The 72,089-nt window shown below is 42.7% G+C and overlaps 2 protein-coding genes across 2 annotated transcripts in view; both read left to right on the plus strand.

The window, feature by feature from the left end:
* Positions 1-1,885: 1,885 nt before the first annotated feature.
* On the plus strand, positions 1,886-31,636 carry HTR3B (5-hydroxytryptamine receptor 3B; the record flags this gene model as incomplete). The annotated part of the gene is made up of 9 exons (XM_079103577.1): positions 1,886-1,928; positions 5,875-6,035; positions 20,037-20,081; positions 20,396-20,505; positions 21,158-21,327; positions 21,820-21,977; positions 30,226-30,436; positions 30,563-30,748; positions 31,344-31,636. The coding sequence occupies 9 exons, from the start codon at positions 1,886-1,888 to the stop codon at positions 31,577-31,579; spliced, it is 1,320 nt and encodes a 439-aa protein (XP_078959703.1). The 3' UTR covers positions 31,580-31,636.
* Positions 31,637-62,145: 30,509 nt separating this feature from the next.
* The window catches only part of HTR3A (5-hydroxytryptamine receptor 3A), a gene marked incomplete at both ends in the record, with an annotated part of 13,737 nt that continues 3,793 nt past the window's right edge, over positions 62,146-72,089 (plus strand). The window contains 5 exons of the mRNA XM_079103578.1: positions 62,146-62,212; positions 64,366-64,532; positions 65,617-65,661; positions 67,745-67,854; positions 69,414-69,583. Of these exons, the coding sequence (XP_078959704.1) occupies positions 62,146-62,212; positions 64,366-64,532; positions 65,617-65,661; positions 67,745-67,854; positions 69,414-69,583 (559 nt within the window). The remainder of the gene's footprint in view (positions 62,213-64,365; positions 64,533-65,616; positions 65,662-67,744; positions 67,855-69,413; positions 69,584-72,089) is intronic.

Genomic DNA, 72,089 nt, shown 5'->3' on the forward strand with positions numbered 1-72,089 from the left:
TGAATTCATTCTGCCTCTTGCCACACATGATCAACTGTTAATTTTCATCATTTGATTAAGGTGTTGTCTGCCAGCTTTCTCCACTGAAGAGTGTTGTTTTTTAATCTTTGTAATTAATAAGTGTTTGTATGAACGTGCCATTCCTCATCAAACTTTCCACTAACTAGTTGCAGCATCCATGGAAGTTTCTTGGATGAATTAACTATTATTACGATTCCTTTGTGCCTTCTACATTTATTAATTGGCATTCTCATCTAATGGAGTTATTTCTCTTCTTCCCATTCACTTGCTTATTTAAATCAGTATGGATTTGTGGATTGTAGTTTTATCTAGTGGGTAACAATATGTTATTATCATTTTTAATTTTTGTACTCAAATTGTCCCATATTTGGTCAGTGGGAATTCTGTCAACTGACTTTTATGTCATTTTGTTATATCCCTATCATTCTTTTAGTACTTTTTTGCTTTCTGGCATATAAGATGTTCTGGGTTCCTCTTATGCTTTTCTTGCATCAGCTCAGGCATGAGTCATTTCTCCATTTTTTCCTGTGATATGGTATTTAGAAACTAAGATCTGGGTACCAAGTGTGCTCATTACTCTTGAGGTGTCACTGCTCCCAGGGCCTCTAGTGGACAGAGTCAGGGAATATATATGTGTATGAACATGTGTACACATATACTTACATTTGTATTTATTTCTATGTTTAGCTAAATATATACACTGAAAATCATCAGTTCACACTGATACTTCCAAAACCAACTCAACTCCATCATATTCCTTTACTCCTTTTTGTCTTTGTAACTTCCATCATCAACCGCAGGAAGCCTATCAGGCTATATTTTATTAGTAGATAAAATTAGGTAGAGAACTTCATGGATTCCAAAAAAAGGACTGAATAATGAGAAGAACAGGAATCCAATATATTCTGCCCCACCTCTCATTTTGCTCTACAAAAATTTAACTCAAATTTGTCCCTCTATAATTCCATTTAAAATAAAAAACAGGCAGATGTTGGAAATGGTATGAAATTTGTTGTTTCTAGAGCATTAAGTAAGTCTACCAATGGAAGACAGAGTTATCATACATAATTATGCATTCTTTTCCTTATGAAGTCAATGAATATTCAATAATTTTTTTTTAAAAAAACCCTTTTATTGAATGATGTTAAACTTTTATAGTTCTCATCTTCAATAGGCCTAGAAGCATCCTCTTCTAAGTTGTTACTCTCTGAATTGTGGTCAGTGAAAATATACAAAGCACTCCTATTTATCAAAAATCAATGTTTCTTTTAATTAAAGGGGGTTGGGAAAAAAACAAAAAGCACTTTTACCATTGTAATGTTTGCAGTTGTTCCTCATTAGGCAATAGCAGGTTTCCATTAGCTTTGTGTAATTCAGGAGTCTAATAACCACTGTCAAATGTTGAAGATGTTACTGTATAAGTCTGATTTAAGAGAGCTATTTGGATCTCAATTATTAATGAAATTAGTGTCCTGAATGTCAGCAAGAGCATTGCCTTAGGTAGAGGCTGCAAAGGAAATCATATTAGTGTGGAATTTCCTCTCCTTAGGGGCTCCTCCTATATTACATTACTCACTTAGCTGTCTCTTGTCAGGGAGATGGAACCGTTGGCCATCATTTGATCTTGGGGCGGAACCAAATGGAGAAGTCGCAGGGTTTCTGGTGTCGATTCCAAAATCTTAGCGCAGTGCTGGTGTCGCCTTCATCCAACTGAATGTTTATAAAATAGCATCAGGAAGTACAGTACACACTGGCAAACAGAGAAGAACAGAGAACTCTGCCACGAAAAATCGAGGAGTATTTTATCCCGTAGGCAAGTTTGCCTTTATCCTTTCCGGGACTTGCCCCAAGAACACTGGCAAGTATGAGAGTTCCTCTGTGGCCCTGCATCCTGATAGCTGCCACAGGTGAGTCCTATTAATGACTTTACTAGGCATGAATATTAATGATTAGAGAGACAAGGGATACAATGTGCTGTGAACTCCTTACAATTGTTTGTTTTAATTCATTCTCTGTAAAATGTCAGTCCTGTGAGGTTACAGGGAGAACAATGATTTGTTTCTAACTTTGTTCCTGTGATCATATACATATGTATACTGTTACATGATAGGGCTTTTTATATATAAAGTATACTCCAAAATGTTATAATTATTTGATAAATCTCTCTTTTTCCAGAAATCAATTTATTCAGCAATTTATATTGAGTTTGGGAAATTCATTTTCAGATTTACCTTTATGTATGATAATATATTTTGGTTATCCAAAATGTTCTTGGGTTCATTATAAGTTTTTAGCATCCCAAAGAAAGAGTCCCCTGGATTTGTCGTGGCTACAGATGCTGTGTATCATTTCAGTATTATACTATGTATGTAAACATCCAGTCTTATAAAATCTAAGTAGAGATGAGTTTATCTCTAAAGATGGTACAAGTTCTGAGTATACAATTCCTCTTAAAAAGCACTTAACAACCTAATATCTCTTTTCTAAATTTCTCAAATTATACTTCCCTGGTAACATTAACTCTACTGTATTGAACCGTTTAAGTTGTAATACAATAGATTCTTTGTATGTGTGCACAAACCCAATAATTTGTTCATGCTAGTGTTTCCCAGCATTCCATTTTCTTGAGGGTTTTCCTAGAGCTTGTGTCTGAATTTTCAAGTTTTAACAAGTAACTGGAAGTGAAATGAGTCAGTTACAGAGATGAGTAAGTAAGTAGCCATGGGAAATTTAAAAAAATAAGCTGGAAATAGTTTTGCTGTTGGTTAGAAAAGAAAAATAATCTCATGAGAGTATGAAAATTCTGGATGTTTAACTTAAATGATAAAAGGACATCTCAATTTAAAAAATGAAACAGAGGAAATTTCACTGAATGCCAAATGGATTTCCTAGCAAAAAATAGCTGTTAACATTAAATTAAAATTAAGACAAAATAGAAAAATGAAGGAAAGAAACAGAAGAAATTCTTCTTGATACTTCTTTGTAATCTATTTCTTTGTATTTATGCTTAATTTTTATTCTAAATATAGCAGAAAAGTGTTTTAATAGTATCAAAAAACTAGTGCTTTACCATAAATCATATGAAAGACATTTGGGGCAAAGAGAGCTGCATATGAGATTTTAACTGTGTATAAATTAACTTTAATTTTGGATATTCATGAAGATCAAATAAGATTTTAAAGTGTAAAACAAATACAAGATATCGTTAACCTGAAAACACTACACAGAAAATAATATTGGCTGGATACTGTCATGCTGAAAGAGCTTGGGCTTTGGACCCAGACCAGCTGTGTTTAAATTTCAGCCCCTTAGCTTTGGAGCTATGTGATCTTGGACAGTACCAATCCCAAGCTGCAGTCTCTTACTTACAGTAATTGTGCACTCCTATAGATTGTGGAATTCCTAGCTCAAGATTGTTGTGGATATTAAATGAGATCATTCATGAGATTTAGCCTACTGCCTGGCATACAGTAAGTATTCAGTTAGCACTTGGAAGACACTAGAACCATATACCTAAAACTCTATTTCCTTGTAAACTTTCAGTTGTATGTGTAACTCTCAGAATCCTAAAGAATATACTAAGTCAAGAAAATCTCTTTTCCTTAAAATACCCCAGACAGTTTAATATGAGAGTGCATGTGAGGGAGTAACTCATTAAAACAAAAAAATAAAAAATAAATAAAAGAATACTTCTATTATATTCTTATCTTCTTTTTAAATCTCTTCACTGTAAGTGCTTCACAGTTCAATCCCCAACACATTCTACTTTCTAGGTATCATACAAGTGAATTATTTGAAGTGATTATTAGCATTCAGTGTTAGTGAGGAATCTTTCCTGGGTCTGTTGATAGTTTCCATCAGTGTCTGTTGAAACATCACTGAACTGTGAGTCATTTAGTGCCTGTGTGAATGTCACATTAGCTTTCAAGGGGCATCATTTACTGTTAATTAATGGTCACTTAAATCCTTAATCTTTCTCCTGTAATTGATCTTTCTCCACAGGCACATTTGCATTCATAGTAGAAATGTAATTTATTATTTCTTCTCATCTTAAACAAAGAACTCTTTCTCTTTTGGTTTATTTAAACTTACTTCCATTGCTTATTATTTTTCTCTTTTCATTACTTGTTTCTCTTTTGTTCTGAGTCCTAGCTTCCAGAACTTTCTCTTTTTACCCAAAGATCTTGACACATTTTTGAAAATGTATTTATCCACAGGGGACCCATGGATTGTTTCCTACAAAAGACAGCAGAGGGAAATTTGAGTCTTTATGAGCAGAGGGTAAGGGAACATACACACATTCATTTCTCAGAATTATGTTTTAACTCTGTTTCAGATAGTTTCCTATATTGAATCATGTACATTTCAGCATTTCCCCAACTGAGACTTGAATTGGGAGCTTCCAAGCGAGGTAAAAATGAAGCTGCCCAAAGCAAAGTTTGTAGGAAGAGCATCAGGCCAGCTTTGCTTTATGTTCCTGACTTCCCTCCCCTGGGGTACGCCAGTGAGAAATGTTCTCAGGTAGAGAGATTCACAGCACACTTTTTGACAATAACCGTTCACAAAAACCCTAAAACTGAGGCCCGATGCAAACCACCCACCTTAGTCCTGCATGCCTCAATGGCTGATGCCATTTTAGGCATCTTATTGGGTGGATAGTTAAGAAGTTAAAATGCTCATTAGAGTCTCCGTTCTGATGGTAATGAAAGTGAATATTCCACTGCCCACGGTGAGTCTGCGATTGTACCTCCAGCATTGTTGTTAGCATTTTGGTCACACTGACATTGATAAATCATAGAAATTGCTGCCTGTGGCGGCAAGTGACACAACATCATTCATAAAGAAATGGGCATAAACAGGATTGTCGCACAGGGAGAAGCGATCTCATTTACAGTTTCCTGCTGGATTCCCTTATACTTTCAGCAGCTCATCAAAATAACCATCAAAACCACTGAGAGCCCAGGCAAATTCACACGCAGGACACTACAGATAGATTTCATCGCGCACTGTGTCAGGAGGTGTGCAATTTGCTTCAGTCCAATGACTTGGCGAAGGTTTGAATTCCCTAAGGGCTGGTGAAGCTTGTGAACAAAATATCTTTTTGCAATTCAGTGAGAGCCCTCACAAATTTGTCACTTCCAATTGTTGGTGTTCATTTCTTTTGCTTTCTGTCCCCTGGCCTCCCTTACCTCACCACCAATCACTGCTCCTCTACAAATCAAGATTCCTGGGCCAGAGGAAATAGTTGTTTCCTGGAACCAGAGAGAATTTTCCCAAAACAAAGATCTCATTTTCTGACAAGTGCATTTTATTTAAAGACCGATAGTGTGAGGAGAAGAGATTTTTGAGGCTAAAAGTATGAATTGAAATCTCACTCATTCCATTATCTAAAAACTCATACATATTTCTTTGGGTTCAATGGTTTGTCAATTATAAATGGAAAATCAAAAGCAAAACACCAGGGTGGGATTTAAATTTTGGCTATGCATATAGGTGGGTGTCTGCTCTATGACAGGAGCCAGTGATATAGGAATAAAGAAAGAATTCTGTCTCCAAGATGCATGATTGCTATAAAATGGAATTGTGGGTACAGTTTGCATTCTTGGAGATGGGGTTGATTTATTTATCTTTTATTTATCTTTACAGTGAGATTTCTCTATTGGGCACTTAGGAAATCCACTTACTTTAAATAAGTTTCTGCCAAAGAGACCACCAGCTACCTGTGAATTTATGCAGACTGGGTTGAGCTAAGTACTATATTCCATTAATAGCCAAGTTCTGAACAATCTGAAATCTCCTAAAGATGTTTCTTAATTTCATTTTCACAATGATCGGGATTTTTTTCCCCTCCAGGAATTCTAGCTACAGATACACCTCATCCCAGGGATTCTGCTCTGCACCATCTCACCCAACACTTATTACAGCAATATCACAAGGAAGTGAGGCCTGTTCACAACTGGGCCGATGCCACCACCGTCTACCTGGACCTATTTGTCCAAGCTGTATTGGATGTGGTAAGGACCATCTTGCCATTTCTTATTTTTGTTTCCCTCTTGTAAAACCACCTGTGATTTATGAAGGAGCCTAGATGAGGCCTCATTCTTGAGACGGTGATTGAACTGTTAGGTGATTGAATTGTTAGCATTTAGCATGAGGTAAAATATTTATTTGATAAATCATGCTTTCTAGACCCCTACTTATATTGTAAAAGGCAAACAGGCTAGAAATACAAGTTTCATGGAATTAAGATAGTTTAGGAATCGTGGTCATAGATCACAGTATGTATTTATGAATATTGCTGACACTAAAAATGGTAACAGGTATCTTCCTATGGTTCAGATTTGCTAGTGATAATAACATATTTATGAAAAGATCTACTTATTACCTGAAATTTGAAAGAGGGGAGAAAATGCCTAGGTATGATGAGTTCATAAGAGGGCTTTTATATGTAAAGTGTTTGCTAAGGATGAAGGGAGGCTTGCTTATTAATGCATTCTTTTTTAAAAATAATTTTTTTAGTTGTAGATGGACACAATATCTTTATTTATTTTTTTATGTGGTGCTGAGGATTGAACCCAGTTTCTCACACGTTAGAGGCAAGTGCTCTACCACTGAGCTACAGCCCCAGCCCTATTAATGCATTCTTTTCTTCCTGCTTCTGAGAGATATGTCATGGGAATGAAATGAGAACATGCATGTAAAGCAGTTAGCAGAGTTCTCAGTAAGAATTGACCTTTCCTTCCTCTTCCCTAATTACAAAGTTTTTAATACCAAGAGAGCCCAGGTTTATTTAGATTTCTCTATTTTATTTATTTATTTATTTATTTATTTATTTATTTATTTAGGTGAGTAGGTACTGGGGATGGAACCCAGGGGTGCTTTATCACTGAGCTAAATCCCAGTTCTTTTCAGTTTTTATTTTGAGAAAGGGTCTCATTAAGTTGCTGACTGTCCTTGAACCTGCAATCCTTCTGTCTCAGTTTCCTAAGTCGTTGGGATCACAGGTGTGCGCCTTTGCACCTGGTTAGATTCCTCTCAAAAAACAGATATTAGTTACAAAGCTTTGTTCAAGCAGTTTAATACTGTTTCCCAATTTACTTCTCGTAACTTTTATATGTCCATCTTTCCTTTTGTCCTTCTTTACTTCTTTTGTGTGGTGCTGGGAATCAAACCGAGGGCCTTGTACATGCTAGGCACACATTTGCCACTAACTAAATCCCCAATCTACTTTTTAAAAATCCAGAGGTATAACATGCTTATATTGGAACGTACAGATCCTAGGTGTAGAGTTTGATGGAAAGTTTTGATAATTACAAACTCATATAATCCATAGCTACATTAAGATAGCAAAGATTCCTGTCGCCCCAGGAAGGCACCTCATTTCCGTCCTAGTCCCATCCCATACAAATATTGTTCTGATTTCTTTCATCAGTGATTAGTTTTGTCAGTTCTAGAACTTCATAGGACAGATGTTCAGTTTTCAATTTTTTTCTTGAGTAGGCTCTTATTTAGGGGAAGGGAGGCTGAGGATTGAACCCAGAGCTACCCACATGCCAGGAAAACACCACCTGGCAACATACCTTACCAGCCCAGTAATTTATAGGATTTTTTTTTTCTGTTGTTGTTGTTAAAGGAATTTGATTATTTCTCATCCAATTTGTCATATTTATTGACTTAAAGTTATTCATAATTTTCCCTTTTCATTATTTCAAATGTCCATAAGATTTCCGGTGACATAGCGTTTCATGCCTCATATTAGTAACTTGTGTTTTATCTTCTTTTCCCTTGACCAATCTTGCCTAAAGTGTATCAGTTTTTTTTTTTCCAAAGAATCAATTTGAGCTTTGCAATTTTCTCTATCATTTGTTTTCCAATTTTCTGATATCTGCTCTTTATTTTCTTCTACTTACTTTGGGTTTAATCTGTCTCTCTTTATGTAGTTCTTAAAGTGAAAACTTGAATAAATAATTTTATACATTTTTCTTTTCTAATGTGAGCATTTAAAGCTATAATTTCCCCTCTAAACACGACTTTAGTTGCACCCTACAAGATTTTGATGCATTTTTAAATTTAAGATCACATAGAATGAAATTCATCTTTTTTTTAAAGTACTTTTTTAGTTGTGGATGAACTTTTATTTTATTTATTTATACGTGGTGCTGAGAATCAAACCCAGTGCCTCACACATGCTAGGAAAGCACTCAACCACAGAGCCACAATCTCAGCCCTGAAATTCATCTTTTTAAAGTCAATCTCATTTCTCTAATCCCTGTCCCTGGTGATCACTGATCTTATTTTTTTTCCCCTATAATTTTGAGTTCCCAAAATGTCATACAAATTGAATCATATTGTATTTTTTCTTCTGAATATGATTTCTATACTAGAAAATTGACATTGGTACAATCCACAACGATTGTTCAGATTCCTCCAGTTGATGTATATCAGTGTACATTTCTATGTTTACTTTTAGGTACTTTTATCATGTGTGTATATGTGTTAAACAGCTTTCTGTCACTATTCACAATATCTGAGATAATTAACTTATAAACAGAAAAGGTTTATTTTGGCTTACAGTTTTGGATGTTCCAGTTCTTGATTGTTTGGCCCCATGGCAAGGCAGCACATCATGCAGGTGCACATAGTGGAACAAAATCACTCACCTCATAAGTGGGAAGCAAATAGTGAGGAGAGAGCTGGGGTCCCCTAATCCCCCATAAGGGCATGCTTCCAATGGCCCCGCCTCTTAAAGATCCACCACCTCCCAGTAGGGCTACCTGGGGAACAAACCTTGAAAACATGTGGGAGCCATTCAACCTCCAAAGTACAGTGGTCTAACTTTGTGTAACCACCACCATAATCAAGTTATACAACTCTACTCCTTTGTAGCTGCATCACTTTCTCCCCACTAATCCCTAACCTATAGCAACCATTTATCTAAATATTTATGCTTTTTCAAGAATGTTGTGTAGGGCTGGGGAGATAGCTCAGTTGGTAGAGCGCTTTCCTGTCAAGCCCAAAGCCCTGGGTTTGATCCCTAGTACCGCCAAAAAAAACAAACAAACAAAAAGAAACCAAAAAACAAATGTTGTATAAATGGAAGCATATAGTATATAACCTTTGAGATTGACTTCTTACATTTAGCCTAGTTTCTTCAGTTCTTCCATGTTGGTGTGCATAGCAGTAGTTCATTCCCTTTTATTGCTGAGTAGTATTCCTGGCTGTTGCTTCATTTAACTGGTCTGAAAATCTATGCATTTTAATTGAAGTGTTTAGTTCATTTGCCAACACCATCTTGTTGTTTGTTTTCTAGTTACTCTGTTTTTTTGTTCTTCTGTTCTTTATATCCTGCCTTATTTTGAGCAAATTTAAAGATTTTAATAAATATTGAAAATAAAATATTTTTTAAACGTTTTCGACAATAGTTCATCTGTTGGCTTTTTAAGATTTCCTTCTTTGTATTATTATTTTTTTCATTATCATTGTTTTTAGAGTTTGCCTTTGGGAGTTCCATATTCATCATTGATTTATTCCAGTACTCAGAATTAACATTATGATACTTTTCAAAATGTATGAAACTTATAATAATAATCCATTAACCTGTTCCCATTCTTTGTGCTACTTTTAACTTCAATTTTATATTCACATACATAATATACCCCATACCATAATGTTAGTATTTTAATGTACTTTGTTAAAACAATTTAATGATTCGGCTTTAATTTATTTTAATGGAATTTTTTCGTATTGATATCTTAGTGCTATATGGTGAATAATAGCATCTGGATTTTTTGACTGATAATTAGGCATTGGAATTGATGAAAAATAAATTTGAAGCAGAGTATAGTGTTTAAATTTTCTTTTAACTGATTCAGATTGCTTTAGTGTAATTTTCCTCCAGCTTAGATAAATACCTAATCGTTTTTTAGTAAACAGGAATATTTAAGTGGTACTACCCAAATTCTCCCTTAACAACAAATTGTGCTTTTCTTATTTTTATTTTCCAACTCACGCTAGTAAAAGTATTAGCCTTAAGATCTTAGAAAATATTGTTTAATTTAATGTTAAGAAATACCCCCACTAAAAGGCCTAGTCTCACACATTGTAATAGAAAATTCCTTTAGTCTCTTTTTAATTGAATACTGAACTAGAATTTTGGAGACTCAATTTCCTGGGGCTGATTCTTCACCTGGCTAAAAGTGATATTATTCCTTGCCATCTAGCTAGTTGGTGATCATGACTGTTCTGCTTACCTGAGGTTGTTCAGTGGTGAAGACATTTTGAGTAGACATGCAATATGAAGTGTGTCATGTGAAACCCCCGGGCAGAGGGGCAATCAGCCTTGAGCTGGAGATGAAGATGACCTATAGGGCTCTCCTTATCCTTTTACTATCTGCTTCATGTTGATTAAGATAAAATAGAATTGCTTAGCTTTCCTTTAGAGCTTATTTGGAGATAAATATAGGAAAGAAGTAGTCTTCATATTAATATTTTTCCCTGGAAGAAGTGTATCAAATTGAAAATTTTTGTCTTTCTTCCTATCTTGATAAAAGAAATCAAAATCAGATTCCATATGGTAGATAAGGAGAACACTACTGTTTTTTCAAGAATGTGTTTTTTCTCCTGTTGTAGAATATGCTTGTTACTAGAATATGTTAGATATTATATTGTATATATTGTATATAGCAATGCAATATTGCTATATACAATATGTATTTATTTCTTCTTTTTTTTTTTTTTTTTTTTTTTTTTTTTTTGTGCAGTGCTGGGGATTGAACTCAGGATCTGGTACATGCTAGGCAAATGCTCTACCACTAAGCTACATTCCCAGTCCCTGAAAAACTCTTGTATCCTATCCTTAGAGTTTCATTGCTGTCTACTGTCTTGTCTTTTACATATACTCAGTATTACAAGGAACCGGGACCCCGTGTTGTGTCTTGCCTATATGCTTTCATTCCGCTTCTTCCACTGAGCATCTTCCTCTTCACTCTCCATCTGTGCACTATCATAGTCAAATCTCAGCTCCTAAAAGAAATTTCCCCAAGATAACAGTGATGTCACCTTCCTTGTAGTTGGCTGAAATCCTTTTTTTTTTTTTTTTTCAGTACTGGGAAATGAATTCAGGAGTACTTTACCACTAAAATACATCCCCAGCCCTTTTTACTTTTTGAAGATTGTCTCATTAAGTTTCCAAGGCTGGCCTTGAACTTGCAAATTTTTGATCCTCGTTTCTCAGTCTCCTGAGTTTTTGGGATTACAGACGTGTACCACTGTGCCCAGCTTTTAAAATCTGTTTATTTTGTTTGTTTCTTTCTTTCTTTCTATGCTGAGGATTGAACACACAGTTATTTGTTAAAATGTCACATTCCTTAATTTATTATAAACTACTTGAAGGCTTCTTTTTTATTTTTATTTTTCTAGTACTGGAGATTGAACCCAGGGTGGTTAACCACTGAACCACATCACTAGCTCTTTTTATTTTTTGAGACAGGGTCTCACTAAATTGTTTAGGGATTCACCAAGTTGCTGAGGCTGGCCACAAACTTGGGATCCTCCTGTCTCAGTCTCCTAAATCACTGGGATTACAGGTGAGTGCCACCACCCCTGGCTACTGATGTTCGTATTTCCCAAAACACGCAGCCTGGTATATTTTACTCCCAAGACACTGGATCAATACTTGTTACGTGAGCAAATGCATTTAAAAATACAATATCAATTCTAGTATTATTTTTATCATAGGCTTGTTTACTTTGAATATGCATTGCGAAGTTCTCCATTTCATTTAGGTGGGCTAAGCCTAAAGTGAGTTCCAGAGGCAGGGACAGTTTTGAAGGACTTGATAAAATCATTCTCAGATTCTGCAGAGACAAGGACACTCCCGACGTGAATAGATAACTTGTTGGACGCATCTGCCAGCCGCTGAACTGCTGGCAACTTGTATCTGGAATGAAGAGCTTCCAGGCTCGCTCTCATCTCTGCTCCTCACTTCCATTATAATGTTTTGCCTCCTGTTTTGTTTATATAAAAGACTACAGTCTAGTCTTAGAATTTCTGGGTATTATGAGTACCTTAGGGAAATCTGATTATAGAGATAATCTACTCAACAGTGAAGAGTTTCAATTTGTTTCTATTGAGTTTTGTCAATTCCGAATCCCAGATACCTTTGTATTCCAGTCCATTGACTAGAGCCTCCCAGCCAGACGTTGAGGCATCTGTTTCTATAGTCTCCGGAACTGGGAGAGATAAATAAGAATGTGGGGGAATTATCTGTATATTTGCTAACCACCAATTTAGATCTAAATAGACTCCCTCTGTTAGGAAGACTAATGAATTCCAATTCTCTGAAATATCCTTTGCTTTTAACAAGCAAGATGGAAGGTATCTAAAGAAAAAGAGAGAGAGATACACAGAGGGAAAAGCTGTGAATAATGCCACCAGAGAACCAATTATGTTCACCAGCTGGCATTGAGAAACTTGTTTCCTTTGACAAAAAAAGATTTTAGTTTTAGCCTCAAACTACTTTTTGACACTGTGTTCTTTAGGGCTGAATGACGAATCCCCCCAGCCACCCCAATAAGATGTTAGGAAAAAATTTTTTAACATTATTATTATATATGATATGACAGAGAAATGGGCGAGCAGAGAAAGGCATCAATATGGCAGTTCATAAGAACCAACTGGATAAGATGGTAAGTAAAAACGCATCGTTAAAACACAGACCCTCTTCCCAACCATCTGACAGAATCGATGAGAGACATCCACAGGCTGGTAGGACAGTGATAACAGAACTGGTGAGGACAATGAATAGATACAACGACATGCTTCTTTTTTTTCTTTTTGGTGCTGGGGATTGAACCTGGGAGCACTTTACCCCTGAGCTATATCTCCGGCCCATTTTATTTTTTATTTTGAGGCAGGGTCTCACTAAATTGCTGAGGCTGGTCTCGGATTTGAGGTCATCCTGTTCAAGCCTCCTGAGTTACTGGGATTTCAGGCACACAACACCATGCCTGGGTTAAAGGTCCTGAGTTACTGAGATTTCAGGCACACAACACCATGCCTGGGTTAAAGGTCCTGAGTTACTGGGATTACAGGCACACAACACCATGCCTGGGTAAAAGGTCTAATTCTTAAGAATAGTTAACTGCTAGATTTCCAAGTAATGTAACTGCATTTTGGACCCATTTTCCTCCTATTTTTAGGGAATTCTCACAGATGGTCACTAGCCAAAAACTGAACCTTTTGAACTTTGGTGGGAGAAACATGGTATATTTCATGAACTCTCAGCTAGTAAAATTTGCAAAGCAGTGGTGTCCCCTAATCTTAAACTCTCAATAGAGGATTTTTTTCTCCACTGCCAGGACCCCTACTGAGCCAGTTTTGGCTGGGAGTCTCCTCTGGTCCTCCTCGAGGTGTTCCTTAGGAAAATACTTGTGAATTCAGTCTTTTCACTTTGCCTATCACTTTAAAACCTGCCTTTCCCAAGTATCTATGTAAAGTCCATAAAAATCTGTAGAACAAGTTCATTGAAACTTCCTTTTGCTCAGGGACCAAAGCAGAGTCACTTCACATTTGCTCACCATTTCTTTTTCTTTCTCAAGGTAACTAGAAATGCACATACAGTAGCAGGCAGCAATTTGTTTTTTTATTTTTATTTTTGTTGTACTGGGAATGAAATGCTGGGTGCTTTCCCCCTGAGATACATCTCCAGCCCTTTTTATTTTTTGTTTTGAGGTAGGTTTTCACTAAGTTGTCCAGGTTGGCCTCAATCTTGTGATCCTCCTGATCCAGCCTCCTGAGTTACTAGGATTACAGGCATGCACCATGATACCCAGTTCATGGGTATCATGTTAAATAATATTCCAATTTATGTATATAAATTTTGTTTACTCATTCATTGATGGGCACTTGAGCTGTTTTCCACCCCTCAGCTGTTTGTGATTAATGCTTCAGGGAACAGGAGTTGTTTTAGTCAGCTTTTTCTCTGCTGCGACTAAAAGACCCAACCAGAACAATCGTAGAGGAGGAAATGTTTATTTGAGGGCTCATGGTTTCAGAGGTTTCAATCCATAGACAGCTGGCTTCATTACTCTAGGCTCCAGGTGAGGCTGAATATCATGGTACAGAGTGTGGTGGAGGGAAGCAGCTCACATCATGATCAGAAAGCAGAGAGACTCCACACAGCAGATACAAATATATACTCCAAAGCCACACCCTACCACTTCAGTTACCATTCAGCTAATCCCATCAGGGGATTAATTCACTGATTGGGTTAAGACTCTCACAACCCAATCATTTCTTGCATTGTCTCACACGTGAGCTTTTGGGGGACACCTCACATCCAAACCATAACAGGAATGTACAAACATATTTGTCTGACTTTGCTTCATTTCTTTGGGTATATGTACAGAAGTGGAATTGCTGGGCCATATAGTAGTTCTGCTCTATTTTTAATTTTTTTTAGGAATACCATACTGTTTTCCACAGCAGATATACTATTTTATATTCCCACCAATAATGTGCAGGGGTTCAAATTTCTCCACATTCTTGCCAACACTTGTTATTTTCTCTTTTTTTAATAGTAGTCATCCTAATCACCTAATGATTATTAGGTGGTAGCTCATAGTGGTTTGGATTTGCATTTCCTTACTAGTGATTGTCTTTGTTGATTCAGCCTTCTGTAACAAATGCTACAGGTGGAATGACTTACACAGCAGAACTTTATTTCTCACAGTTCTGGAGGCTGGAAGTCCAAGATCAAGGCACCGACAGATTTGATCCTGGTGAGGGGTTTGGGACTGATGTGCTTCATTTAGCGTGATATTCTCTATCCATTTACTGGCAAATGCCATAAAATCATTCTTCTTTATGGTTGAGTAATATTCTATTGTGTATATATACCACATTTTCTTTGAAGGGCACTGAGTTTGGCTCCATAGCTTGGCTATTGTGAATTGTGCTGCTATAAACATTGATGTGGCTGCTGGTTTTAAATCCTTGGGATATGGCGTGAGATAGCTGGGTCACATAAGTTGTTTCATTCCTAGTTTTTTGAGGAAACTCCATACTGCTTTCCAGAATGGTTACAACAATTCGCAGTCCCACCGGCAATGTATGAGTGTACCTCTTCTCCTACATCCTCACTAACATTTATGGTTACTTGTATTCTTGATAATTGCCATTCTGTCTGGAGTGAGATGAAAACTACTCAGTGTAGTTTTAATTTGCATTTCTCTAATTGCTAGAGATGTTGAACATTTTTTTCAGATATTTGTTGGCCATCTGTATTTCTTTCCTTTGAAAAGTGTTTGTTTAGTTCCTTTGCCCATTTATCGATTGGGTTATTATTATTATTATTTGGCATTAAGTTTTTTTGAGTTCTTAATATTCTTAATAACCTGGATATTAATGCCCTGAGAAACAGGTGGCAAAGACCTCCCATTCTATGGGCTCTTTCTTCATGCTTTCAATTGTTTTCTTTGCTGTGAAAAAGCTTTTTAATTTGATTCCATCTCATTTATTGATTTCTTTATTTTACTTCTTTCGCTTTAGGAGCCTTCTTAAGGATGTGATTTCCTGAGTCAACATGTTGGAGTGTTGGACCTACATTTTCTTCTAGCAGGTTTCTGGTCTAATTTGGTTCACTTTTGAGTTTTGTGCAGGGTGAGAGATAGGGGTTTAATTTCATTTTGCTACATATGGATTTCCAGTTTTGCCAGCACTATTTGTTGAAGAGGCTATCTGTTCTCCAATGAATGTTGTTGGTATCTTTGTCTAGTATCAGATAATTGTATTTATGTGGGTTTGTCTCTGTCTTCTATTCTGTATCATTGATCTATGTGTTTGTTTTGGTGCCAGTACCATGCCATTTTTGTTACTATGGCTCTGTAGTATAGTTTAAGGTCTGGTATTTTGATGCCTCCTGCTTCATTTTTCTTGCTAAGGATTGCTTTGATTATTCTGGGTCTCTTATTTTTCCAAATGAATTTCATAACTGCTTTTCCTTTGTTCTGTGAAGAATGTTATTGGAATTTTGATGGAAATTGCATTGAATCTGTATAGCACTTTCTGTAATATGGCCATTTTGATAATATTAAGTCTGCCTATCTAACGACAGTTGTTTTCTATTTTGTTTTGTTTGTACCAGGGATTGAACCCAGGAGTGCTTAACCACTGAGCAACATTTCCAGCCCTTTTTATTTTTTTAAATTTTTAGACAAGGTTTCACCTAGTTGCTTAGGGTCTCACTAAGTTGCTGAAAAATAAATCCCATATCTGTAAGTTAAATAGTATAGTCTCTTTCAGTGTCAAACTTACTAGAGAATGGAGAACATATTCAACTCAGTTTAGGAAGTTAGCATAACAGTATACACATAAAAACCTGTCAACAACAGTAAGAAAAAGAAAAATATTACAAACTCATACATGATCACAGACACAACAAAATGAAATATTAGGGACAATTCAATAATTCTATTGTCATTCTTTTTTCCCCCTCTCTGGGTACCAGGGATTGAATCCATGGGCACTTTACCACTGTGCTACATCCCCAACCCTTTTTATTTTTTATTTTGAGACGGAGTCTCACTAAGTTGCAGGGGCTGGCCTTGTGTTTGCAATCCTCCTGTCTTAGCCTCCTGAGTCACTGAGATTATAGGTATGCACCACCACACTCAGAATTTTTCAAGATATTTTAAAATTTCTCTTTTGATTTCTTTATTAACTCATTGGTTATTCAAGAGAATGAATATAATTTCCATGTATTTGTACCAGTTTTATAGTTCCTTTTGTTGTCGATTTCCAATTTTATTCTATTGTGGTCAGAGAAGATACATGCTATTAATTAATTTTTTAAATTTTTTGAGACTTGTCTTATAGCTAAGTATATGGTCTGTCCTAAAAACATTCCCTGTGATCTTCAGAAGAATATGGATACTGTAACTATTGGGCAAAATGTTTTATAATGTCTGTAGGTCCATTTGATTTATAGAATAATTTAATTCTGATATTTCTGTGTTGATTTTTTTGTCTTGATGATATGTCTGTTGATAAAAGTGGGATGTTTAAGTCCCCAGTTTATTGGATTAGTCTATCTCTACTTTTAGATTAATAGCATTTGCTTTATTTAATTGGGTGCTCCAGTGTTGCATGAATGTGTGTGTGTGTGTGTGTGTGTATTTTTATTTATAATCTTTATGTTCCGCTTTTGAATTGATCCTTCTATCATTATATATTGGCCTTCTTTATCTCTTTTTATAGATTCTGACTTTAACATCTATTTTACCCAATATAAATATAACTACTTCAGCTCATCTGCTCACTTTTGGTTTCTATTTGCATGGGATAGCTTTTTCCTTCCTTCAGTTTTCGTCTTTACTGGTAAAGTGAGTTTCTTGTAGACAGCAGGTTGTTGGGTGCCGTTTCTAAAAATTTTTTCCTTAATCCATTTAGCTGATCAAGATATTTTAGCCAGGGAATCTAATCCATTTACATTCAAGGTTATTAGTGATAAGCAAAGACATAATCCTGTCATTCTTTTGATTTTCTTGTGGTTGTTTTGTATATCCTTTACTGCTAGTCAGCTTTTTCTATTGCTGTGAAAAAATACCTGAGAAAAACAACTTAAAGGAGGAAAGATTTATTTTGACTTACAGTTTCAGAGGTTTCAGTCTTTGGTCAGCTGGCTCTATTGTTTTTAGGTCTGTGGTTAGTCAAAAACATCATGGTGGAAGGGTGTGGCTACTCATCTCAGGGCAACCAAGAAGGAGAAAGAGAGAGAAGCATGGGGAAGGGCACTGGGACAAAATATGCGCTTCGAAGTCACACCCTTAATGACTCACCTGTTCCACCTACACCCCATCTCCTCAAGTTTCCACTGCCTCCCAATAGTGCCACCAGCTAGGGACCAAACATTCAACACATGAGGCTTTGCGGGACAGTCCAGACCCAAACTATAGCACCCCTTTTCCTTTCTTCCTCTTTTGTTCACTGTGTAGTATGGTAGTTTTCTATAGTGATAGGGTGTGAGTCCCTTCTATTTTGTATATTTGTTCTGCTATTGAGCTTTGTATTTTGTGTGTTTCCATGAAAGTAGTCATCATTGTTTTATTTCTAGAATAGGACTCCCTTAAGCATTTCTTATAGGGTCAGTCTGGTGGTGATGAATTTCCTGCTTTTGTTTGTCTTGTCTCTTCTTTTTTGTGGGGGGTGGGGATGTTACAAGGGATTTAAATCAGGGATACTCAACCACTGAGCCACATTCTCAACCCTTTTTGTATTTTATTTAGAGACAACATCTCTCTGAGGTGCTTAGGGCCTCGCTGCTGCTGAGGCTGGCTTTGAACTCTCAATCCTCCTGCCTCTGCCTCCTAAACCACTGAGATTATAGGCATGTGCCACTGCCTTGTTCTTCCTTTTCTTATTAAACCATTAATCCTGTAAGATTAGGGCCCTATCCTTATGACACCATTTAACTTTAATTACTTCCTAAATGTTCTGTCTTCAAATCTACACCGATTATTAGAAATTTGGTGTGTGGGCTGGGGTTGTAGCTCAGTGGTAGAGTGTTTGCTTAGCACGTGTGAGGCACTGGGTTCGATCCTCAGCACCACATGAAAATAAGTGAAAAAAATAAAGATTTTTTTTTTAAAATTTGGTGTAAAACATTTTTTTTATGGGGCTGGGAGGCACACAGTTTGGCTCATAGCAGTGATTTTAGGCATCTATTCATGTTCTTTATTGGCAGTTCATGTATCTACTTTGGAGATATGTCTATTCAAGTCCTTTGCCAATTGTTAAATAGGGTTCTTTATTTTTTGTTGTTGAGTTGTAGAAACTCTTTTTATAGTCTGCATACAAGCCCTTTATAGATATGTGACTTGTAAGTATTTTCTTCCATTCTGTGAGTTGTTATTTCATTTCTTGATGGTGTCCTTCAAAGCACAAAAGTTTTTAATTTTGATGAAATTCCATTTTTTTCTTTTATTTCTGTGCATTCATTGTTATATTTAAGAAAACATTGCCCAGGCTGGGAATATAGCCCAGCTGGTAGAGTGCTTGCCTTGCAAGCACAAGGCCCTGGGTTCAATCTCCAGCACCCCCCCACCCCCCAAAAAATTGCTCAATTCAAACTCATGAAGATTCAATTCTATTTTTTTTTGCAGTTCTGGGGATTGAACCCAGGGCCTATGTGCTTGCGAGGCAAGCACTCTACCAACTGAGCTATCTCCCCAGCCCTCAATTCTATTTTTACCTTAAAGTTGCATGGTCTTGCCCCTTTACAGGCGTGATCCATTTTGAGCTAATATTTGTGTATGATGTGAGACATTTCTTTTCTTTTAATCCCCAAGAACATCCTAGTTTTGAAATGTTCTTTGCTAGATTACCTACAAAATAAATTGGTAAAGAATTTTTGTTGTTGTTGTTTTGTTTTGTTGGTTGCTGTTTTTGGAGCTCTTTAACAAAAATCATCAAATCACTGCAGACATAGGAAATCACACCTATTATATATCATGCAAAACATACCTCACTCACATTAGGCTCATTCAGTCTTTTTTATAAGCAGAGAAATTTAAACACAAGGTAAGTTAACAGAAATGGTTGCCAGCATCAGTTGAGATAACACTCATTGGAAGATTCTGAATAATATCTTGATTATAAATAAAAGCTTGGTTTCATCTTTTTAGCTTGGAATTGACTAAGACTATATATCATTTTTTAGTTTGATTAATGAAAGAGTAACTAATTAGAGTGGAAAAGAGATTAGCAAATCATTCAAGATGTCAAGTGCAGTCAAAGTGTAATTTTGTCATCGATAATTTAGTAAAGCTCAAAGCGACAGGTGTACGTAATAAATAGGAACTGAGAATACCAAGTATTGAAGACTCAAGGTAATGATCTTAAAATCAGCATTATTTGGTTAGATTGGATTTTATTCACCTGAATTGTCATATTGTTGAATTTGCCTTTGACTTATTGACATCCTAAGGTTTGGTGTGCATTTTCTTTTTGCTTTGCAGGATATACAGAATCAAAAATTAAAGACAAGTGTATGGTACCGTGAGGTAAATGATTGTTTCCTTCTATGCATGCTGGATTCCTAATCTGCATCTGCTTCAAAACATAATTATTCTAAGGAATAGATACTATCTTTTCTTTTATACTTCCTTAGGTCTGTGCAGACATAAATTATTAGAATCCATGCAAGATGAATGGCCATGGTTTCTGGTTGGAGCTACCACCTTAAGTCCTTTTCCCTAACAGAGAGTATGAACAGAGGCTGATAAATTGGATCATTAATCCAAATTTTTCATCATTTCTTTAGTGGCGTTGATCTTGTCCCACTTTGATAAGTTTCCTTTTTGACTACTCCTCACAGGTTTGGGATGATGAGTTTTTATCCTGGAACTCCAGCATGTTTGATGAGATTAGAGAGATCTCCCTACCTCTCAGTGCCATCTGGGCCCCTGATATCATCATTAATGAGTTGTAAGTGTGCAGAGTTATATTTATGTGGGGTTTTAGACTGCTGACACTATTGATGCCAGTGTCTGCTTACTTCCAGTCACTGTTGCTGTTTTTTATTTCTTAAGTGGAAGGGGGGGCGCATATTGTTCAGAATATTCAAATTTGAAATGCCATGAATTGACATTTAAGATAATATTTGATTACTGGTACTTCAGATTACTTTTGTTGTTGTTGTTGTTTTGGGTACGAGAAATTGAACCCAGGGGTGCTTTCCCACTGAGCCACATCCCAGCCCTTTTTATATTTTATTAGAGACAGGGGTCTTGTTGAGTTGCTTAGGGCCTTGATAAGTTGTGAAAGCTGGCTTTGAGCTCATGATCCTCCTGCCTCAGCTCCGGAGTTACTGGATTACAGGCGTGTGCCAACACACCCGACTTTCAGGTTACTTTTTATGTCCAGGTCCATGACGGTAGCAAATGAGTTAATGTATGAGGCTATCACTGCTGAGCCCATTTTTGCCATGGTAAATCATCTCATAGGAAATGGGATTCTGTCTCTGTAGTGCTAGGCTAGTCCTGGGTCTCATGGTCATTACTATCCTTTAGTCAGTTCTGCGTACGTTTTGAAATGACTAATGCCTTCTCTGTAACAAGCTCTCTTGTGTTTCATATAGTGTGGACATTGAAAGATCTCCTGATATTCCCTATGTTTACGTGAACTCATCTGGGACCATTAAGAACTTTAAACCCATCCAGGTGGTCTCTGCTTGCAGTTTACAGACATATGCTTTTCCATTTGACATCCAGAATTGCAGCCTAACCTTTAATAGCATTCTGCACACAGGTAAACCATGAGAGAAACAGTCCATTAGTTGGAAAATCCACCTATGCTGGGTTGGAAAACATAGGTGAAACTATAATTTCATGTCTGTGTTATTCTAGCAAATAATATAATTGACTATTTAAAAATCTAAATCTCTTCTGATAGTCATGTGGCTCCTGCTACATTTCAGATCAGGTACAATGTTAAAGCCCACTGCTGCCATTAATTTGCGATCACGTTAGGACTTTGCTGCCATTGAGAATGTTATAGAAGTTGCAGGACAAGCTCCACCATTCTGTAGAGAGTGGACTCCAAACCCTAAATTCTTAGTATTTTTTTAATGATTAGAAAGATTTTATTCCCCACTCCTACCCCCTAATTCAATTAAGACCAATTAGGTTGTGCATGTAGTGGCAGGAAAAAAAAGGAAAGATTTGAATTGGGAATGGAAAAGTGGGTAGATGTTGGCACCTCTTTGTCTCCTGGGAAGTCAACTGTTTCTGTTCTTTCCAGTGGAAGATGTAGACCTGGACTTCCTGGGGAACCGAGAAGACATTAAGTATGACAAAAAAGCATTTTTGAATGACAGCGAGTGGGAACTTCTTTCTGTGTCCTCAACATACAGCATCCTGCAGAGCAACGCTGGAGATTTTGCACAGATTCAATTTAATGTAGGTTCTTCTCCTTTCTGCCCCTGTAGCCCACTTATCTACAGTCCTTGGCCTTTTCTTCTGGTTTGAAGAATCTTTACTCCCACTACATATTCTCATTCATTATGACCCGAGAGAAGTTGGTTCAGTTGGTTCTGAACATCTACCTGCATTCTGCTATTACAGGAGGCAGAGGCCCAGTGAGAGATCCTGGGCTTCTGCTGTAGATATTCTACAAGGGAATGTAGAGAGATTGATATTCAGGCATCAGAGACCTGAATCACCCACTACAGCAGAAGTCCTCAAACCTTTCAGCACATACTAGCATTATCACTTCTAATTGCTACTGAAAACAACAAAAAACCCACACTGTCACTACAACAAATTGGGAAGACTGTCTCATCAACCTTATTGTCCTATTTTTAACTGAGTAAATTATTCATTAATTCCAGATGCAGATGCATAAAATGATCATATTATTAACTTGACTATCTGAAGAAATTATCCAGTAGTTACCAGCAGGGCCCGCAGAAACCACTGGTGGCTTCTGGATTGGAGGGAACAACTGCCACAAAGGGGATGATGAGAACCCACATTGCTCCGATGCAACCCTGAGACAGCTTTTGGCTGCATTATTGTGTCTGTGGGGGATTAGGGGGTGATTCGTACAAGACAGTGAAACCTACTGCTTTGTACCCCAGAGGTAGCCATTCTCTCTTTTCTGGTTTTCCTGGCAAACCATCCAGACATGCGGTTCGCAACAGATTCACAGTCAGTAGACTCAGGGTTAGTATTCTACAGTGTGCTCTGCTTTTCTGCACAAAGTTGGTTAGTGGAGGTGGTTTGGGGGCCTTCATGCCAAGAAATGGATCCAATCAAAAAATATAGACTAACAGGCAAGTCAGGACTGCCTTGAGATGAATTCTAGAAATGCAGCATTGGAATTAGAAAGTACCTTTAGACTACACTAAGGTACTGTGGTTCTGTGGTTACAATGGATATACTAAGAGTTGGTGGTGAGAAAGGCTATTATCAAGGGCACAAGTGTCCCTTGTTTGGTTGAAAGGTGTTACATGCAGCTTTCTGGCAAAACTCTGGTGAAATGAGGACCCCTTAGACACGGTTGGAGTTTGATCCTGGCTAGCAGCTGATTGGAACTGAAGCCTTCCTATACCTTCATAGCAGTGTGTGTGTGTGTGTGTGTGTGTGTGTGTGTGTGTGTCAAGGGGTGTTTGGGTTCTTGCCTAAAATCTACTGGTTTTTAGCAAAGCTTGTGCTGTGGCCTGCTTGTTCACCTTTTTTTTTTTTTTTAAGTGAGAGAAAGGGAGGAGAAAAAAAGAAGACCGCTTCTTCTTCTTCTTCTTCTTCTTCTTCTTCTTTTTTTTTTTTTAATTTCAATGAGCTTCTTGGCTAAGAGTAAACACCTCATTAATTTTAAAGATATCAGCCTGCAAACATTATTAATGCAGCCCAAATAACGGAGAGCATTAAAGGAAATGTGAGGGAGTAGCACGTACAAGGTGGAACATAGTCACCTACCAAGTACTCAGGAGAAAGCTGCACACACCATTACCTACACTGCACGGAGGAGACAGACAGGCAAGAGACAGGGCAGGTAACAGGAGCACGAGTGCACACATGCACACACATTCTCTCTCCACAAAGCTGCATGTTACCCTTCACCTTAAATATTAATTTGTTTTCTCAATAGTAGCTGAAGTTTTCCTATAGACTACTACCAGTTTGAATGTGATGAACAGAGATGGTAAAAGATTGTGTCGTGGTGTGTGGGGGTCTTCCCTGGATCTGGAATCTGTGGTCCAGTTCCTTTGCTCCATTTATTGCCATGTTCCTTCCCTCTTATGGAAGCAGGCTAGAGGCAGGTAGGCATTTGATTTCCTGCCTTTAAAGCTTTTCCCTGGGTCTTTGCCTTGGGGGCTAAGGTGGGTATGTAGCAGAACTGTCTTCCACCTGGCCCTCAGAAACAGTAGGGAAAGAATCCTGAGTAGTCACAGATTGGATCGTATTAGCCAGACTCAGGAGTGATTCTGTGGCTTTGGTTATGACTTAAATTAGGCTCCATAACTACCAGTTTTCTGTCTCTTTCAACTTCTCTACCTCCTTGCCTCCCATTCCTGCCATGTACCCCATGCCTGGATTCATAATTCTCTTTCTCCATACCATATACACCATCACAAATTCAGCATCCAAGGCATCTGGGTATCCTTCAGCAACCTTTGGTCAGTGGTTTCATGCCTCCATTGAACCTACCAAGGTCCTGACAGCAAAGGACCACCTCCCTCCTAATCTAATCACTTGTTATCTCAGCCCAGGCTGCCCATCAGGAGGTGGGGGACAGGTGGGGTGGGCAGAAAAGACAACGACCTATTCTAAATACATCATCATCCTAGGCTGATGTACACTGCTGCCATTTACACTAAATCAAATGCTCCAGATGCTCCGTTAGTTCCAGCTAATGCACAATCATAGCTGCTGGCTCTGGGACACGTACTGTTTATCAAAGGGCACCGTTGATGTTTTGGAGTTAGGCTTCATTCCACAGGGGGCCCAGAACTAGGCACTTCACCCTACAAAGATGTCTGTGTGCAGCCTGGGACCTGATCCAGCAGCTTTGGGAGGGTAGATTTCTTCCAATACATGATCCGAGGTGCTGGTTCCCAGAAACAGCAGGGTGAACATTTGATTTCTGTAAGGCAGCGATTTTTTTTTTTTTTTTTTAAATAATAAGGTTAGAAGTGGGAGTAGGTAGGGATAAAATTTAGAAACTCATGTTGGACAGAAAAGGGTGGACAGCTGTGGGAACTAAACCAGCCCAACCCCAGAAATTCTCACACTGAGCAAAGTGTTCATTCAGGTAGGATTCGGGGTGCCCACAGAGCAGTCCTACAAAATAGAAAGGGGCATTTGAGAAAGAGAGGTACCTTCCCTAATCATAATTTTTCTTTCTAGATTGTTGAGATGTCCATTTAATCATACTGTAAACTTGATAGAAGATCCTTCTCAGCACCATCAGAGAGAGAGAGAAAATGAATTTAAAATCCTAGAAATCCTCAAGTAATGTGAGAATCATAGACTTCCTGTTAATGCAGCCCAATCCACAGTCCAGATCCAAGAAGCCCTCAGTCTGGCACAAGGAACTTGTTTAAATGGCAGCAACTTTCCCATTTTTTTCTGAACTGGGAATGTTGGGAGGGGCTTCAGAGAGGAGGAAAATGGGCTTCTGTATGAAGCGTGAGTCTGGGCGTCAAAATTCCAACTATGTCATAAAGACGGTCATGCAAAATTGAGTACTGGTGGGGTCTACCATCAAGGAGGCAATTAGAGGCTAACCTTGGGGCCTATTCCATCTCCAAGGAGCTCTCCACACACACATTCTGAATTAGATTGATCTCTTTCATTAACATCAATAGGCTCCAAATACCTTTGTGTACTTATTATTACCTGGCTTTAATGGATAATGAAATTGTGGCATAATATTGCTAACACCTGAAGGGTGTCTAATGGTGAACACGGACTGAAACTAAAGTGCTTTTTCTTCCCTTTCTGTGGAATTTAAAGGCACCAGCTTCTTTAGTCCATTAAAAATGATGGGCTTTAGGTAGGGGCAGTTTTGTAAAGAGCCGGAGACACCAGCAGAGGCAGGGGTTACTACAGGAGGTAGCCCTCAGAAAGATTAACTTCAATAAACCAGCCTCCATTTTGGCTAACTTCACATTCCTGTTCCAGTGAAACTAAAAGTAGCATTATTAAAAGACTCCAATACAATTCAACAAATATCTTTTTAGTTCTTAGCATGTGTGAACCTCAATGGTAAACACTTAGGACATCATGGTTAATAAAAAGCCTCTTTATATCCATCACAGACCTTGCAAGCTGCACACGGAGACATAAAAATAACCCCGAAATGGAGCACTTCATGTCAGGCACCATTTTAAGAATTTGTACATTGGTGCCAGGCACGGTAGCGTACACCTGTAATCTCAGCGGCTCAGGAGGCTGAGGCCGGAGAATCCAAGTCCAAGTTCAGCCTTAGCAACTTAGCAAAGACCTAAGCAACTTAGTGAGAACCCGCCTCAAAATAAATAAAAGATGATGTGGCTCACTGATAAAGCACCCCTGGATTCAATCCCCAGTACCCCCACAAAAGAGTTTAAATTCATCAGATGGGTGCTCCAAGTATCTGCACCTTTACAAATGGATGGATTGAGATGCAGAGAAGGTAAGTAACTTACTGAAGCTTCAGGATGCCTAGTGCAGCCTGGACTAGAACCAGGCAGTCCGACTCCAGAAACTCTCCTAATCCTACATCACGCTGACACACAACTAAGTGTAATACAGTGTATTCCAGACCATTCTTTGCTATCTACACAGAATATATTACTGGGAAAGTCCCTTTTATTAGTTTCACAAGGCTGCCCAAAGTGAGTAGTTTAAAACAACGGAAATTTGTCCTATTGTTCTGGAGAGCAGAAGTCTGAAATCAAGAAGGACCCGACCTTCTGGGCCCTCCAGGGGAGGATCTGTTCCATGCCTCTCCTGGTATCTGCTGGCTGCCAGCAATCACTGGTGCTCCTTGGCTTATAAATGTGTCACTCCCACCTCTGCATCCATCTTCATGTGGCCGCCTTTTGGCATGTTTCGTCTCTTCTGAGGACACCAATCCTACCCTGGTATGACCTCCTCTTGTTTTGTTTTGTGGGTGCTGGGCCTGGAACCTGGGCCTTGCACAGTACACCAGGCGAGCGCTGTACCACCGAGGCAGACCCCCAGGCCCTCGTCTTAACTGATTACATCTTCAACGATCCTGTTTCCAAATAAGGTCACATTCTGGGGCTCCAGAAAGGAATGATACCTTGGGGATAGTATTCAACCCAACAGACTATTGCCCCCGCCCCATTCACATCTGCCTCATATGCAAAATACATTTGCCCACCCCAACATGCCCTAAAGTTATCCCTTTCTAGCATCGACTCCAAATCCAAAATATCATCTAAATATAAACTAGAAAGTCCCAAGGGCATCGTTCAAATCAGATATAAAGTCTGGTGATGGCCTATTCTGGGACAAAATTCCTCTTTGATCACAGACTTAATAAAACATCCAACCACCAGAGTCTGGTTCCTGAACCACAGGAAGGACAAGGACAGAGACCTGTCCTATTAATAGGACAAACTCCAGTCCCTAGGATAGGACTTGGCAACCTGGTCATGCTAATTGATGTTTGTTGGACAAGGAGTAAATGCTCCAAAGATCACCTGAGATGATGAAAACATTTCTGAAAACCATAGGAGTAAACTAGTTTCTTTGGGCTGCACTGGGCTCATAGAGAAAATTAATCTAGTTCATGGATAACATTGTCTCTAAATGAACCTGAAGGAAAATGTGGGTCTGTTTTTCTTGAAGAGAATCCAAGCTGTAGGTACTATTTGGTCTGTCGTAGGAATGGAAGCATGCTTGCTACAGGTAGGAGAATAAAGTAGATGAGGTGGTTTTGGAGGCTTTACAATTTTATAAGCCAAAGAGAGACGGGAAAGTTCTGTTATGTCATAGTAAAAGCTAAGTGTCTCTCCTTGTACCTATGTCTTTCCCTTCTGCTTTCAGCTCCTGTTGATATCTAATGAGGAACGGCCTCCTGATAGGATCAGCTACCTAATTTGTAGGGCACAACAGCTCATCTCATTTGTACCAAGCTATATGTCAAGGCAAAACTAAAAAAAAAAAAGTGTGTGTGCTGGGGGGAGGTAAGAATTGAGCCACAGAGAGGTTTGCTACCTCATGCAGGATCACTTAAACTTGCTTATCTAAGCTACAACGGAAGTACTCTGGAACTCTGTGCCCTGAACTTTCAGTCTGAGCTCTTTTCACTGAACTGACATACCTGCTTGTGCTTTTCCTTAGAGTGATACTGTTAGACTTCTTCCCTTTCATGTAATCCCTGCCACAGTATCTCTAGGGGGTGTTCACATTTCTACCCTCTAGAGACAGCAGGTGTGGTTGCCACCCTCCCCCCCCCCCCATAAGGCCTGATCACCAATGGTCCCTGCTGGGTTACAACATAACCCCCCCCACACACAGACTCTGACCACTTGACCCCTTATCTCCTGTCTCTCCCCGCCATCTCAGTCACAGCATGAGGAGGGGAACTAGAGAGGTGCAGGTTGACGACAGTTAATTCTGTTGTTGTTTTTCTTGTTGACTGCACTTTGGTAGAAATGTGTTTTAACCAAATTATTGCAAAGCAGTGAGTGTTGCTCTGGCTTAGATAGTTGCAGCCAATTATGTTTAATGCGAAAGACAACAGCCAGACTATAATCCGCCAAGCAGCTCTGGCCTGCCAAGCTCCACTGAGTTGTGATGTGCTCCTGGACCCAGTAGCAGGGGAGCCCCGCTTTCACCACCAAGGTGGCATCTGTACTCCCTCAGCCACATTGTTCGCTGCCACCTTCTGCTCCATCACTGGCCTTTGCATATCATCTTGGCCTTGGCACACTTCTTTGTGATTCTCTGCCAGAGCAGGAGAGCTACATGAGGGAGAAGTCTCCTGCACACTAATCAGAGGTCTGGTCTGATCAACGGTTGTGGCTATGCTATGGGGGAAAGGAGCTTGGGGACACATCCAAGCTCTGCCACTTAACTCACTTAAGGGGATGGAGCTTTAATTTTGAAAATTTATAAAACGGAAGATATTATCTACCAATGAGTTGGCAGTGAGGATTAAATAAATTACATCATATGAATAAAAGCATCCAGCACATTGATACATAGAAGACATTCCATTGTTTGGCAAATGCAAAAAATAAGAGATTCCAAGCATTATTTTTGTCCGAGTCCAGTAGCAAAGGGCCCAGGATGCTTGTTTGTTCAACAAACATGTATTGCATACACACTGTAACACAAATCTTACTTTGGTTCCTTGGGGGATTATCACTGCCCCAGAGATGGGATGAGATGAGATCACAGTCGAGTGAAGGAGGCAACCCTTTGGTTTCTCTTTGAGAAAGATTAGAATATGTTTCTTAAAGACATCACCAGCCCAGTGCAAAATGGCAACAATAGTAGTGATTTTGTGAGATTCAAATTCCAAGCTGCAAAATCCACTTGACTCCCATAGTGCAGGCTGAGCTGAGTAGGTTCAGTTGGTTCCCACTTCAGGGGACCCCGCTTCCCCTTTCTCCCCCTTTCTCTGTGCTCCTTGAGACTGAGTTGGAGCCTACAGAGATGGAATCCCTTGTCATGTTTGGCCAGTGGGAGTAGGGCAGGAGCAGTGACGGGAGATTGGAGGGAGGAAAGGGAGGGGGCACTTACCTCTTCATTTGCCTCTGGTGGAATTCTTGCTAGATTGTTGTGTTCCTAGGAGAAAGTTAAGGCTCCTGTCCCACACAGCTTTCTCTCTCCTCAGGTTTGGCTACCATGCCTAACCCTTGGGCCCTTCACGCATAAGAGTTGTATCAGTTCAGAAAGCCCTATATGGATCTTCACCGTTTTTTTTCTTCTCTTATTTTTCTTCCCCAGTCCCTTTTATTCCTTATTTTAAGACAGGGTCTTACCAAGTTGTTGGAGCTGGCCTCACACTTGTGATCCTCCTGTCTCAGCCTCCCATGTGGCTGGGATCACAGGCCTCCTTGTAGTTTCTTTATACCCTGCCCACTCCTTGCAAATAGTCTGTTGAGCCCCTTGCAATATCCCCTTTTTATTGTTCTCTTTGTTCTTACCCAGACACTGATAGACCCTCAGGTGCTAAGGAGCTCACATTTCAAGTAAGGAAAGAGGCTGAAAATAATACCCAATATTGCATAAGTGGCTTAAGAGAAGGAAGGTTTTAATTTTAAAGGAGTTTCTCACCAAGTATGTGAATTTGGACAAATAATTCAACCTCTTTGCACCTTACTTTCCTTGTTTGTAAAATGAAGATAAAAATACATAGCTCTTAAAGTTTTAAGGATTGAATATTATAAGCATATGAAACAGTCCAGTGCCTGGCACATAGCAGGTGGGAAATAAATGCTAACTGCTTCTTCTTATAGCTATCATTAATATTAATATTGGCTATGTAAAAGCTTAAAGGATTTTCTCCCTCATTTCTAAACCACACAATAACCTCAAACATACTTCTAAGATAAACTACACAGACTTCACGTGGCATATGAAGACTTTGCATGTTGGGACTTAAGGAAGTATTCCTGGTTATGAATTTGGTCAAATGTTAGTCGATGAGCTTGGATTCAACAAACTCCTTGTTCCTGGCCAGGTGGTGATTCGCAGATGCCCATTGGCCTATGTTGTGAACTTGCTGATTCCCAGCATCTTCCTGATGCTTGTGGACCTGGGGAGCTTCTACCTGCCACCCAACTGCCGGGCGAGGATTGTGTTCAAGACCAGTGTGCTGGTGGGCTATACAGTCTTCAGGGTCAATATGTCCAATGAGGTACCCAGGAGCTCAGGGAGTGCCTCTTTGATTGGTAAGCAGCCTACGAGTCACCTGATGCTGGTGCCAAAGATCTGGTGTTGCGTTTCAGACTGGAGGAGGGAAAGACCCTAGAGACTGCAACTAACTCCACCTTCTCTGTTCTGGTGCCTTCTCCCAGGGGTCTTCTTTACAGTCTGCATGGCCTTCTTGGTTCTCAGTTTATCGAAGTCCATCCTGTTGGTAAGATTCCTCCATGACGAGTGGAGCAGTGGGCAGGAACTACTACCCCTCTTGTGCCTTCAAGGGGATACTGACACTGGTGGGTCTAGAATGGACCTAAGGGCCCAGCAAGCTGGAGTAACAGGTTTGTGAGAAGCCTTGACATCTCTCTAGGTCACCCTCAGCAACAGTGCCCATCCGCAAAGGACCAGGCCATTTATTGGACTTTGTGGATAATCTGAAGCACCTGCTTCTTAGTCCCAGCACCCTATTTTATATTACCTCTCTGGGGACTGAAGGTCACCTCAGGCTGGAAGTTATTTTAACTTGTTTAATTTTCCAGTTTCAACCAATTACCTACAGTGACTCAGTCATTCACTCTAGAGTAGTAAAGTTCTAGCATGTAAGCTTGCTCTCTATTTGGATTTACTCCCCCTACCTACTTCAAAAGAAAGAGAAAAAGTATAAGAATCATCCCAGTCCCTAAAAGTTCCAATTGAGTCAACCTGATCTGCTCACCATGCACACCCTACTTACACACTACAGCTCTGCCATGTTCTCCCTCCTTCAGTATAGCCATGCCTTAACAAGAAAATACGGTGATACTCCCAACCCACCCAACCCACTGCCTGATTTTGCCCACGACTTTCCTTGAAGGATGAGACTGTCAGATTCAACAGAAAGTTCAGGTGGGCCTTGGCAGCCCTTGGCTCACCTCAAATATTTTCCTCTAAACGTAGAGTCCCCAGTCTGTCAAGAGCACCAGGCCCAGTCAGGAACCCTGAAGGAAGTCTGGTTCCAGCTTCGATCCATCAACAACTACCTTCAAACTCAGGACCAGGTGGACCAACGGGGAGTTGAGTGGCTGGCACTCCTGTACCGCTTTGACCAACTGCTCTTCCGAAGTTACCTTGTCATGCTGGGGCTCTATTCTGTCACCCTGTGTTCTCTCTGGGCACTGTGGAGTGGCTTGTGAAAATTGAAATCGCTGGTCTCAATCAATGCATGTTCACAGTACTTAGGGAAAGCTGTGAGGAGATCAAAGGTGGAGGAACAGTAGGTCTAAATGATTCCTACCCACCATTGCCTCTTTTCATTGAGTCCAGGTATACAGCCTATGGGCTACGCAGCACTATATTCATGATGAAAATGTATAGACAGAATAAGGTATGTAAAATAAGCAAGTCTTCCCTCCCCAGTATCCACTGTGGGCCTTCTCAGAAAAGAGATCTGAAAGCATATACATGCACATATGTATGTTTAAATGGTTTTATAAAGTGTAAGATTACTCTATCTCTTAGTTCTGACTTGGTTATTTATTGTCATTCACTCAACAAAACCTTTATTGAGTGTTGATTAAGTCTAAGCATTATGTTAGGAACACCAGAGAATATGAAGTCAGTCACAGAGCACTCTTGATTTGATTCCCACGGTCAACTTTGAACCCGCCAGAACACAAAACTCCCACCAAGCTCATGTTTCCACTCATAGCTGACTCCCTTCCTCTATCTTCTTCCTATGCCTTGGAGATCCCAGGTGCCAAAGTTTACCAGCCCATCTAACACAATATTTAGTGAGCACACACCATGTGTAAGGCACTGAGATAGGACATATGTCTAGCCCGTGCTCCTGGGAGTCAAGGACTTTATTTATTTAGCAGCACTGGGATAGAACCCAGGGGTGCTCTACCACTGAGCTAATCCCCAGTCCCCCCCCCCTTTTTTTTTTTTATTTTGAGAAAGAGTCTCAAAAGTTGTCCAAGTTGGCCTTGAACTTGAGATCCTCCTGCCTTAGACTTCCAAATTGCTGGGATTACAGACATGTGCCACCATGCCTGATGAGTCAAGAAATTTACACTCTATAGTCCTTGTATTAGTCAGGGCTGCCGTAATCAAGTACTATAGAGTGGGCAGCCGCTTGAACACACAAAGATTTATTTTCTCACCATTCTGGAGGTTGGAAGTCTAAGATCAAAGTTTCTTTTGTAGACTTCTGTCTTTTCCTGTGTCGACATGTGGTTCTTCCTCTATGCATTCACACATCAATGTCCAAATTTTATCTTTTTTTTTGCTGTACTGGAATTGAACCCAGAACCTAGTGTGCACTAGGTAAGTGCTCTACCACTAAGCTACTTCCTCAGTCCATTTTTTATTTTCCATTTTCAGACAGGATCTTGCTAAGTTGCCCAGGTTGGCTTCGGATTTGGGATCCTCCTGCTTCAGCCTCCTGAGTAGCTTGGATAGGTGTGTGCCACCACACCCTGCTAAATTTCCTCTTCTTGTAAGGACACCAGTCATATTGGAGCAGAGCCCATCCTGATGCCTCCATGTAATTTTTTTTTTTCTTTTTGGTACCAGGAATTGAACCCAGTGTGTTTAACCACTGAGCCACATTCCCTGTCCTTTCTGATATTTTATTTAGAGACAGGGTCTTGCTGAATTTCTTTAGGACCTCATTAAGTTGCTGAGGCTGGCTTTGAACTCATGATCCTCCTGTCACCGCCTCCAGAGCTGCTGGGATTACAGGTATGCACCATCACGCCCAGCATCTCCATGTAACCTTAATTACTTCTTTCAAGGCCTCATCTCCATATACAATCATATTGTGAGATACTAGGGTTAGGACTTCTGCATATGACCTTCAGAGGGACACAAGTCAGCCTATAACACACATGTGATTATGGAGACTTGGCAAGTACAAAATCTTCAGTGCAGGCCAGCAGAAGAGTTCTCTGGAGATCCAGAGTACACCTTTCATTTGAGGTCTACTCTTGGGAGTCTCTCTTCTTTAGGAGAGGTCTTTTTTTTTTTTTTTTTTTTTTTTTTTTCCAATGCCTTTAACTGATTGAATGGGGCCCATCCACATTTTGGAGAGTAATCCAATCTACTTCAAGTCTACTGAATACCTACACAGAAACATTTAAGATAACATTTGACCAAATACTAGGTTCTATGGCCTAGACAAGTCAACACATAAAGTTAACTGTCACAGTCCTGATGGCTCCTTAATTTCCCATCTATGCCACAGGCACTTTCTAGAACAGAAGAACCCTGTCTCCTGGCACTTGGGTAACTAACCAACTTCTGGTTCAGACTCTCCAGTAGCCAAATCTGTAGTAATTATCATATTTATGGAAGTTCCTGTGGCCTCAAAGCTGAGTTTGAGTAAGATTAGAATTCAAGCCTTCCATAAAACATACTTTCTTTTGTATTTAATTTTCTTAGCTTCTTATCATTTCTCATTACAGAGCATTCAGTCCAACCAAGCCATCCTGCCTGCTGTCCTCCTCAGGATGGAGTTTCTCATCTAAGCTTCTACTTCTTTTTGACAAATTCTTCTTTTACTTTATCATGTGTCTGTCAACTCTGACTCAGAGCCCTGCCCAGAATGGTCTTATCCCCCACCATTCCCACCCCAGCACTCCGTGACTCTGTCCCCTCATCTGTCTTTAGTCTTAAATTATCCTGTATCCTTCTCCTTTTAAATGTTTTGTAGTCTCTATTATACATGTACGTGTGTGTGTGTGTGTGTGTGTGTGTGAGAGAGAGAGAGAGAGAGAGAGAGAGAGAGAGAGAGAGAGAGAGAGAGAGAGAGAGAGGGAGAGAGAGAGATTGTTTTGTCACCCAGGTCACATATTCCTAGAATAGTTGCCCTGTTTTCTCTTTCTGCTTATCCCCCATCTATGTCCACATCACCAAGGGTTTTGCACACAAGTGAGTCTACCATTTTGCATGTTGAATCTGCTACAATGTAATTCTTGCTAGCTGGATACTGACAGTGGACAAGTACCTGGTGTGTTTTCAAAATCTCCCAGGATCAGACACCCAGTCCCTGGACATTCCTCTATTCCTCATCCAGGGTAGCCTCAGGAGGCTTGTGGACAGAAGGACACAGAGGATTGCAAGATACTCATCAGTCCTAATGTTGCCAGCAAAGGACACAAAAGTCTAAAGCTGTTTGCTAGGAACTTTTTCTGGTACTAAAATTGCCTTTAAAAAAATCTGCCCCCCTTCGTCCCCCCAAAGAAAAAGAATTTAAATTCAAACAGCCTTTACCTGCATCCTCCCTCTCTCATTACCTCCCAGTTAGTGCTCAACGCCAATTGTCCATGAAATTCCACTGCTGCTGTTAATGAAATGAGGAACATAAGAAGTTTGTGAACAGGAAGGAAGTGTCCATGCAAAGCTCCACCTGTTTCCTGCTTCGCTCCCTACTTAGTACTACTGGCCTCCACTGCCTCCATGTACTCTACAGCTTCTGTATTGGTTCCAGTTCTCTCCAGTTAACAGAGGAAGAAAGGAGGAAAGGTGTGCAGTGAACACAGGGCTTTGGGGTGTCCCTCCTTCCTAACTGTATGCTGGAGAAAGTACCAGTCAGTCCAGAAAGCTGCTCTGGTCCTGGTTCCAACACTATCTACCCAAGGGATCTTGAACTTAACTTCTCAGACTTTTATTTCGCTTATTTAAAAATTGGGACTGTAAATATTTACTCTTATTCCTATAACAGAGTTATGTGCTAAAAGTGAGCAATGTATTCAATAGCATTTTGAAAAGTAAATATAGATCAAAAAATAAACATAAGACCTGCCTGCTATCAACAAGATGGATTTCAGTCTTGAGTCTTTGATGCGGGATCTGACTTCCGGCTGCCTCTATCAGAATACCATTATGAACTTTGGTTCTTCCCAGCAGTACCTTTATTATAGGATCAGAAGGTTAAGGGCTGAAGTCATCAAGGGCCTCCTTATAAAGGGACTTGAATGGGGGTCCCAAAGGGATTTCCAATTCCACTTCCTACATGCCTCAACTTTGCTCCATGCCCAGTTGTCACTGCCCAGGTTCTTTATGTCACCTGCTAAGAAGCAACCCTTCAGCAGTGAAGCCTGCTCACTAAATGGGCTCTCCCCTATCTAGTACCAAGTGGCCCCAATCCCAACCACAGCCAAGAGCTCACTTGTAGCGTCAGGTCTACATCATTACATTATTGACATGTAACACGACAATCTTCTTTTGGAAAAGTGCCTTCACCATTGGAGGAACACAAGGTACTGGTGGCCCTTACCTAGAGTTGCTTTAGCCTGTTTCATAGAGGAAGGAAACCTAGGAACAGAGCAAAAATGGGATTCTCCCAGCTGTGAATGCTCCTACCATCTGCTGTCTCCCAGAATCTCAGGTAGTTTCGACATTCACCAAGAAATCACAGTTCCTGCTCTGGGGCCTTCACTGATGTCTAGAATACAGAGATGGTTAAGCAGTCCCAGGCCAGCTAGGCAGCCTTCATGTCATCACATATCTCAAGATAACTTCCAGGTGCTGTCATGAGGACCCCAAGAGCCTTGGTATCCTTTTGCATCACAAATAACCAGGTGATGACCTTCTTTCCCTCCCAAGATGCACTTACCACCTCTGCATTTGTCTCAGAACAGCAGGAGCCGCCAGAGTGAAGGAAGCTAAGCTTTCAACTCCTAAATCTCCAACACAGCAAGTCTCCTGTGGCCTGACTTTGAGCCTGGGTGGGTCAGAACCAGAAAGCAAAGGAAAAACCATGAGGGGAGCTACTGGCAAGATGCCAAGGGAATCAGCCCTGCTCTCAGCTCAACCTCAAGGCTTCCCCAGGTCCTCTCGCTTCCAGCGATCCCATCGTTCATCTAGCTAAAGGCGAGATGAGCTCAACAGATGTTTACATTTTACTTGAGTCTGTGGCTCAGAGGCTCCTAGAAAACCTCAGAGCTTGGTTTTAAGGCAGAGAGTTCCTCCACCAATCCCTGGTAGTGACTGGTCAGCAGAGGGCAGAGACCCCAGGTCCCAGGTTTCCTCTGGGGAGCCTGGTCCTCCCTCCCAGCAACCCCAAACCATGCCTTTTGGATCCCACCTCTGTCACTTTCCTGTCCAACTCCATCTACCCCATCCTGTTACCCCACTCAGACTCCATTTTAGCATCCCAAACCGCTCAGTCCTGAGTTATTTACCTGCCGAGACAGTAAGAGCTTCACAATTAGCCGAGCAACAGCACTGGGGGGCGGGGGGGGGGGCGCTTTTATGCGCAGCCACGCCCCCACCACATTCCGGTGTCTGTAATTGAAATGACCCACACCAGTGATTAGATTAGGGGGCTGAAGAAGCCCAGCATGTCACCCCAGCCCCCTCTCTCATCCTGTCGGGGAGGTGATGTAGTTAAGTTTGTGCTTCATTTGGCAGAGGCCATAAAGCAGGAATTGCAGGCAGGTTTTCTGCAGGAGCCGAAACCGCTGCTGGGCGGTGGGCAGGCTTTGTGGCAGGTGACAGACTCCAGGTTTGAGGAGGAGGGAGCTCCTTGCTCTTCTCCAGTCACTATAGTGCTGGGCTCCAAAGAGCAGGACCCACATGAGCCTAGCAGGATTATCAGCCCTCCTGGGTGTCACAGAGGACCAGCCTGCAAGTGGGTAGGCAGCCCTTGATCAGATCCTGCTCCTGGTCACCTGCTTGTCCTCTTTTCAGAGCTCCAGGCTGAAAGCCAGGGAATCCAGGTGCTGTTGGCAGTTCTTTTCTCCCCACCTCCCTATCCAACCTTGGCTTCTCAGCTCTCTATACAGTTGTAGCCCCTTCTCTTCCCTAGGCTCATCCACAGTAGCCTCCTCCTCATATCTGGCTCTTGCAGCATTGACACTGAATTTGGTCACGTTGTACAATCACTAAGGTTTGTCTAAGTTTCCTCTTGCTCATTCCTTCTCCCCACCCTGTCTACCCCAGGCACCTCTGTCACCACACTGCCCAAAGGATCCTTACTGCTGTGCTCTTGCTTCCCAAAGCTCCCTTCCTGAGCACTGTGCACTAAACTGGTGGAACTCCTTCCTCCCATGCCAAGCACAAACTGGTAAAGAAATTCATGGTAAACTCTCTGTCTGGGGTACATGAGTCTCTAGAGGGCCTCAGCAGTGCACCAGGCACACTCAACGCCTCAGAATGAAGATGGTTCCTCTTCTAGAGCATTTATTTTGCTCAATGGTGTTTTGGTAGGATAATTATTTACTCCCCTATGAAAATAAATGCTGGCATATTTTGGTGAAGAAGTAAAAATTTAGGGGCTGGGGAGATAACTCAGCTGGTAGAGTGCTTGCCTTGCAAGTACAAGGTCCTGAGTTCAATCCCCAGCACCGCAAAAAAAAAAAAAAAAAAAAAAAAAAAAAAAGAAGAAAAATTTAGAATAAGTTGCTAAGATAAAACTTTAGAATTCATGGACAGGGAGGAGACATCTTTGGTTTTGATCTTGCTTTAAGAGCATACTAATAGAAAGTTTGAGATATAGTAAGGCTAATGGATCAGGAGATAGGCAAGAATAGACAGTTTATGACTTACAGTTCTCAAACATAGGGGGCATAAGCCACACCACATCACAGTGAGGAGGGGGCCATGTGCACACCAGGAAATGCTGAGATTGACCCAAGGGCTGGATGCAGAGGGAGGCACTTGATTGATTTCTGCAAGAAGGATTGGCTGCTTTGAATAATTTCAGTGGGTCCTGGGATACAGGGGCTCTCCCTTATTGTCTGATACCTGGCCCTGGGTAAATGGGCAGGTAGGTAATAGCCTGAAATATGAGACCCCAATAAAGGAGGTTGTCGGGAGTAGGGTATAGGCTCTGAATCAGTTAGTTTGTATTTGAAAACTATGCTTGCACAGGTGAGTTGTTTACTATATCTAGGAATTGACTAATCTTGGGAGAGGCAGTCTCTGCAGGGTCAGTGGGAGCCCAAGTATCAAAGTATCAGAAAATAGAAAATAACCAGGTATGTTGTGCCTACCTGTAATCCCACCAATTCGGGAGGCTGAGGCAAGAGATCATAAGTTCAAAGTTAGCTGCTGCAACTTAGCAAGACCCTGTCTCAAAATTTAAAAAAAAAATATATATATATAAAAAGGACTGGAGAGGGCTGGGGATGTAACTCAGTGGTAGAGCACTTGCCTAGCAGATATGAGGCCCTAGGCCTCCCTACATTCAATCCCAGTACCCACCCTGCTATCCCCCCGCAAAACCCCAAGAAAACAGCAAAACCAAAAACAAGAACACAAAATATAAGACATGATTAATTCAGCTTCCTCTGAATCCCAGCTATGCTTCTTATTTTCTGAGTACTACAGTGGAAATGGACCACATAACTCAAAGGACTGACTCTAAAAGCGAGAAAGTTGGGTGTTGGGACAAGTGTGCAGACAAAGGTGAGGAGGGCAATACCCAGCCAAGAGTCATCCGTACATCCATTCACTACGTCTCTCAGCTCAGTGGTAACCTACTGAGTAACTTCTTTGCATCAGAGACCTGGCCTACGCCAGAGGAACACCTGAATACAACACAGCTTTCAGCCTCAAGGAGCTTTTAATCGAGCGGAAGTGGTGTCACAGAAAGAACACAGGGGTGGGGTCAGAACCATGCATTTGAATTCCACTACAACATGGTTTCTTAGAGCTGACAGATTTCCTCTGAGTGCAAATCTGCTGGCTTGGCAGAGGTTTCCTGGAGTGCTGTCTTGAGACAGATTTTTGGGTTGCAGGCAGGCTTGGTGAGAGAAAATGCTGTAATGAATAAGCAATGTCTGACGAAGGCAAGAGAAGTGTGGGGAGAATGGTCAGAGTTAATGCTCATGGGGTTCTGTCATGTGCCAAGCACTGAGCTGAGTGCTTTGGGTGATTTCATTGAAGTGTCAGCCCCAGGAGAGCAACGAGGTTATTTTTTGTTCATTGCCGTATTTCCAGGGCATATACTAGAGAGATAGGTAGATACTAGGGCTATTGTTAAATATTAGGGCTATTATTTATAAAACCCCAGTATTATCATTCCCATTTCACAGTTGAAACCACTGAGGCCTGGAGAGGCTAGGAGAATTGGCTACTGCAAGTAACCAAACTAGTGTGTTCAACTTTCATCACTATAACAAACACCTAACATACATCAACTGATAAAAAGAGTAGAGGTTTATTTTGGCTCACTGTTGTAGAGGTTCCAGTCCATGATCAGGTGGACACATTGCTTTTGAAAGAATGGACATTTTTTTAAGCTGTCTGTTTTATCTCAACTCCCTAAGGTTTCCCTCCCAGTAATGGGAACAAAGCCCTTAAAGCTGTTCTCTGTTCCCAAACAGAGAGTAAAAGAGTAAATTGAGCCTGATAGCCAGATAGTGCTCAAACAGTAGGATTACCAGAAACTATTGACCAGAATCTACAGCCTGTTGTAAAACATTGTGAAACATGTTGTCAGCAAACCCAGACCCCCTTTGAAACTTCTGGCAGCTTTGTCCCCCTTTTCCCTTTCATGTGTGACCCCTCCCGATGTGTGGTTTCTGCCTTTATAAACCTACAAGATTTTCTGCTAGGGACTCGACTCCTGGAGTTGGGTCCCAGCGCGCTGGAATAAACACCTCTTGCGGTTTGCATCAAGTGACGCCTCCTGCGGTTGATTGGGGTTGCCGTCCATCCATGGGACAGAGTTGGGGTTTCCTTTTTTGGGGGGCCTTACATTTGAGGGCTCGCCCGGGATAAGATGGCCCCCCCTCATCCGCAGAGTCGACCTTGGAGGTAAGAAGGGGTACCCTGAAGTTGTCTGTCTTTGTCTTGTGTTTTGTTAGTTGGTCTGGTTCTGTGAGCGCGCTTTCGGTTTCGGTGGCAGCCGTTCGGTGACTCGTGAGAGTGGCCGAACAGTGGCCGGCAGACGTGCCTGGGGGGCCACAGGTTGCAGCCCTGGGGGACGCCCTAAGGGTGGAAGGAGAGCCAGGGACGCCTGGTAGTCTCCGTCGGTAAGGGCGCTGATGGGGTTCAATTGGTGGATCAGAGATTGGCGCCCGTCTGTATCTGGTTCTGGTTCTGTTGTGTGTTTGTGGCGGAGGTGGAGGAAGGGTTGGAACAACTGGGGGGTTCTCGGCCCGGGCTACTCTCGGGTGGACCCCAAAGGTTCCTTCTCTGGACTCCCGCTCCGAACAGCCCTGAAGGGTAACTTAGCAAAGTAGCTTCAGTCTCAAAAGTAATGAAAAATAAGGTCTCATAATTTTAACATCCAACCTGTCCGGATGAGATGGCTAAAATGCCTTAGACACAGAGTTTCTGTTAAAACCTGTTAGATCCTTCCAGATCTCAGTCAAGGCTTACATTGAAATATAAATAAAAGAAGCCTAAAGGCTCAGTAGGAGACCGGTCTCAAACCCAGGGAAAGAAAAGGTAAAAAGAGTCTTTAAAACTCCAGCAAAGTAAATGCTATATTTTTAATTATATGTTTTTTTGAGCTCATGATTTTTTGATCAGTTCTATTTTTTATTCAACTAGAGTTTTTGAACATCTGTTACACTGCAATGGAGATTCACCTATAAAGTTACAAGGGCTTGATTTTGTGTTATTTGTATGTTGTGCTGTCTGATGTCATGTTTTGTCTGTATCAAAACTGAGTGCTCCTAAAATTAAAATTTAAAAATGGATCCAAATACTTTTAATTCACGTGATTTAAAAAAGGTTCAAATTGGGTAAACTAATAAAAGTAAAATGTCTTTGAAAATAACTTGCAAGTCTCTAGGTGGTCAAGCTAATAAAATATTGATGTTAATAAAATGTCTAATATCAATTGTTTCTAGGACTTTTCTTCAACAGGGAAGAGACAGCAAATACTGTTCAGGACACTTGTCTGATATCTTGGTTTTTTACAGAATAAGTGAATTAGAGTTAACATGTATGGGATTACTCTAATGTGTTTGTAGAGATATCTGATTAATTTACAAAGTTAAAATGCTAATTGTTAAATAACATCGAGTACTTTTAACTCCTTAAATTCCATGGGGTATCATACTTAAACATTATTGGTGTTTTCATAGGTTGGTAAATAATAGGGTTTAAACTTGCTTTGTGTCATCACTAAACTAAAAACAAGGTTACTAAGAATTATGTCCTAACAAGTGCACTTCTATATACAAAGGGTCCCAAAAGTTTCAACTGTGTTTCAATTAGAGTACTATAAACAACAGAATATTTAATCTTATTAAAATAGAGTAATTTATCTAAATTCAGAAATTTCATAAGAGTTGTTTCAGAATGTGAACAAAAAGGGGACAACGAATAGGAAAGAGAAAATAAAAGGTTCTGGGTATGGAAATATATTTAGTAAAAGGAAAAAGGAAATGTTTCTGGGTAAGAAAGTGCTTGTGTGATGAAATACATGAGGGTCTAAGTAAGTGCTAAGAAAGTCTGTGTAAGTAAAGGGCAAGTTTCAACAAGTTTGTGTGTAACTAAGTTGGTTATATGTATGTGAGACAGCTAAAACTATTGAAGGTTTTTCCTAAGGTGAAATACTAACGTTCTGATATAAACCAAAGTTTAATCTATATGGTAGAATGACATGGTAAAATGACAAGGATTTGAAACACTAATTTACTCTTAATTTTGTGTCTATTAAGTTTATTCTTTAGAACAATTAGTCTTAAAAATTGGGGTGTATACAATTATGGTTAAACAACTATTATAGAGTATTGTACTGTGTTACAGAGTATACATTTCTCTTTAAAAACTCAATTTGGTAAGATAAAAGTGTCAAGGTATTTGTGAAATGGTCACTAGTTGTATATTAAATGTGTTCATATTTTTCAGGACCACAAGTTTTTAAAGCAAGGAATTTATTAAACTCTGCTATCCTCCAGATTAAACTTGTCTGTAATGGTAATCTTAAACTTATAAAGAGTAAATTTTATTGGGGATTTATTTCTATCATTTAATGTTCTATTATAGGACCTGATATCAATAGGGTATGTGTAAAATTTGTTACTTTTTACACTGAGATAAAGAATTTCAAATGTAAATGTATTTCTAAACATTAGAGTCTGATTTGTTTAAAGGTTAATATTGTGAAACATGAAAGAAACATGAAAACATTTTGCCATTTAATCACAAAAGGAAAGTTAAAAGCTCTCTCAGTGCAGGCCATTTAGCTCATGTCGTAGAGTTCCTGACTCTCAAGCGGGAGGCCTGGGTTTGAGTCCCAGCACTCTCAGATTGTGGAAATAACAAAAGCTCTCTCAGCCTTTCTTTGATTCATGTTTTAGATACTATGTTAAATTGTGTTAATTATAAAGTTTATATAGACTCAGGAAACAGTATATGTAAACTACTTAATGGTATTTAAGGAAAAGAAGCAAAGATCAACATCAGAATTAGAACACTTAAGATCTGTAAAGAGCCCTGCCTTACCTGAGATAAGGCTCTGCCTCCCACCTTACTGCATGTTAGAGTGACTCCAAAATAAGCCAGACTTCAGCTTATTTAAAGTTATAGTCAAAAGATTGGTTCTTGTTGTAAAAGTACTGTGATCTCAAATAGGGGATAGAATGTAGTTCTCAATCAAAATTCAAGATAGCTATTATACAAGCTGAATATATTTTTACTCTTGCTAATTTCATTTTGTAAAACTGTTACCTGTTAATGTTTTGCAGAAGTAGCTGCTCCAAGAACAAACAACCTAGGTAACTTGTGATAATAAGCCATCACCTATAGAATAGATAGTGGTAACTTCCAGTACTAATGCAGACTCCAGTTAGATAAAAGGGTAAATAACTGTAAAGTTATGGACATTAAAGTTAAAGCCCATTACTCTTAATTTATGACTGGTGAGACTGGCTTGCTGGATAATTAAGATCAAACTTAGAAATTGGAGTTAAATACAGAGGTCAAGAAAAGTCCATATTTGGGTCTTGCCCTCAACGTTAGCCTGAACCCAGGGAATAAGAGAACTTCTCTAAGGAGCGTTGCAACTCTGGGTCACACAACCTCCTGATCAAGGAGATTGTTGAGACTAGAGGATGAAAAATTATCCAGTGCATCTGCTGCAGAGGAGGGTCATGGAAAAGGGGAAACATCCCTTGATGTTTCTAAAGGAAGTCACCTCATCAAGAGACCCTGCCTAACCAAAGTCACTGGTGGAGCTAAGGAGCCGCTCTTAAGTTCTGTATGAGTGACCCCTGTGGGAACTCAGCTGACTCTTTAACAAGACAGAAACCAGGTCAATTTGACCAGCTTGATCTTAGATACCCAGCAAAACAGTTAAAACCAAAATATAGCCATTCTTGGGCATTTAAAGGAAATAATAATTAAATGTAACTTAAGATGTACACTTGTATTAGCCCACTAGAATAAAGGCTGGAAGCTACAAACGAAAGAAAGATTCTTCAGCAAATGTGCCTGATAACTATCAAGAGAAACTGCCAGAGTCAGAAGTTTTTAGTCAGTTTAAGACCTTCCTAAGCTACACAGGTAGACTTAATCTATGTTTGCTAGTATGATTATCTATTCCTAAGTAACAGAAGTATAGAGATCTCTAGTAAACACAGGTTATACCAATAAAGGGATATTTTACAAAATCAGATGACATTAAGTAGCTTAACTATATTTTCTGGGGACATCTATGACAATGTTAAAGTCCCCAAATAAAGGGTTCTCTCCAGCCTTTGCTAGGCCTAGTTATGGGAACAATTTCTCAGTTCTTCCACCTCCTGGTGAGAGATTAACTTCTGTCATTTTCATGATACTCACTGGCATGTTTCAGATGCTGCAACATTTACTTTGTGCTAATCTCATTTCAGTACTCATGTCTTTTTGTTCTTCTATCATAGAAGCAGCCGCCCCCAGATGACTTTACAAACTGCTCTTCCCCAACTAGGCTTCTTCCTGGGACTCCTTGATTGACCTGATTTTTAGAAAAGGAACTCCAAGCTGCTTGCCCCACGCCACCCACTTCCAGCTCGAAGAAGCTAGAGCGGTCATCGACCTCCTTCCCCAGCAGCATGGAGTTCCTGAGATTAGAGGGGGGAATGAAGCCAGAATTGGGAACAGGTAGTTAGTGTAGAAATAGGGGATCAGGTCAAATCGAGGAAATGGCCATAAAATCATCTGCCTCTGGAAGTTGGAGACTGCCCCTGGAAGAATGGAATGTCAAGGATCTCCGGAGCCCATTGATTACCAAATTTACCTGCCTTTATCAAGGACTGTTTATCAAGGACTGCAAACAAGGGGCTGCTAATTGGTGGCCCGCCCCCTGGGCTCTTGCCTGCCTGAAATCACCTAGTCACCTTCATCAGGGAAAGAGTAAGTGCTGTATAGGTACTAATGCTTAGGCAACAATACCAGTCCCTCTGCCAAGGAAATAGCTTTGGAGAAGAGTATATAGAGACAGAAGTTCCATGATTAGAACTTACCAGAAAAGAAAATGGGGAAATGAAAGAATGGACATTTTTTTAAGCTGTCTGTTTTATCTCAACTCCCTAAGGTTTCCCTCCCAGTAATGGGAACAAAGCCCTTAAAGCTGTTCTCTGTTCCCAAACAGAGAGTAAAAGAGTAAATTGAGCCTGATAGCCAGATAGTGCTCAAACAGTAGGATTACCAGAAACTATTGACCAGAATCTACAGCCTGTTGTAAAACATTGTGAAACATGTTGTCAGCAAACCCAGACCCCCTTTGAAACTTCTGGCAGCTTTGTCCCCCTTTTCCCTTTCATGTGTGACCCCTCCCGATGTGTGGTTTCTGCCTTTATAAACCTACAAGATTTTCTGCTAGGGACTCGACTCCTGGAGTTGGGTCCCAGCGCGCTGGAATAAACACCTCTTGCGGTTTGCATCAAGTGACGCCTCCTGCGGTTGATTGGGGTTGCCGTCCATCCATGGGACAGAGTTGGGGTTTCCTTTTTTGGGGGGCCTTACACTTTTAGGCCTTCGGGAGGGGGTACAGCACTTCATGAGGGAGTGCATGGTGGAGCAAAACTGCTCACCTCATAGATGGGAGGCAAGAGACAAAGAGGAAGGGAGCAGGGTCCCACAGTGGCCTGAGGACCTCCTAACAGACCCCACTTCTGAAAGCTTCCACCACCTCCCAAGAGCACCCACCTGGGCACCAGGGCTTTAACACATGGGCCTCTGGGAGACATTCCAGGTCCAAACTATCAACTGGGATTCAAATCTAAGCTTTTGGAGTCCAGGTTGCACCTCTTAGATAGCCTGCCATGCTCAGGTGCGCTCGGACTTCAGAGTTTCACCCCCCACTTTTTTTAAATTTGGAGAATGGTGTGTTATCACTAGGCTTGCAAGTGTTGAATGTCCAGAGCTTCACTGTGACCTTTACTTCTTACAACATTTTATATTTGCCAACTCTGCATGTGGATAGAGGAGGTGGCTAGTGTTAGAATATGTGAGTTTTATTTTCAACCCTACCTCTGGTTTTTCATTCTGATCAAGTTACTTAACTATCTCAGAACCTCATTCCACTTTGAAATTCTAGAAAGAGCTTTTTTTTGCCACGTCATCAAGAGAACTGAATAAGGTAAGACTTGTTAAATGTGGAGCTACCATCTAGCATTAGAGGTATTGAGTGCCACCTTACCCTAGGACTCTTATGAGAGCCAGGGAGATCATATATGTGAGAAAGCTTTGTAAACCCTAAGTGTTTGCTACCCAAAGTGTGGTGCTTGGATTTCCAGCATCAGCATCCCCTGGGAACCTGCTAGAAATGCAGATGCTGAGGCCCCCCAGACCTATTGCTTCCAAATAGAACTATAACCACACCCCCAGGGGATTGAGTTGCACATCGAATTTGCATATCCATTTGCACATTGCCATTGGAGGGAATCTAAGGGACAATGAAGGTAAAGGGTGATAGTAGGGGCTCCAGGAAACCAGAGGAGCTGGGGAATGCAAGGGCAGCACAGCGTTACATGAACCCACCCCTACCAGGGCAGCTGGACCCTCAGGCACCTGCCAATCACTGCACTCCACTCAGTAATCTCCTCCTCACAATCAGAGCAGTCAAGTACCCAGTGCAGCTGGGCGGCTCAATTATAGGCTGTAGGCAGATGGCGGAGATGGCTCTGTGTGCCGTCCAAGGAGAGAGCCAACCAGGGTAAAGGAGGTCCCTTCCACCAGCCCGCTTCCCCTGACAGCAAACACCCTTTTCCCCAGAGTATGAGACTGCCAGGCAGGCACCCCCTTTTCCCAGAGCCCATTAGCTGCCCTGGGCAAACCTCTGGGACTTCCTGACCACTGAGTCATGGCCATAGTATCTCAAGGGACCCTTTACTTGGGCTTCTCAGTCATGAGTCCCTCTCCTTGCACCAGGAACTTCCTGTGACTGACTCATCTCTGACAGAGGTCATCCTCTTGTTCACAGGACCCCTGCCCTCTCCTCAGCGCTCGAAACATCAGCACGTCAGGTGGAGGCAGACCTGAGACTTGAGGACCACATTGTAGTCATCCTTACTATGTGTCCAGCATCTGGTAGAAAAGCTGGCATGGAGAAGGGCACAGAGAGTTCTGGATGAAGAAACATCTATTCCAGTTTCCCTGAAAGCCAGTCAGGCTGCAGTGGGTGAAACTCCCGGCTGCCATGTAAGCACTGGGTTCTGGGGAGCGAGAGGGGGACAATCCCGGGCAAGAGAGTAGGCTGTGCTGCCATCAGAGCTCCTGGCCCTGCCCCCCAGGGTGCTGGTGCTAGAAGGAGGCGCCAACACTCTTCCTATCCAGGTCCCCAAGGCTGCCAAGTGGCCTACACTCCCCGCCACTGTGTCTCAGCCCTGGTCCCTGGGAGGGATGAAAGCTCTCTCCATCTCCCAGACCTCCTTTATATATGGGCGATATTTCAAACACTCATTAGGTTTTATGGGGCACCACTTCAAGGAGATGAGGAGGTGGCTCCAGACCTTAAGTGTCCCTACAGGTTTAGAGAGCCTTCTGATCCTCTGGATGCTTGGTCTGTACTCCCTGTCCCTTGCCCTTCAGTCTCTTACCCTGTCACCCAGTGCTTTCTCAATAGGCCTGGGGTCCCATGATCTGCTGGTTTGGGAATCAGTGTGTGTGTGTGTGTGTTTAACTCAGGAACCCAAATTTGGAGAGGAATGAGAGCTCTCATTTGCAGATGAGGTTGGGAGGCCATAGTATTCTCTAGATAATGATGCATATGATGATAATGATGTTGATTCTGGAGCGCTAGTACCCACAGGACACTTACTGCATGTCATGCCCCGTATGAGAACTTTCCATATTGTAACACGTTGAGTCCTCATGGTGACCGTACACGGTAGGGAAAATTTATAGCTATGGAGTCTGAGGCCCAGACAAGTTAAGAATCTTGTCTACCACTACAGAGTGAATTAGTGGAAGAAAAGAGTTTGATCTCAGGATTATTTGCTTTAACATCTAGAGCTTTAGCATCTTCACCTGAAAAGAGCAGGGCTGATTCCCTTCTTGTTCCAGGGAGCTGTGGTGGCAACACAGGAGCTCCTGTCAGGGTGACAGCTACACATGGAAGGGGTGATCACTCCCAAGCCACGCTCCCTCAGGGGCTATACCCTACTGGGAAACAGGCCCCTGCCCCAGTTTGAAGATTCCAACTGTAGCCTTAGGCTACAGTTCTGATTACCCCAAGTGCTCACTGCCTAGGCTGAAGGAAGCAAGTGGAGGGCAGGGGACAAGCAGGTCAAGCCAGGACATGCAGGGTCCTGATGGAAGGAGCAGGCTAGACAAGACTGGCATGTTGGAGTTCTTGCCAAGTGGAGCTGGTTTGAGAAAGCAGTGTGCCTGGTTGGAGGGCAGAGCGGAGGAGGCAGAGGTTTGGGAGTGGATGATGTGCCCCACGCTGGGACAATTCTCCTTCAAGGAAGATAAAGGAAAGGATGGGGAGAGAGTCATCCAGGCCTAAATTCAAATCCTGGTTCCACTATTTAATGACAAGTTAGATAACTTCCCTGAGTCTCAGTTTACTTATCTGTAAAACAGGGATGTCAAGGGGAAAAAAAATAAAAGGGGATAGCACTGGATTGAAGTATTGAAAATGGAGTCTAGAGGCCATTCTAATGAGATCTCAGACACACACATCCACAGCTGAACCTCTGGACCTTGAGCCAGGCTGCAGACACAACCCTCACCCCATGGGAGTTGACCTTGGAAACACTGTTAACCTCTGCTGACCTTCTGTACCATGGACCCCTTCCTCCGAACTATGCAGAGACCAAGGCCACACCCAATACCTTTCAAGACGGCTTAACTTTTACCAGCACCAATTATAATTCCTAAGTAATACGTGATATAATCTCCAACCCCCTTGTGATTTTGAACTATAAACACAGCTGCCATTTTGTAAAACCTCAGAACATATTTTCAAGACTGTTAAAACTGTTTTCCCAGATTACAATTCCAATTAACCCCAAATAAATGTAATTTTATTTGTTCTAAATTGACTTTTTCTAGGTCACCAGGGATAATTTTATCTAATACCTAGAATGAAGATTCTGAGTATATAAGACATATAATAAGTTGTTCAGACATTCAGTTTCCTTTCCCTTCCTGATCTCTGTCAATCACTTCTAACTAGAGAATTCTGGGAAATTACTTAATTTCCTTTGTAATACCTGTAGTAATGATGACAATAGTGACTACAGCTTCCACTTGCCAGGCATTTTTATTGTGCTAGGGGCAGCACTAAGAATTTTACCTTCTGCTCTCAGTAATCTTACCCAAGGCTCTATGGTAGATGCCATGCCTCTTTATTCTCAAGCCCCAGAGTGTTAAACTGGTTTGTCCAAGGTCACCTAGCTGGAAAGAGGCAGAGCCAACACTGAACGAGGTTAGGTAGCATAGGAGAGGTTATCCTTTGTGATGATGACCCCCAATCCCCGTGGCTTATGACAGTATGCTGTGTGCTGCAGGTTACTGGGGGTCAGCCCCAGCTCTGGTCCATGTGCCCCATCTGAGGTCCAGGCCTAGGGAGCTGCCTCCATTTAGAACATCACCAGTCACTATAGCAAAGAAAGAGACCTTGGCGTGGTCTCTCCTGGCCTGAAAGACTTGCCTGGTCTTCTCTTCACAATTCATTGTCCTTGTCATGCCAGAAAACAGGATTCTTAAAAATGTCCAGAAAAGGGGAGGACTGACATATTTGAAGATAGCCCTTGTGATTATCACACACAGTTACCAATCACCACGTTCGACTGCTTCCCTCCGTATGCTGAGTCTCAGTTTCCTCATTCCGAAGGTGGGAATAATAAATCTACCTTGCAGGACTGTTGTGGTGAGTAAGTGACATAATATCTAAAAACCCCAAGCCTAGGAACACTGAATTGTAGCAATCTATGTTCATGCATGAAGGTCAGGAATTCTCTAGGGTCAATCTGCTCGAATTTTGTTCAGTGGAATGACAAGGTAAGCTAGAGAATTCAGAAGATTCCTTGTGAAACAAGAGGACATTCTTTCAAAAGTGCTGTAGCTCTCATGTGGGCCTGAAACCACCTTCAGGAAAGCCGGAGGGGAAGGAAAGTTTCCAGGACAACAATCAGCGGCAACAGTAAATGTGCAAATGTGATTATGTCAGCAAATATGCAAAGTGCTGTGCACTTTTGGAAGACTCTTCATTTGGGACTAATTAAATGCTTGGAATCAGGAAGATTGAGAGGGTCCTCTCAGGGAAACTACTTCAGGTCAGCAAGACACTTCAGGGTCTATTTACAGACCCTGGAGTGGAAAACTCCAGAGCAGGAGAGCAAGAAGATGGCTCAACCTAGAACACACCGGAGGCAGAGCTCAAGGCTTTAAGGGCTGAAAATCACCTGGGCTACTGTAGGGTGGCTCCCCTGGGTCTCTGAGGGTGTCAGCTTTTGTGTCATGAAAGAAAACGCAATTGGGATTGGTGCTATTGGCTGCAAAGTGGGTGTTGCCTCCAGAATGAAATGTTATTATTTTCCCGTTGCTGTTGTGACAAATTGTCACAAGTTTAGTGGCTTCAAACAACACTAACCTGTTCTCTTGAATAGCTCTGGAGATCAGCAGTCCTAAGTCAGTTTCTCTCTAGTCAGAACTAATTTCTTCTGGAGGCTCTGAAGGAAACTCCGTTTCCTTACTTTTTTTTTTTTTTTTTTTTAGCTTCTAATGTGTTTTAGTCAGTTTTGTGTTGTCATGACCCAAAGACCCCACAAGAACAGCACAGTTTATTTTGGCTCATGATTTCAGAGGTTCCGTCCGTGGTCAGATGACTCCATACCTCTGGGCCCAAGCTGAGACAGAACATCATGGTGTAAGGATATGATGAAGGAAAGTAGCTTAGGACACAGAACCACGAAGCAGAAAGAGTTCTGCTCACCAGGGACAAACTTATAATCCCAAAGGCACTCTCCCAGAGACCTACCTTCTTCAGTCAGGTCCTACCTACTACAGTGACTGTCCATATCATAGGATTAATCCACTGCTTAGGTTAAGGCTCTCATAACCCAATCATTTCTCCCCTGAAAAAAACCTTTTTTTTTTTTTTAAGCAAATAGCTATTTTTATTCATCCATTTAACAAAAGAGAAAATTATTGAACATTTTATGTTTATCAGAAACAATTAATTAGGCCTGAAGAAAAGCAGATCCATAAGGTATGAATTCTTCCTTCCTAAACCCCAAAACTGAGGATAAATATAAGTGAAATTAATAATGAGAATGTAATTATGAGGGCTAGAATCCAGCTTTACTCACCCACATTGTTACAATTCCGCTCATGTCAAGACAAACACCTCCATGATGCTAAGTCCAATGGTCAGTTTTCATTCCCCATCTTACTACAATTATGTGCAGAATTTGATACAATTATTAAGTTTTTCTTCTTTGACAAATTTTCTTCTTTTGACATTCAGGTCCCTTAGACTCTTTGTTTCCCTCTATGTCACTATTCTCTTTTTATTCTCCTTTGCTGATTGTTTTCTATCCTCTATCTCTTGAACCTCCTGGTTATAAAATGTTTGAGCTCCCTGCAAATCACGGTGCTCTTTTATTACTATCCCTCTATGTACCATGGTCTGCATTCAGTTTAAATTCTGTACATATTCTGGTGGCTCCCTAGTATGGATTTCCCGTCCATCCCTTACTCCTGGACTTCCAAACTTATTTATTCAACTGTTTCCAACAGCCTACTCAGTGACAAATACTGCCTCAAATCCAGCACACCACTCACCTCTGTAAATTCTTGCATTGTCTTACACCTGAGCTTTTGGAGGGACACTCATATTTAAACTATAGCCTTCCTTGATTGGTGGCTCCTCCTTCCATCTTGAAGGGTCAACATTCCAGTTTCCGGTATCACCACATGACCTTCTCCTCTTCTGTTGTCAAATCTCCTTGTGCCTCTCTGTTATAAGAACACTTATGATTACAGTTAGGACCACTCTGACGGTCTAGGATGATCCCATCATCTCAAAATCCTTAATCTAATCACATCTACAAATACCTTTTGCCATGGAAGTTGACATCCATAAGTTCCAGGGACTAGAACTTTGGAGCCATTGTCCAGGATGCCACTTGGAATGTCAGAGATGGATTGAGTAGCAAGAGAGACGACCATGAATCCATCTACCTCCACAGAGCTCCCCCTGGGGCCTGGGCTAGGGGACTCCCTCCCTGACATGGCCACAGCTGGGACTTCTGTGGTGAAGCCGGGAGAACCTGGGCACACGTTTCCCTTTTGCTATGTAGCCAGTGCCCCAGAATATACAGTGCTACAGAGCAGCACATGTGTCATATGATAAGCCATTTGATAAATGTCTTCAGCATCTATTTTCCTGTGGGTAGTGATCAGACCTAGGGCCCTGCTGGGTTCTCTGAGAGGGAGATTCTTTCCAGAAATATTTATTAAGCCCTAATACGTCCAGCACTGTCCTAAGCACTTGGGATGCAGCAGTAACCAGCATGCCGAGGTCCCTGCCTGCATGGAGCTAACGTGGAGATGGCAAGGGAGAATCAAGTCATAAGAAATCAGTCCTGTGGAACATTAGGAGGCGATGGGGTTGTGGAAAAAAGAAAAAAGTAGACCAGGGACGGGAGATGGAGTGTGCCAGGGTGGGGTGGGGAAGGTGCAGGTATTATGGTGTGGTCTGGGTAGGTCTCTTTGAGACGTAAGATTTAGGCAGCCTGGGAGGAGGGGAGGGTATTCACCCAGTGGACATCTGGAGGAGGGGGTCTCTGTAGCTGGAGCACCATGGCTGTGAGGTGAAGCATGCTCAGTATGTCTGAGGAACAAAAAGAAGGCTGGTGATGTGGGAAGAGACAGAACAATGGGGAAAGTCCCAGCAGGTGAGGACAGAAGATAGCAGGGGCCAGGTGAGCTCTGGGGGCCTCTGTGCAGCTCTTTAAGTCAAACCCAAAAAGAAAAGAAAAGAAAAGAAAAGCAAAACAAGCATTCCACGCCATCTAGCACTGCTTCTGACAATTCCTCTGAACAGGGAGCCATTTCCTGTGTTGGGATCTGTGTGACCTGCGCTGGTCACTTATCCTTGCAGGGATGAACTTTCCTGGCCTGTCGGTGGAGACGCTGGTACTGCATTCTTTCGTGCATTCACCTACTCGACAGGTCCATGAAGCACCTACATGGCCCAGTCACGTGATACAGTGCCATGGACACAAACGGATCTCTCAGTCCTTCCAGCTCTAACGCTCTGAGCCGAAAGAACTGAGGTGTTGGGGCTCAGGAAGAGAAGGCATGATGGGGTATGGATTTTGAGGTAGAAAAGGAGTAGTCTCAAAGGGTAGAACTGGAATGGTAGAAGTTTTAGAGAAACATAAGAACGTGTTCTCCAGTCATAAAATGGCTGTCTCAAGAGGCCTGCTCACCATTGGAGGTCTGCATGCAAAGGCCAAAAGGCCCTTTGATGAAATGTCACTGAGATTTGAATGCTGGGTGGAGGCTGGACTGGAGGGCTTTTAAGGACTAGGGTTTTCTCCAAAATCCCTTATCTCTGGAGGACTTTGATAAAAAGGCAGGTTGGTGTCTGTTGGGATGTGCTAAGGGTCTTGCTTTAGGCAGAGGGACAGTCTGCTTTCCCATAAATGTAGAGGTAAATGAGACAGTGAGACAATTTGGAGGCCTAAGTGTCCATCAGTCCAAGAAATATATTAAAGCATAAGCCATCCAGTGGCCATTGAATCCCATCACGTCACTGTCCAAGAGAACAGCAGAGCAGTCAAAGGGCAGTTAGACCATGACTGTCTGCTTAGTGTTTCTAGACCCAGAGGAACAAGCAAGTGTCTTGGCTTCAGGGCTGTGTCAGCATCCTCCCTTCCTCAGGTGACAGGCTTACCCAGAGAGCAGGGAGAGCCCCAGAGCACAGATAGCACAGATGGATTTGGTTGGCTCCTCCCACTTACCCAGTTGCCAATGACATTGATTCATTCATTCATTCACCCAATGACCATTTATTGAGCAACAAGTCTTCTAAGTCCTGAGGCTTCAACAACCAAAAACATGGATTAAAATTCCTATTTTGTGGAACTTACATTCTAGAGGAGGAAAAAGCAAAATATGTAGCATATTTGATGGTGACAAGTGTTGTGGAGAAGGAACATAGGAGTTTATCTAGATAGGGGGTCAGAGAAGGTCTCACTGAGAAGGTGATCTTTGAAGAAGATAATGGGCACTTGGGTCACACACAAGTGTTCCTTTCCAGTTCTTTGCATTTTTCTAGGCCCTACCCTTGGACCCTGTGGCAGGCGGCTCAGGAACAAACCCTTTGGAATTGTCCTGCTGTATTTAATTCTTTTAGCATGTTTATGACTTAATTCTTCCTTTATTTATTAATCCTCTCAATCCCTTTTATTTGTCGGATATAACCGTGTTCCAGGCACTGTGCTCTCTTTCGTATACAATATATCATTTAATCCTTCCTGCAACCTATGAGGATAAATATGCTTATGTCCAACTCAGACATGAGAACACTAAGGTTAGCTGCTTTAGGTATTACTGCAGGCAGGTTGTTTGTATTCCCCCAACCTTCTCATTCTGGTGAACTTAACCCCCAGTGTGATTGTATTAGGAGGTGAAGCTTTTGATTAGGTCATGAGGTCTCTGAATTAGATCAGTGCTCTTACAAAACAGAATCCACGGAGCTGTGAATTATGGTTTTCATAATTTCTCTGATGGGAAAGAAGGGATGGGAGAGAGAACATATGTAATTTGAACCAGGTCATGCTGTATTGCTTTTCTAATTCCAAATTAATAATTATTAAACTATGGTACTCTCAAAAAATCTGGTAAATTTGATAGAATTAAGTAGGCAGGACAATTATCTCTCAATAACTATCTTCCCATTTTTTTTTTTTTCTTTTGCACTTAACCTCTGAGCCATATCCCCAGCCTTTTTTTTATATTTTATTAGAGACAGGGTCTTGCTAAGTGCCTCAATAAGTTACTGAGACTTGCTTTGAACTTGCAATCCTCTTGTCTCAGCCTCCCGATCCACTGGGATTACAGGTGGGCACCACACATCTGGCTCAATTCCCATTCTATAGGCATGAAATCGAGGCAAAGGCCATTTCTCTGACTTGCCTAAAGTATGCAGACAGTTTATGATGGAACCAGAACAGGAACTGGGCTGCATTCCGTTCTCCCCATTGCTCCTTCTTAACACCTCATTTAATGTTCTTAATAGATGAATATATTTATAACTTAAGGGCATAACAAGGTGGAAAGTGAAAAGTCAGTCTCCCTCCCCACCCTGCCCCCAAACACATATCCTGTCCCCAGAGACAATGACATTACACAACCATTGAGTTTTCTTCCTCTTTGCATTTCTCCCAGTGGAAAAGACAGAAGATAGACTAGTCCTGGCTTGATTTAGGGATAGAAACCAAGCTTGATCACCCATCGGCTGAGTCACTAAACATCTCAGAGTTGTAGTTCTTCATCTATGAGGATTGCATCTCCTATCTCAGAGTGTTGTAGTTCAGAAAGAATGTGCACGAAAGCACATTTAAACCAGGCAGTGGTGTATGAAGTCTGGTCAATGTTATTTTTGCCTGTTTTCTTCTCTCTGGAGGAGCCCACAAACCACCACAATGCTTCCACTGCCTCTCAGAAACTAGAAAGGACACATCATCGGATATGAGACTCATATCCAGGACAAAAGGAAATTATTCAAATTGTACCAAGTGCAATTAAACTTAGATATTAGAAGAAACTTTGTTTTGGAATCCCAAAGGGGGTTTTGAGGTCTCTTTGAAAATTTCTCAGAAAATACTAATTATAATACATTAAGTCTCTATTCTTCCCAGAAGTAAGGGGATGGATAAGATAACTTCTCCAGTCCCTTCCTCTCTAGAAATTAGAATTCAAGTAGGAGAGAAATTTAAACCAAGCTACTTTTGCCCCCCACAACTCCAAGTCTGGGGTGGCCAAATGGATGAATAGCCACTCCCAGGAATAAGGTAGCTTTCATGGACCCTTCCCCCCTGGAATTCATTAATTCTTTTGAATTAGAAAGAAATTTAAGCCAAATGACCTTCTGCCCCCAGCTTCAGCTCCAGGGCGACCATATGTGCTAATGACCCATCACCCATTAAAGCTTGGCCTTTCTACCTGCTTGCCAATTTTAGATTCATTTTCCAGAATGACATTCTATTTGGAGAGCACCCTAAGATTGGCTGGAGAGGGGACACAGAAGAAAGCTTCCATCCCCAAGGAGATGAAAAATGTTAGAATGTGGTGGAGATTTGTGGAAAGGGGTGAGGGAAAGCTTCATCTTACAGGAAGGAGACATACCCAAGAGGCTGGAACACCCCCTTTTGGGACACTTGTAAGAACAAGTAAGACCTTGGTCCTTCTGTGCCAGAAAGGAGAAGAAGGGAAAAGGAAGGACAGGAGTTGCCTGCTCTGAATTTCTCATATGCATGCCTCTGAATCCTTTATGACTTGCGTGAAGGATTATTACCTCCTTTATGAAAATAAGTCTCCAAATCTCTACATTTGAGCACCAGGAGGCTGTCCAGGCAGGCAGGCAGGTACCAGCACTACCCAAGGCAGGTTCCTTGGGTTTCACCTCCCCTGGAGCTTCTCTCTCAGACCTGTCATGGCCATCACCACCACATTGGCCTAACCAGGGACACACTCCCCTTCCTTCTCTTCCTCTTAGTGTGGAGGACACATATTGGACATCTCAATGTGAACACATAATAAGGGAAGAGACAGGGCAGTAAGCAAAAAGGGTACATAAAGACTGAAAGGACCTGTGAAACCCAGTGCTCTCAGTTCTTCTAGAACTGTCCAACTCTTCCTGTGGCTCTGAAACAACCTCATAGGGTCCCAGAGGAACAGCACAACTTCATAGGCCCCGTGCTTGGGTTTTGCAGTTCTTATTTTTGCCTGTGAAAAGTAGCAACATTAACACCCAGCTCCAAGGAACAGCCTCTCAGCCATCTTGACATTTTAGGGTCAAGTCCCACATTGACACTATGACAGGATCTATAAGCTGTCCGATTTGAGGTCTAGAAAAGACCTCTTTCTCAGGCAAGAGGAGACAAAAAATAACCTCATCCTTTAGATGAAGTCCCACCCCTTGCACATAGATCCAACAGAATAATACACTGTCAAAACTCTAGCGTCACTTCCACACCATGGGGAAGGGCTACAGGGTCCACCAGGCCAAATTTACCACAAAGCGCCATACCTGACATTTTGACATTTGCCCAAACAAGTTTTGCTAGAACCAGAATGGCAGAGGACAGTATTTCTGAACTCACTTTGTACTGGGAAAAATACCAAACTTTATGTCCATTAACTTATAATATATTCTTATGATATCCTTCAATAAAAATATCTTTAATTAGCAGGCTCATGTTGAACCAGTCTAAATGAGCCTGCCCTTTCAACTAGAGCAATCGAGGTAAGGGTGTCCCAGGCATTGCCAGCATGAAGGAGGCAGCAGTGTAGGGGTCAGGGTCCAATCAGCCTTGGTCTGTATCTGAGAGAATACTCTGGCACTCTATGTAATCAGACGGGTAAGAGCCCAGCCTTTGAGTCTCAGTCCTACACCCTCCTCTTATTAGCTTTTTCCCTCTGCACGATTTGCTTAACATCTCTGCTTTAATTTTATCATCTGTACTATGGGAATAATGATAACATCTTCTTTGTAGGTAGCAGAGAATACATAAGATCAAGAGCTGAGCACAGTGCCTGACATAGAATATGCTCAGTAAATGCCGACAACCGTTGGTTGTGTGCTGCAGAACCAGTCATTCCAAGGATCCAGGGCTTTGGTGGCACAAAGGTCAGAGTCACACATGATGGGGTATCAAGGAAACAAAGACCAGGAAGGAAGAGTCCCTCCTGTATGTCAAGGACACCACTGTGCCTCTCTCCTTCTTATAAAGTCCACTGCTGCCTCTTTGGACAGGGGAACTAGGACATTTGTCAGGCATTTCCCATCTGACTGGCTTCTAACCTCCTTATGAATAGATAGTCCCTAAATCTTCCAGCCTCTGTGCTAGATATGTCAGGTGCCTGCAAGGGTACCTGTCTGTCCTTCCTGTCTGACTCCCGGCATAGTCTGAGGTGGGTCCTTAGGGACGTGGCGTGAGCAAGCCTGGGTGTGGACCCAAAGGCTGCGTGGAGTCCTCTCCTTGAAGTGATGGTGAGGAAGAAGATATATCTTCTATTTAGCCCTGTGATGACAAACCAGACGCTTCTCCCAGTCCTTCCAGGGCAGGTGGGCCTCTACTGGAGCCAGATGTTACTACAGGTCACAGAGTTTTTGTAAGTTTATAGGTTTTAAAAGGTCAGCCTTTTAGGTGATAAAAGTTTTACAGACCAGTAAAAATTTATAGCAGAAGATGGGAAACACAGCTGTAATGGTTGGAGCCAGGGACCTCGACGATCTCAGCTCTATTTGTAACTGGCTCCTGGAATTAAGGCAAGTCGGGAAGGCTCTTCTGGCTCTGTTCTAAGTTGGAAAATGGGAGCAAGAACAGTGATAAGAGGTAGGACGCTGTGCAACAGCACCTGCCAGTGGGTGTGTGCACACACCTGCTCAAGGTGTGTGCATGAGCACAGACCTCCCAGGGTCACTGGGAGCACTGCACCCAAGGAGAAGGCCCAGCCTGTGGGTCCTGCAGTCTCGGAGCTTTTCATTACCCAGGCTGGATCGCTGCCATGTGTGTGTCTGCCTGTGTGTGTCTGCCTCCCCTCCCAGGGAGGAGCCTGGCCGTCTGCAGGCAGAGCTCAGGAATCAAATTAGCCAGGCTTCTGCTGTTCCTTGTCCCCATGGGCCAAGGGAAGTTCATCAAGGCCTCGCACTAATTCTTATCTTGTTTAAAAGGGGCAAAAGTGACTCCACAGTTTCATCTGAGGCAATTTACACCCCGCCACTGCTCCTGGCTCCAACTCCCCCAGTCTGTTGTGCCATCAAATCCATTAATACAAAATTTCTTCAGGGGAAACTTGATTGCTGCTCCATCAGAGAGCCACACAGGCAATACGTCTCCAGCCAAGGCTGTGGCCTGCCCGGCTCCCTCTAATCCTGTTACCTAAGGAGCTAATTCTCTAATGCGCACACTGCATAGAAGCCATCCTCTTTCCTCCTAACCCAATTGGTCTGCCCCGGAGGATTCCAGGAGCTAATGCAGAAATAAAGGCTTGGGGCCCATGGGACAGTCTGCAGGCTTTCACATTGCCTCTTGATGGGTCCTAACACACACATGGCAGGCACCGAACTCCACAGTGTGGGGTGCTCACTCTCCAGAGTGGCATGGTGGGAGGAGCCAGCCGTATTCTGACCCCTTGGGCTCTAGTTCAGTCAAACTCTGCCTCACCTTTTCTTCTCCGTTTCCTTTTCTCCCTGTTTCTCTGTCTTCCTTCTCTCCTTGCCTTGTCCTCTTATCTTCCTTTTCCTCCTGTCTGTCTTCTTGCCTCATCTTTCTTTTCTTCTTGCTTCTCCCGTTTCTACTTGCCCAGGACCCCCAACTTCTTTTATATTGTTTTACCTTCTGTTTCTTCTCATCTCCCCTCCCCCCAGCCATGGTAGGACCCTCTTCAGAGTAAGGCTGGTTCCTAACACTTCTTCCAAATGACTCAGCTCTGGAATGAGTGAGCCCTGGGACGCAGTGGGCTGAGTTTGGAGCAGGAGATAGGGCCTCATGGAAATGCACAAGGGTACACAGTGGAGCATCTGGGAGTTGTGGTTAGGGTGTGGGGGGACTGTTAATGATGAAATGACTATAACGGTAACCCCAAGGGGGTGTGCTTCCACTGAAGCCCAAAGCCTGGTTTATGGCTGTTTAAGGAAATTCCACTGATGAATGGTAAAATGCGACACAGATTTCATAATGCCACAAGAACAAGACAAGAAATTCTGTAGCAATCAGCAGCAGCTTTCTAAGTGCCAGGGGTCCTAACTATAGGCCAGCAGGGGCCTAAGGGTCTTTGTTGGGCTCAAGGATGCACTGAGGAATCTGCAGTGCTCTGCCGGATTCAAGCCCTCTGCAGCCTGGAGGTTCTCCTTGGTTTGCCTTGTCCTTCAGTTAAGGGTAAAGTCTGGGCTGGGGATGTGGCCCAGTGGTGGACTGCTGGCCGTGCACACAAGAAGTCCTAGGTTCCATCCCTAGTACCACAAAATATCGTCTGAACACATTCATTCTGGGAACACCTGGCTGTATACATTGTCTACAAGTCTGAGGTCCTCGATTTAACCACTCGTCCTAGTCTATGCCTGTCCTCACCTTGGTCCTCCCAAAGGAAATTTTTGGGAGCAATGAAGTATTTCTCTGAAGGACATTACTTAAGAGAAAGCTAACCTGAGCCCTGTGAGCTTCACAGAAACTTCTAGAACCAAACACTGGCTAATGGCCCTCTGAAGGGATCCCATCAAGAAAGGTATAATGCTAGCCAGGTGAAGTGATGCACACCTGTAATTACAGTGGCTTGGAGGGTTGGAGGCAGGAGGATCACAAGTTCAAGGTCAGCCTTGGCAACCTAGTTAACCCTATCTTAAGATAAAAATAAAAATGGCTGGGTATGTAGCTCAGTGGTAGAACAGCCCTGGGTTCAATCCCCAGTACTGGAAAGAAAGAAAGAGAAAGGAAAGAAGGGAAGAAAGAGAAAGAACGATGCTACTACAGATATCACAGTGCATATAAAACCCTTCCTAACAGTGTCCCCAGCCTATTCTTTACTTATATTCAGCTGGAAACTAAATTAAAAAGAATGAAAATGTTTTGTTGTTAAAGAATGACTTTATGACTTTTGCCGGTAAATGGTTGGAACTGAAGACTATCATGTTAAGTGAGATAAGCCAATCCCCCCAAAAAACCAAAGACCGAATGTTCTCTCTGATACAACAAGGGGGGAGGGGAAGAATAGAAGTTCAGTGTATTAGACAAAGGAGAATGAAGAAAGGGAGGGGGCAGAGGAAAAGGAAAGACAGTAGAATGGATCGGATATAACTTTCCTAGGTACGTATGTGAATACACCACCAGTGTAACTCCACATCATATACAACCACAAGAATGGGATCCTAACTAGAGTAAGTTATATTCCATGTTTGGATAATATGTCAAAATACACTCTACTGTCATGAATATCTAAAAATATTTAAAAATTTGAAAAAAGAGAATGTTTTGTTGTTGAAGCTAGCCATGATTGCTAAGGGTGTATCTTGCCTTCCGCACAACGAGGTGAAAAGTCTAACTAGCCTGCAGGGGGAAGTGGGGTGGGAATCCTTCAAATAGAAATTCACAGCAATTCTTTTCCCACACAAATTCTGGGACACACAATTGTACATCTGAGGGATAGCTACTCACCAATTGAACTTACAAAGAGAAAAGAAATACTTCTTTCAAGAGTGCCACACTTAAAGGAAGGTATTGAGAAGGCCTGTGTTAAGGAAATGAGGAAGGGGGAGGGAAACAAAATTACAGACATTGCACATTTACTTAATTGTACGTATGTCATGGAAGGAAGTTTTAGACGAATATAGACCAAAATATTATCAACCACTATCTGGGCGGGAAGCCTGTGGATGATTTAATTGCTCTTCCTAGTTTTCTATAATGAGCATATATTACTATTACATTTTTCTCTATATATTTTACTGCATCCAGTAAAGTGTGTAAAAATAAATATCTAAGCTATAAAAATATATACTCTTTATTATTTAGATAAGAATATTTAGAAGAGGAAAAGAGGGTAGACCTGGGGTGACCCCAGACCCTTCCTCTGTCTGCAGAGGTGCCTGTCACTTGCTTGGCTAAGGGAATTATGTCCCTCTGGGGATCAAAAGAATGGCTCTCCTGCTCTTGTCTGAGCCACCCATGGGTCAGCCCAGTGCCACTGAAGCATATTGAGCAAGGGACATAAATGAAGCAGCAGCCCAGTGCACCTCCCAGCTGTCAGACTTACTCTCAGTCCATGGGCTCCAGCAGCCCCTGTCCCCAAGTCACTTCTTAGGGAAACATGGCCAAGCCACCTGGCTGAATGGGTGGCCTGAGCTCCTGCCACATGACATCAGTCAGGGCGGGCTCCCCTTTGGTGGTCCCGCCCCTTCCCTCCCACCCAGAAACCTGATCCAGCTGAAGGACTGATTGCAGGAAAACTTGGCATCTCCCCAACTCTGGTGGCCGGGAGTGCTAGCTGCAGCCCGAGAAGTTGCAAGCAGCCGCTGCAAGGCAGGCTGACTGGGACATGAGTTTGGCAGGGGGTGAACAGGCTGGCCTCCGGCAGGACTCACTCTGAGTGTCCACTCCGAGGCCCTCCCACGCTTGCGAAGCTCGCCATGAAGCAGTGGATCCGGCGGGTGCTGCTTGCCTGGCTGCTCCTGATGCTCCTGGCACAGGGAGAAGGTAAGGGGGCTCAGGGGACACACACAAGACTGGACTGGCCATCTATGGCCCTGGAGTGGGGGAGGCCCTGGAGTGTTGAGAGAAGGAGAGTGTGGAGCAGTCTTGCTGCAGGAAGGTCAGCTATCTTGCCACACGTGAGCATGAGAGCATTTTGAGGCATCATGGTCAAGCTAGAGAGTTGGGGAAGTTGAGCTTGGTGACAGCAGGGCTTCTGAGAGGGGAGCAGAGCAGTACCTTGTTTAGCAGAAATATGCAGACAGGCGCCAGGAGAGAGGCTCTTCTCCTCTTTGCCCTGTCCCTAAACTCATCAAGTGGCAGCGGCAAAGGAACTTAGAGCTTATTTGGTTCACTTATTCCTGTGGTAAGCATGATCCAGAGTGCAGGAGTAATTCACTCAAGGTCACACGGCTTGTCAGCAGCAGAGTTGATCTAGAAATCTTCCTTCGTCTTCTCTGGGTTTTCTTGTCTAGGTTCTCTGGTCTCTTTCCTACAGTTGCCTTCCAGGGCTAACTTCCAGTAATACCAAACTTCTCTCCATTCCCCATTCCCATCTTTTCTGACTTCCTTGAAAACGGCATTTTAGTCACAAAAGGAACTGTTTCCTTCTGCTGCAGACCATGTCCATCCCTTATAGGAAGTTTTCTCCTTCTACAGAACTGGGTTGGACCAGCCTCATTGGGGCAGAGTGCAGGTGTCACCCAGGGGGCTGGACAGGTGTAAAGGGCTGTGGGCGAAATGATTTTCTGCCATGATCTGTCACTGGGGAAACTCAGAGGGTGAAGCAAATGCAGTCCATAGGTGATGACTGGTCCGGGGCTTCCTGGACCGGGTTACACGGCCTCCTTCTCACAGTGGACCTTTCCTCCAAGGGTCCCTGGGATCAAGTTAGTGCTCTCCACACAACCAGAGTCCCACTTGGTGGGATCTGGGCTGACCCGGTCATCATGAAGAGACACAGAGGTCTGGGTGTGAGTCTCAATTCCTCCACGTTCAGTGCACGATTCTCACCCTTCTGAGCTTTGGAAGTTCTTGTCTATAAAATGGGCTGCCATTCAGAGACTGAAATGAAGACAATGTTATTGGATATTATTCCAAAAAACCACTATCTCTTGCTTTCCCTCTCTCTCTGCTTGTCTCTGTCCTTCTGAGGGAGGCTGAAAGTTTATCGGGGTAGGTGGGTAAAACCCAGGAGGGAGCCACAGGACGGACATGCTGCAGACCTTCAGGGAGGGGCAGGATGAGAGGAGGCTGTGCCCTGGATTGGAAGCCAGGTTTGCAGCACCTGGTCTGGAAAGAGGCCTGTGGACCCTGCAGTCCCAGCTCTTCCTTGCCACCTGTACCCTGCTCTGGTCTGTGTCCTCCCCACCATATTTCACTTCTCTCTTTAAGAACTGTTCTTACTATTTCCCAGAAGGAATCTGGGGTGCACATGAAACCCCATAGAATAGGGCCAGGGCCTAGGCACTGGGCCTTCTCATCTCCCCTTTTTTTCCCATAGCCTCCTGCTCTGGAAGCAATTTGGTTCCTCCAGGGTCCCTCCATACCTCACCCTCATCTCCTTCCTAACCCTGTCCAGTTTGTCCACCAGGTCATGATAAGAAAGGGACTTGGCATCATGCGTGGCTCCCCTGTATCATGTGTGGCTTTTGGCAGGAGGAAGAGGGGATGCCAGCTTTCATGCGATGCCCATCTTCCTTCTTCAACAGTTGCAGCCCAGGGTCAAGATGGAGGCAGCAAGCTGTGTGCTGCTGCAGTCTGACCTTGGCTGAGGAAATCCTGGGGCAGACCTGTGGGCCCAGATACCTTGCACATGGGGCCACCCTTTCTCGTGGTCCTCTTGCCTGTCAATAGCACACACACCCACAGCCCACTTCCCTTTAGCTGCTTTGGCTTCCTTTCTACCTTTCTTGGCCCTCACCTGTCTCCTATCACCTTCCCTGGGAAGCGGGCTCTCTGCCCTCCTGTAAATTTGTGCACAGGCTGTCCTATGAGAGTACTGGAATTTTGGCAAGACTCTCTACAGACAAAATGCTCTAAGGATGGGAATTTCAGTCTGTTGTGGGGCTCTGGTCCTTTCAAGAGCTTACCAGGGCGAGAGAACCAGGGAATGTTTCCGGGCTCCGGTTTCCACTTTGAGCTGTTCTCCTTCCTAGCCAGGCAGAAGGGGACCTTCCAGGTCCAGAACTCCACCAGGCCCGCCCTGCTGAGGCTGTCAGACCACCTCCTGGCCAACTACAGAAAGGGTGTGCGGCCAGTGAGGGACTGGAGGAGGCCCACCACCATCTCCATTGATGTCATCGTCTATGCCATCCTCAACGTGGTGAGTGTGTGGCCTGACTGCCCACTTTCCATGCAGAGGTGGACCCTCGAAAGTGAGGCCAAGTCACCTCCCAGGCAGGACAGAGCCCTATTACCTGAGGTCTGGACTGTCGCAGAATCTCCACAGCTGCCCAAACCATGAGCCTGGGCCTTTGCACACCCCTAAAGCCAGTGGTCACTTCATGCCTGTGGTTGTCCATACAGTAACCTGGTAATCGCCTCCCTATGTCAGTCATGTGGGGTGAAGACTATTCTATTCATCTCTATGCTTTTAGTGCCTTACACAGGTCCTTGGTACATGGCAGGTGTCACTAAATGTTGACAATAGATCAATTGTCAACCAATAAATCAATCAAATAATGAGTTCCTTCATCAATTACTCTAGCAGGGTGGGGTGCTCTGCCCAGCAGAGGTTAGACATTGTATAGAGATATAAACAAGAAGGCGATTGCAGAGACGCAGTGGCACTGTGTTGGGGTGCGGAGGCAGGACCTGACTCCACAGCATGCTGCAGTCACCCTGTGCCCCTTGATGCAGGATACAGTCATGGCCTTCAGAACATCTCTGGAAAGAAGCACAGAAAACTGCTTACCACATTCTCCAGGAAGTAGAAACTGGGATTAAATGAGGGGAGGGAGAGTGGTGAACTTTTCACTTTATGTGGTTTTGGGCATATATATTTTGTGTACCTTCTATAATTATCATCTATTATGGTATATATAATATAATAGAAGATAACAAAGTATATTTATACCTATTACATAATCTCTCTATTATTGTGTAATATATTTATACCCCAAATATAACATACAATATATATGTGATAAAATACAATGTGTGTGTGAACACACACACACACACACACACACACACACACACATCTTCGAAGTTGAAAGGAAGTCATATTTCCTTCTAGTGTTCCCTAATAAAACATCAACTGTTCCTGGCTGGTCAAACAGCTCCAGCTTATCCCCAGGCCCCTTTCACTGAGTCTCCTTCCCAGGGGCATAGGAGCGCAATGAAGCAATTCTTTTTGGGTGTGGTACATGCAGGGCCATCAATCTGAACTCTCTTTTCTTTCCCAGGATGAGAAGAACCAGGTACTGACTACCTACATCTGGTACCGGCAGGTGAGCAAAGCAGCCCCTCACCCAAGCCCACTTGCTAGGATGGGGACTTCTCCTAGGAAGGCCTTCTCTGTTTGAAAGAGTCAGGCATCTCAATGGTCTTGGTGAGGAAAGGCGTGGGGAGAGGTTCAAAGGCATGCTCAGCATGAGATTCAGGAGTCTGGAATCTTCCTATCTCAGGACAGGGAACAGAAGGAAGCTTAAAGCTCAGTAGAGAGGTCAGACACGGTGGGGCACACCTTTAATCCCAGTGACTCGAGAAGCTAAGGCAGGAGGATTGCAAGTTCACAGCCAGCATCAGCCACTTAGCAAGGCCCATAGCAACTTAGTAGAACCCTGTCTCAAAAAAAAAAAGAAAGAAAGAAAGAAAAAGGACTGGGGATGTGGCTCCGTGGTTGAGCACCCCTTGGTTCAATCCCCAATACCCACCCCCCCAAAAAAATCAGTAGGGAGGAAATCTCTCAAGCCCTCTGGTTTCTGAAGTTCCTCACAGCATCCCAGACAAGTGCTTGTCCAACCCCTGTTGAAGTACCTCCTCTAGCACCTGGAAACTCAAGAGTCAGCCACTTCACTTTCAAGCAGCTCTAATTACTAGAAAGTTCTTCTTTCAATTTGGTTAATTGGGTGACTGAAACTGTTCATCTACTTAGCCCTCACAGTCTTGACCATGTCCCTACTCATCCAGTTTCTGATGGGCATGGACCAGGCGCTGGTATGCAGATATCTCTGAGATCTTAGTCAGGCTCTAGTTCTGAACTAGAAACAGGAGAGGTGGTTGCCCACAGGCAGGTCTTGCTCTGGTGGACCCTAGGGATGTGGGGAAGAAGTCAGAACAGAAAGGGAAACTGAAATGGCTAAAGAGAAGGGCAGGAGGATGAGGACTATTCACAGAAGTCAAGCAGAGAGGCTCTGCAGACACGGGTCTGTGAGGTCCTTGCCCACTCTCATGGGCATGCTGCACCAGCAGCAGCAGCAGCTCATGGGGGCAGGGAGTAGGGTAGAGGAGGAAGCCAGAAAGTTGATCTCTGAGATACTGCTCCATTTCTGCCTCACAGAAGGATTCCTTGATAAAGAACACCTTGCCTCAAAGGAAGGGACCTAACATGGATAGGCATCCTGGTTCTCCTTTCCCTGGAACATCAGCCTAGGCCCCACCTCTATACCTCTAGGGTCACTTGTCTGCCCAGCTGGTTGTTGTCAGCAGGAGGAAAGTTCAGTCTGCTATGTACCAGCAACAGTGCCAAGGGACTGGAAATGGAGACACAATCTAGACTCAGACCCTGCACATGATGAGCTCACAGACTAGTGGAAGCCACAGAATGTGGGACAGACCATTAACATGCAACACAACAGCTGCTCATCATGGCCACGATGGAAGACTGACCAATGGGTACACAGAGGAGGTACATATAACATGACAGGGGGCCTGGAGAAGGGGGCATAGACGCCTTGGCTAAGTCTGAGTGCAAGGTTCCTTAGCAAAGAAGACAGGGATTGCAACATGGGAGAAGGTGTAGGGGACGCAGAGATGTGGAGGTTTTAATAGTATTTAATTCCATGTGGAAGAAGTGTAGAATTCACATTGACCTTGAGGTTTAACTTTACCCTAAAAGGAATGAGACACCATTGAAGAGTTTTGGGCAAAGGAGTGCTATGGTCAGACTTGAACTGGCCATTCTGGCATAGTAAGAGTGGAGAATACATTGATCAAACTTACCAACATCCACCTCTGCTGTAAGGTGGATGTTTTTGTTCCCATTCTTGTGTATGTAAACCAAGACCCAAGAAGTTATTTGTTCAAGATCCTGAAGTTGATGGTTAAGGATCTTGTAAGATTGAAAATGGTTGCAGACCTTCCTAGGGAGAGAATGCCTCAGTCTGTGTTGTTATGCATGTAGGGACAGTGTGAGGACAGAGGTGGGGGCTTGCCATTACTGCTGAGTGCTTTGGGTGCCACTGACACCCAGATTTTCCTGAGAAGATGGCCAAATGTTGCCTGGGCATGAGGAGTGAAGCCAGCCTGGTGTCCAGGAAACCCTCACAGGAGATGGAGGGGCCCTGGTAACCATTGTCCCTCCTCCTCTAGTTCTGGACTGATGAGTTTCTCCAATGGAACCCGGAGGACTTTGACAACATCACCAAGTTGTCCATTCCCACAGACAGCGTCTGGGTCCCGGACATTCTCATCAACGAGTTGTGAGTACTGTCACTGGAGGCTGGGTGACTGGGTGGCACAGTGGTGGGAGAAGTCAGGTAGCTGGGAGACAAGATGGCTGCCATTGTATTTGAGATACAGTTTCACCAGCTGTACATAAAGTTAGCTAGAGATCAAGTTCTCTTGTCTTTTTTTTTCTTTCTTTCTTTTTCTTTTTAAAACTCATCTTTTTTGTGCCCGACTTTGAAACTCTGTACTTCATTAGTCCAAGGGCCCTCATCTCAGGGAAAGAAGCCAGTGAATGAATTCACACTGAGTTATAATAGCCTAATGGGGACAGCTGCATTTTAAAAGAGGACAGTTATGTTTCTGAAAGGAATGGAGCACTGATGGCAGCCACTGTGCCTGGCCTCAGAGGAGATTTGGAGCTAAGGATCATGCTCAAATCTCCCACGCCACGTATGTGCCTTCAATCTGAAGTGGGTCCCATCAGTCATTATTTCTAGCAGCCAAACAGTCTCATTTGGCCTCAGCTAACAGAACTTCTTCCCATTCTGAAGGTTCATTTAGGGTTCACCAACTGAACTTCTGAACAGCAGGGAAAATGGTGGGGATAGATAGAAAGGGGAAGGTGGCAAGTAGGACCACCCAGTACCCACTTCATTGCCCAACTCCACAGGGCACTGACATTTTCTCAAGGGAGGCCATTGACCATGACCCACCCCTCAATGCCCTGCATAGCTCAGACTGGGGCCTTTCTGGGAAATCCGTTTCCAACTGAATCTCTACTTTCAATAGAGAAGTAGTGAAGTAGTGAAGGAGTCTTAACTTCTCATCTCTCAGCCTGACCCCACAGAAGATTGAAGGCTCCGACCCTGGGTTCAGCTCACTTCATGCCATTGTGGTCACTTGGGAGAGCCTAAGGGTCCAGGATCAGCCAAAAGAGTGAGATGAAATCTTGTTGGACATTCCTGGGTTCCCCTAATTCTTATCCATGATTTTTCTAGTTCTTTTTCCACTGGAGATTATTTTCATTTTCGAGGACTTCTAGGAAAGGGAAATAAAGAGAAATCAGTCAAATAGAACACAAGCTTCTGCTCTCCTTCCACACCTGCCTGTAATCTCAGTTCTAGAGGTTCTGGGAGCTAAGCTCTGCCTAGTCCAGGTGTACATGTGCACGAGATTGTGTGTGTGTGTGTGTGTGTGTGTGTGTGTGTGTGTGTGTGAGAGAGAGAGAGAGAGAGAGAGAGAGAGAGAGAGAGAGAGAGAGAGAGAGAGAGAGAGAGCATGGAGAGAGAGCATGGGGGCAGCAACTGGGCAACTCCCTACAGCCTGAGGCTTTGCCTTTTGTGGTTAGGTTGTCAGAGGAGTGAAGGAGAAATGCCCTTTCCTACTTGGAAAGTAACCTTGTCAATGGTGGGTTAGGAAACCTAACAGAATAGAACATGGGCAAGCTGCTCACGGACAAAACCATCTGGGTTATCCTGCTGCGTGTTCCATTCCTGAGTTTCTTTCCTTACTGGGCTGCTCAGAGGTCTTCACATTCCCAGGGCTGAATCTGCCTCTTAAGCTTCCACATTGTTGTCTCTTCCCTGACCAGTGTGGACGTGGGGAAGTCTCCAAGTATCCCATACGTGTATGTTCGGCATCAGGGTGAGGTCCAGAACTACAAGCCCCTCCAGGTGGTGACCGCCTGCAGCCTCGACATCTATAACTTCCCCTTCGATGTGCAGAACTGCTCGCTGACCTTCACCAGTTGGTTGCACACCAGTGAGTATGTGGGCTTTGAGAGGTGGGGGCAAGAACACCCAGGCAAGGAGCACTCTAAGAAGCATTCTCCCTTATCACCCATTTTATTGAACTTACCTCCTTTCTTTTCTTCTCCTCCTCCTCCTCCTCCTTCTCCTCCCCTCTCCTCCCCTCCCCTCCCCTCCCCTCTCCTCTCCTCTCCTCTCCTCTCCTCCTCTCTCCTCCTCATTCTCCTCCTCCTCCTCCTCCTTCCCCTCCCTCTCCTCCCCTCCCCTCTCCTCTCCTCTCCTCTCCTCTCCTCTCCTCTCCTCTCCTCTCCTCTCCTCCTCTCTCCTCCTCATTCTCCTCCTCCTCCTCCTCCTTCCCCTCCCTCTCCTCTCCTCCCCTCTCCTCTCCTCTCCTCTCCTCCTCCTCCTCCTCCTCCTCCTCCTCCTCCTCCTCCTCCTTCTTTTTCGGTGGGGGTCCTAGGGATTGAATCCAGGACCTCACACGTACTAAGCTCTACTACTGAGCTTTGTTCCCAGCCCAACCACTAATCTTAATGTCATTGAGACTCTATTTCCTCATCCTCCAAATGGGGTCAATATCATTGTCCTCGCTGCCTCCCCCGGTCGTGGTAAGGATTTCATGAGACAGCTTGAACCAACATCACATGCTTATTAAGGGACAATTCTTTTCTAAATATCACAAATAGGATCTGGCACTAAAGGTCTCTCAGACCCACTCACTTCTCTTCACCCTCCGCCAAGCCATCCTCATCTCCTGCCCAGATTTCACCATTTGTTCTTGTCCCCCTCCAATTCATGTTCCTCACAGCAGCCAGTGAACTCTTATTAAAATGCAAATCTGATTGTGTCACTTAAAACCCTGATGGCTTCCCAGCAGTCCTGGAACACATTCCAAATCCTTGACCTAGTCCTGCCCACAGTCCACCTCTCCAGCTTCATCTGGTGCATGCTCTCCGAGCTCTGCTCCAGCCCAGCTGCTTTCTTCTCTGGGCCCACAGCCCCTGTTCCTCCACTTCACCCCATGCTGTTTCCCCTCCTAGGCTACCTCCCTTCCTGCTCCCCCACCTGCCCCACAACTGTACCCAGCCTAGCCAAACTCTCCATTCAACCTTCTGATCACCGCCTAAGTATCAGCAACTCTGGGAAAGCCTCCTTCACTCCCCAGAGGAGGCCATCCGTGTGGTGCAATTGTTAAACACCCTGTTTTTCTCACCACCTCTATTGCCCTGTCAGTACTTGTTCACTGTCCACTTCTTCAGTAGATATAAACTTAGAGAGGGCAGGCAGGGACATGACTTCCGGCCCACCACTAGATCCCTAGCACAGGGCCTAGCACAAAGGAAGATGCCTGGCAAATTACTAAGTGGATGAGTGTCAGGTGCCGCTAAGAGGGCAAGGGAGTAAACACTGCCTGGCTGCAAAAAGGCAGCCTCCGTTTCTATTCCAATTTATTCATTATGTTAAACTTAAATTATGGCAGTAATACTTAATGTCCTTGACCAGAAACCAAAACTACAGAGAAGGCCAAAGTCTCCTTTGACCTCTATTCTCAATCTCAAACTCTTCACTAAAAATTCCTTGCAATAAGAGTTAACTGTTTTTATGAGTATTAACTTCATGAAGTATGTTCTTCCAGCTCCTTCTCTATGTGTTTATATCCACACATGTGCACACATGTGCTCACATGTACGTTTCTATGGAAATATGGCATATACTATCATATACTGCTACTTGATTCCTTTTCCTCAATCATAGCCTCTGGATGTTTTTTCATGTTATTGCATACTGAGATGGTTCTCATGAATTTTAACTGCCATAGAGTGATCTGGATACACCATAATTTATTAAGCATTTTCTTGTTGATGGACACTTAGCTCTTTTCCAGTATTTTGCTGCAGTGGATACTCTGGCCCTTGCTAATGTATATATGCATCTTTTTCTTTCGCATAGAGAGAAGTGGAACTGCTCTGCCAGAAATGAGGAGCTTTCTCATTTTTCTAGTTCACCTTCAAAGACAGGTGGCTCTATAAGGCAAAGATGAAGAATTAATGGGTAGTTTTATGTGTGCATGTATTGTGGTGCTAGAGTTTGAATGTAGGGCTTTGAACTTGGCAAGTGCTCTACCACTGAACTACACTCCCAGACCTTGTTTAAAAAAAAAATTATTTTGCTATGTTGCGGAAGCTGGCCTTGACTTGCCATCTCCTGCCTCCACCTCCAGAGTACTTGGGATTACAGGCATGTACCACCATGCCCGGCCTATGTGTGATCTTTTATTTCCCCACTTTTTTTATCGTTGTATTTGACCAATATCATTCCCCAGTATTTCCCCTTTCCCTCCCGACCTCCCTTCCCCTCATCCCTTTGCTCTATTCTACTGATCTCCCTTAAATTTTCTAGGATTCACCCCACCTTTCTTTTCTTTTTTTTCTCTTACTTTCGCATATGAGTGAAAACATATGACCTTTGGCCTTTCAAGTTTGGCTTATTTCGCTTAACATGTTTTCAAGTTCCATTCA

The sequence above is a fragment of the Sciurus vulgaris genome, assembly GCF_902686455.1.
Source record: "Sciurus vulgaris genome assembly, chromosome: 11".
Taxonomy (NCBI): domain Eukaryota; kingdom Metazoa; phylum Chordata; class Mammalia; order Rodentia; family Sciuridae; genus Sciurus; species Sciurus vulgaris.